The 72089-nt window shown below is 40.9% G+C and overlaps 1 protein-coding gene across 1 annotated transcript; it reads left to right on the top strand.

Annotated features, from left to right (window-relative positions):
• Positions 1 to 27199: 27199 nt before the first annotated feature.
• LOC124799013 (probable cytochrome P450 6a13) lies at positions 27200 to 56638 on the top strand. Its single transcript, XM_047262550.1, has 4 exons — positions 27200 to 27395; positions 47960 to 48196; positions 52686 to 52937; positions 56460 to 56638. Exons 1-4 carry the CDS (start codon positions 27200 to 27202, stop codon positions 56636 to 56638), a joined length of 864 nt encoding a protein of 287 aa, XP_047118506.1.
• The last annotated feature ends 15451 nt before the right edge of the window (positions 56639 to 72089 follow it).

Genomic DNA, 72089 nt, shown 5'->3' with positions numbered 1-72089 from the left:
GTCCAAGATGTTATCTCCACGAGTCGGTTCTCTGTTTAATTGCTCGAGGTAATTTTCGGATAGTGCACTCAGTATAATGTCACTCGATGCTCTGTCCCTACCACCCGTCCTAAACATCTGAGTGTCCCAGTCTATATCTGGTAAATTGAAATCTCCACCTAAGATTATAACATGCTGAGAAAATGTATGTGAAATGTATTCCAAATTTTCTCTCAGTTGTTCTGCCACTAATTCTGCTGAGTCGGGAGGTCGGTAAAAGTAGCCAATTATTGACCTAGTTCGGTTGTTTAGTCTAACCTCCACCCATAATAATTCACAGGAACTATTCACTTCTACTTCACTACAGGATAAACTACTACTAACAGCGACGAACACTCCACCACCGGTTGCATGCAATCTATCCTTTCTAAACACCGTCTGTACCTTTGTAAAAATTTCGGCAGAATTTATCTCTGGCTTAAGCCAGCTTTCTGTACCTATAACGATTTCAGCTTCGGTGCTTTCTATCAGCGCTTGAAGTTCCGGTACTTTACCAACGCAGCTTCGACAGTTGACAATTACAATACCGATTGCTGCTTGGTCCCCGCATTTCCTGACTTTGCCCCGCACCCGTTGAGGCTGTTGCCCTTTCTGTACTTGCCCAAGGCCATCTAACTTAAAAAACCACCCAGCCCACGCCACACGTCTTCTTCAGCCTGAATCCGTAGGCGAATGCATAATTCGATAAAAAGGGAATGACTGATTACTTATCGTACAAAATTGCCCTTGTATGTATACTGTTTGTTACGGTTCACTTATAAATACTTTTTATTCCCTATTGAAGTTTTAATTTAAAATGTAAAGGTGAAGAATCGTAAATAGTTTCTGAGTGATGGGTGAAGGGCAACAAGGGAAAAATTCTGTTAATTCACTGTTTGGTAGAATTCAGTTACATGTCTGCTGCAAGCAACGTCTGAGGCGCCACGCAGCATCGCGCTCTGGGCTGGAGTACCCAGGAAACTAATGTGGTTGTGCTGGAGGCTTGCAGCAGTAAGATGCACTACGTAACCACAAACCGATTTTTTTTTGTAGGTAGAAATAATTATGATTTGATTGTAAAATGGCCAGTCTTTGTTTCGTATCGATTTTAAACTTAAGGAATGGAAATTTACTCCAGGCTAAGGCTATTACAGTTATTACTGATTCAAGTCATTAAGGTACACCTACACTGGATCCGCGATTTCCCGATCCAATCCCATCCGATGTCGACCGTCTGTCGGAAGGAAAACAAACTGCAAGGCTACAATGTAAACCGCGTAGACACTACCATTGGAAACACGTTTCGTGCAGTGTTTCGCAATGTTTCCAGCTGTGTTTCCTATCCCTGTCTACACTGTGTGTGAACATTTCTCGATGCGTATGCGCATTGTCTACAACGCTATTTGTCGTATTGTTTTCGTATTGTCTGCTGCATTATGTCTAGTTACCGAGGAAACTGCAATGTGTGGTGCCAGATTATAAATACTCGAACGGTTTATTTTTGGCTTTCGGTTCGTGTCCATTCAGCCATCTTAGGTATGGAAAAACAATATGACAGTGTATAGGAGACGAGTGTCTTGTCAGCTACGATGATATGAACGTAGAGACAACACCGAATCCCCGAGCAGAGAAAATCTCCGACCCGGCCGGGAATAGAACCCGGGCTTCCTTGGTTAACAATCTGCCACGCTGACCCCGCAGCTACCGAGATGGACAAACTGGAATATCAACGCAAACAAAATGAAAGGCGTAATCGTCGTCAGTGGTCGAAAGCATAGAATACAAGAAATGGTGGGAATAACTTTCTAAGGGAAACGAAAACGGTAGATGGCTCTGATTTCCATAATTCAACTCTTATGTCGTCTACCATTTTGAACCTCTGGCAAGTACCATTCGCTTCAAGAAAATTTCAGGAAAGTAACTACAGACAATGAAAGACATGTTCTCTTTCTTCGTTTTTGTCAACGAAGATTTATTTCAAAACCTTGCATTTTTATTTCGCTTTTCGAAACTAGGTAAAATAAGCGACCCTGTTTTTCTTTTCAAACAGTTTTTGTCAGTGCCAAATACAGCGGCAGTTCTGTGCAGAGCATCTTGTTCTTTACTGCCGTTGCCGGCTGCGGTGGTCTAGCGGTTCTAGGCGCTCAGTCCGGAACCGCGCGACTGCTACGGTCGCAGGTTCGAATCCTGCCTCGGGCATGGATGTGTGTGATGTCCTTAGGTTAGTTAGGTTTAAGTAGTTCTAAGTTCTAGGGGACTGATGACCACAGATGTTAAGTCCCATAGTGCTCAGAGCCATTTGAACCATTTTACTGCCGTTGTGCTCCGGGATACGTATACTCATATCCAGTCCTAAGCCAGGTATATATGGCGACAACTCGACAGTCTGCGGCCTCGTCCATTTCATTTTCTTTCCGAAAAATTTAATGCAGCTTTCGAAAACATACCTAACAACGTTTTACAACAGACGACACAACGTGACAATTAAACATACACTAGCGTCATACACTGCTGACATATTTGTATGGCAGGTAGTCTGAAAAATTTTCCTTTGATCCTTACCTATGTTGTTACAGATAGCGGTTTCTGTGTTTAGAAACACGCTCTGAAACATATTTCCAAACCTGTCTATATGTAGTAGCAGGAATCATGTTTTGGAAATATGTTTCAGGCTCGTATGTACACCGCCTTAAGTGCCTACAGTGGAGGCGGACGCCCGATCCGACAACTGCCGATAACGGTCGAATACGGATCGACTAGTTGATGGAACAGACATGTTTGTTTCCAGTCCGACATCGGCGCCCAACGGCTCACAATGACTGGGCTATCTCTGGCTCGTACATAGCTTATCATTAATAGTTTTTATTGAGAATGGTAACATTAGTGTGACAATGTTACTAAACAAAGTTAATTTTGTTCACGTATCTCATTATGATGGGAAGTTTTTCTTCTGGACTCATGCAATCCCTGAAGTTAAACGGAGCTGCAGGCCGGATCGAGAACATTTCTCCGCACAAGCGACACATCATATGGCGCGCACCCCGCTTTTCACCTGTCTCAGAAGTAAGTGGACATTCTTCGGTGTTTTAATAAGACCTTCAATAATAAATCACAATCTAGTTATCGTAGTGTGGGTTGCTACTTCGTATAAAACAAGAACTACATTGGCTTTGCTCAATAACGGAATTACGTTTGTCAGTGTTATTCCGGTGCTAAATGTTAAGAGACGTAACAATTGATTTTTATCTAAGATAATACGTCAGGTCCTTAAAAACTCTTACTGAAAACACATCGTGTTGTTGTTGTTGCTGTGGCCTTCAGTCCAAAGACTGGTTTGATGCAGCTCTGAACGCTACTCTACTGTATGCTAGTCTCTTCATCTCCGAATAACTACTGCAACCTACATCCTTCTGAATCTGCTTACTGTAACTATCTCTAGGTATCCTTCTAAGATTCTTACCCCACACACTTCCCTCCAATACTAAACCGACGAGCCCTTGATGTCTCAGAATGTGTTCCACCAACCGATTCCTTCTTTTAGTCGAGCTGTGCCACAAATTTCTTGCCTCCCTAGTTCTGTTCAGTTCCTTCTCATTAGCTACGCGATCTACCCGTCTAACCATCAGTATTCGTCTGTAACACCACATTTCAAAAACCTCTATTCTCTTTTTGTGTAAACTGTCTATCGTCAATATTTCATTTCTATACGTAGCTGCACTCCACACTAATACCTTCAGAAATTATTTCCTAGCACTTAAATCTATATTCAATTTTAACAAATTTCCCTTCTTCAGAAATGCTTTTCTTGCAGTTGGCAGTCTACATTTCATATCCTCTCTGCTTCCGCCATTAGAGCTATTTAGCTGACAAAATAGTAAAACTAATCCAATTAGTGTCTCGTTTCCTAATCTAATTTCCTCAGCATCACCTAATTTAATTCGTCTCCAATCCGTTATCCTTATTTTGCTTTTGTTTATGTTCAGCTTATATCCCTCTTTCAAGCAAAAGTCGATTCTGTTCAACTGCTCTTGCAAGTCCTTCGCTGTCTCTAATAGAATTAGAATGTCATCGCCAAATTAAACCTGTTCTGGTTTGGTAGGAGCTTTGAAGGAGCTGTAAGGTCCGAGCTAACATTAATTCAGACATTCTTTTAAAAAAATATTAAAAAACAATTCTTACTCAACTGTTATTAAAAAACATATTGTCCTATGACTTTTCTTTTTTCTTTTAATGGGTAGCCATTACAAGCTTTATTATTAATTGATAATATTTACACTAACCAGTATCAGGGCTAAAATATGGGTGATACAGTATAGTCAAATTTCAGCCCAAAGCAATTATAACATCAGTTAAATGTTTCAACTTAAGCTCGATAAATACTTCTGATAAAGTATTTAAATTCCCAATGCTATCTAAAAACGCATGTAGTAGCCCTTGAACATATTTATAATAATAAACTAACTGCAATTCAAACCTAAAACAATGTTTAGATAAATCCAGTTTAGCAAAAGCACTTGAAATACACCACAAGTTACAGCGTGACTTCCTGATCATTTTGGAATGTTCATGTATGCTAATCGTTTATGGACTCGAAGGCCAATGATCTGGACCTATTGTAAATTAGTACTGTTTGCAGAAAAAAAATGGCTCTGAGCACTATGGGACTCAACTGCTGAGGTCATAAGTCCCCTAGAACTCAGAACTACTTAAACCTAACTAACCTAAAGACATCACACACATCCATGCTCGAGGCAGGATTCGAACCGGCGACCGTAGCGGTCGCGCGGTTCCAGACTGTAGCACCCAGAACCGCTCGGCCACTCCGGCCGGCACTGTTTGCACAGGTTAGTCTGATTAATCTCTTGATAAAATACTTTTTCTGTTTAATAAAGATTTTTACACTATGGTTTTGGTATTTGTGGGACAAAAATGGTTCAAATGGCTCTGAGCACTATGGGACTCAACTGCTGTGGTCATTAGTCCCCTAGAACTTAGAACTAGGTAAACCTAACTAACCTAAGGACATCACAAACATCCATGCCCGAGGCAGGATTCGAACCTGCGACCGTAGTGATCTTTCGGTTCCAGACTGCAGCGCCTTTAACCGCACGGCCACTTCGGCCGGCTATTTGTGGGACAGTTTCTTACAACTACAGTCATCCGTCACCTTGTGTCAGACGTAATATGTTGCCCGACTGTTCCTAGAACGCATGCCCTCTGATCTTTTTGCCAATAAATCTCTCTGTGATTCACAAAAATCTTGTTTTTTAGCGTCTACCCCTGGAGTTTGTTCAATATCTGCTCACTGCTCTCAGGCTTGCTACACGAATCCGTGAGGAAATGCTCCGTTCTTTGTTGGATCTTCTTCTCTACTTTTCCACTGTCAGACTTTCGACTGGTTGGCAGCTGTCCGCTCGGATCTACACTGTGCAATAAAATTACAGAGCCACATTTTTCTCCCGTTGAGATATAAAGTCGAAATTTGGCTCGAACGTGCCTGCAATCTTCTTCTATAAGGGCGCAAAAGCGTAGCGCCCTTCGACGCCACCCTCGGGTTCGACAACGTTCCAAACAGCGAGATGGCGACACGTGCAAAAGAGAGGCCGCTACTCTGACGTTCATGTGAGGCGCAAGCTGAGTAATGGTGTCATATTGGTACCTAATATTAGTACAATTCTGCCCATCACCACCACCGAAGATCGCCACACTTCCTCTTATCCACATCTCAACATTTCTCTAGAGACCTCTGTGAGGGGGTCAGAACCTCGATGGCCAGCTTTGAAATCAAACAGTTTTCACAAGGAAAACGTTTCGGTCACACTGCTGCTCAAAATCGACGCGAAAATAATACCCAAAAAAGAAGAGATGCAGTAAAGTGAATGAAGCATTAATACTTGTCCAGGGCATAAAATGTTCTATTTACAGTGATCGCTTAACTTAGTGTCCCAGTGATAAACATTAAGTCAGATTGTTTCCATCAATACGTTATCAAAAGTCCTTTATTGTACAATTGTGCAATTCGTGCAGAAATTCATCTTTTCTCTACATAGTCTATCACTAATGAATTGTTGAAACTATAGCTGGAGGGAATATATATGAGGTTTATCATGAACTGATGAGTGCAGGACACCTCTGAAAGGAATAGCAAAAATAAGTAATAGGCAAGTCTCTGTTTAGGTGTTAGTGAGAAGCATAAAACTGCTACAAGTCAATATTTATAACAAAAGTACTCAAGTCCCTCTGATCTTTGCGAGGACTTGTTATAGTAATTTACATAAATAGAAATATATTTTGTATTATGCACCACGCAGGAATATTGTAACTGGATAGAATACATTGTTCCATTTTAAAGCGTGGCAGAAAGCTGACACTTTATCACATATGGACAATACACATGTGGATAAGTGACAAAATATATATTGAGTATTATAAAGACCACCTTTTCGAAACAGTTTTGCTAAAAAAATGGCAAAATATCTAATCTTGCATTGTATCTCATGTAGCAAGTACCCCTGTACAAGAATCTGTCGTATTTCCCTACAAATCTCCTGCAGCAACCAATGTAGTAGATCAGCATCAGCCACCGCAACATCGTAAGGGCCTAATTTGTCGACGAGCTAGCTTCGCTCACAACATCTGTCACTCAACATATAATAGAACAGTTCAATTTAGACACGTGAAATAGGTGAAAAAAATAAAGAAATTCGTTTTAATCCTTTTCATATTTCTTTTCGGATATTTATACCCTAACTTACAGTAGAATCACTAGTATTATATATCTCTGAAACAGTCTGACACGCAGGGTAGCTATAGGCAGCACTTGCCATTCTTTCTATCAGTGTGTTGCAGTCACCCTAACTCTTGTTACTTGACGATGGCGGTCAAGGGGCTTAACAATGCAGCAAAGCTTATAAGCAGTTATATGTTACGACAGTAATGTTCGATTCATTCTTTCTGTTTCTCTAGGAATCAAAATGGCTATCGTCTTTGATTCATGCGTTCCCGAAATGTTGCCTCTCTTGTCAACTGTTTTCACGACACTGTAAGTCACGTTTAAAATCAGGCATACATACTGGAAGAAGAAACATGACACTAATGAGGAAGAGCCCTGGTGAGGATCTGCGGTATGTCTATTTTGAAACAGAAGGAAATGATGTCAGTATTTACTCATTACACAACCCTCTCAGCGTTGTGTGCGATCCACAGCAGATCAAAACGATGTTTGTGAATGATTATAATTACTTTCCCGATCGAGGCATTTGTATAGACGAGGAGAGAGATCACATGTCGAGACACCTCTTCCGCCAAGGAGGAACCTGTTTCTTAGTAAAAATGGTTTTAATGTTTAAATATATACTTGACATATTGTCTAGACTACCATCCACAAATATTTTAGCATTAAGATACAATTATTCTGCTCTCATCTAAAAAATTGTATCGAAGGTTTCACTTAATGTCATGACAGTTAATGTCGTCGATTGTACAGGTACCACACATGCCAAATTTATTGTTACAAATCTATGATGATTATCGCTACTAGTACAGAAGTTCTAAGTTGAAAGAACTGAACTGCACATCATTCTCTAAAAAGTGACCATAGTTTCGGATAGTAACCGTTTCTGAATGCCGATGGCCTACAAACGATTAATATGTTAAGAGCAATAATGATATCATATCTTGCCTTCACGCTACCAGCTCCACCATCACTGATATATCCTGTATTTGAATGTTTAACAATTCCGTTTTTACGATGAAACATTAGGCAACAACCAGGTATCTCCCTGCTGCTGCACTGCAGTCCCAACCAGGATGGTGAACTTCTGACTGCCTGAACACTGACAACCCAGCTCTGTCATTTGCCATGGAGGTCATCCACTCCTGGCTCCTGCATTGTGAATGCTGGAGTCTGGAGACGTTCTGTCACTCACGTAGGAATTATTATCACTACTTTATATGATCCAGTGGCTGGCGCAACACTATTTAGTTGATGACATTTAAGCAGTTGTGTATCAGATGTCTTTGGTATATATTTGCTAGTGAAAGTGATAATAAAGAGTTTATATCGGGTGCAGCTGTATGTTTGTATTACGAATGTAGAGAGTGAATCTACACTTGTTGAGAAGGCAGTAAACTCACCTGAGCTTAAAATCAACGAGACCATATTACCATCACCATCGGCGGACCAAGTGCAAAGGCGAACACAATTACTAAGAAATTAACACTGAACGTAATCCGCGACACAATTATTTATTTCCAGACGTACGTTTATAGTATTTTTTCTTTCTTAGTTTGTAAAAGGTCCATGATTAAGGAATTTGTTGCTAGCGCACTCGAGCACATGTAATTTCGATGGATTGCTCACGCGCTGCCTGCGATATGTAAGCTATAAGAGCATCTTAGACCAGAGAGCAGTGTTGTCAGCAGTTGGAGTAAGTAGTTGCTACTTGCTAGCGAGCAGTCTGGTGTATGGAGTTGGCTGGGCCGGTCGTGGGGGAGCAATGGCGGAGCCTGAGCGTTGTAGTATAATGACAAATCTATCGGCCAGCATTGCACTGGGCTGTGCCAGAAAAATTTCTTATAGGAGCAGATATATACGCGTTATCCGGCGACCTTATTGAGGTAAGAATTTTCAATTTATTCAGAATGATCTTTCAGGGCCATGACGCAGTGCTGCTGACGTCCAAAATTTACCGGTTTAAATTCACAGTCAATTATTGAAAGGTTATAAGTGAGCCACAATTTTATTGAGAGATTAGTCACATTGTATTATTGGTAGGTTACGAAATTTTTTTATTGGGAGGTTACGCTGAATGTTAATGATATAACTAATTATATTTTTTACTGTTGGGAGGTTTCGGAATTTTACTGTTCGGAGGTTACACTAAATGTGAATATTATTCATATTATTTTTTTTTGTGGGGATGTTACACTTGTCGACAACCGGCCAGGATCGTATTTTCTTAGTGAATTTCTGAGAAGTAGTCATATATCTGCTCTTATTTACACTATTGTTAAATGGAGTTTGCATCTGGCGCAACGCATTTACTGATTTGTCACTCTTTCTTTCACAGATCATCGGCAATTTATTGCTCTTTGTTGTCACTGTATTTGTTCCATTATTGCTTTGTCTTTGTTTGATTTTTTGCTTAACTTTGATTTGTGAAAATGCCGCGAAAAACTGCCAACAGTACTTCGCGATGTACAATGAGTGAAAAAGCCGACTCGAATAATTTGACCGATAATACTAGCGACACTTAGTGTAATAGTGACAATCCTCTAATTACAGATAATCAATGCTGCCGATCACTAGTATTGATTTGAATCCTAATGATGAGCAAACAAACTCAATTATGTCCACAGTAAATTTAACAACTGATGACGCGGCACGTTCCGATACAATGAACGCTGTCCAGTTTGACACACCTGATTTGCAAAATTTGCGTAGTGAACAGATAAATTTTTCTCATGAAGAACAATGTAGTCAAAATACGTCAGATTTATTTGATTCCAATGTAGTGACCCACAGTGCACATCCAATTAGCAAACCTTTTCGTGACTCAGACAATGACCGAATGATTTCAGAAAACGTGACAAATGCAGATACACCATCACACAGTACAGAGAATAGAGTCGGTAATTTTGGCATGGATCAAGTTCTAGCATTATTGCTACAATTCAATGAAAAACAAGACAACAATTACAGGCAACTTAATGAAAAACTAGACAACAATCTCAAACAGTCGAATAAAAAACAAGACAATAATTACAAACAACTTAATGAAAATCTCAAACAGATTAATGAAAAACTTGACACCTCTACTGAACAGCGTACTGAACAGATTACAGCCGTTGCCGAGCAATGTAACGAAACTAAAAAACAGTTACGTGGGGAAATTAAGGCTAGTGCTAGGAATAGTAGTGGAGAAATTAGATCCGTTGCACAAGAAATATGTAATACACATGCAGCCACAACAAAATTACTTAGAGATGAAATTAGTGCAGTTGCTAAACAATGTTCAGAAAACGCAACACAGTTACGCGACGAGTTTAAATTAATGTCAGCAGAACTTTCAGGCACACTGGATGCGAAAGTAGAAAACAAATTCGAACAGAACAGCCAAATTGACGAACGCTTTAATCACCACCTACAAAACAATGAAACGCGTTACCGTAAATTTATACAGGAACAGAATAAAGAAAAGAAACAAGTCATGGAAACAATTACGGCACAGAGACAGGAAGATAAGCGTAAGTTATTTACGAAAGCAAAAACATACTTAGACACCAACATTGCGACAGTATCAGACGAAATTAATACTATCAAACAGTTGAACACTGAATTGCATGATGAACCCTCCACTCTTAAAACAAAAGCAGACACTCACACAATAGACTTTCAGACAATGACCAGCAGACTTGAACAGTTGGAACTAATACAGGATCCCGATGCTATTAAAGCAGACATTAAGAAATTAAACAAAACCACACGTAAAATCCAAAAACAAATTAATGCTTGTGACACTAAAAATTACGATCAGGTAAAAGCATTGACTGAAAAATTTGATGAATTGGCCAGTCGTATTGAGGTTATCGAAAATAACTATGACACTAAATCAGACGATACTTCACCAACTTCGTTCAATCAAACACCCGAATTACAAAATTTACAGCAGACAATCAGTGAGATGAGTTCGTCCAATAATATATTGCGTAGAAAAGTGTCGTCCTTACAGCAAGAAGTGACAGAGATGAAAAATGTTTCAGCCTCTATCACAGCACAGCATACGCCACATTCCGAACATTTCTCACACTCACACAGCCAATATAATTTAGGTAATTTACAGAGAGTACGTGACTTAAATTCCGAACAGTCACAGACAAACAGATTATCATACAATTCTGAACCTATTCAGACATAAAGAGATGATTATTTTGATTATAAGCATTTCTATCCGTGAGAAAATTTAAGGTATTTAAGAATGACAGAACACAAATTCACCCCTTGGATTGGATACAAAAATTTAGTTTTTCTTTTCCACCAACTTGGCCCGTAACACACAAACTTCAACTTATTTGCAGTTTTTTGGAAGGCGAACCGGCAAGTCGTGTGAGACCGATCGCGAGACAATGATACTCGGTAGAAGAATTTCACAATGCTTTTCTGTCAGCGTACTGGTCGAAAACGACACAACGCGGAAACAAGGATCAATTAATTAGCTTACCGAATTATTATATCTCAAATTTTCCCACTGTCACGCAGTTTTTTGAACACATGGTACAACAAAACCAATACTTAAGTGAGCCATACACTGAATCAGCACTTATCCAGTTATGTATTTCTAAATTACCATGATCGTTAAGAGTATCACTTATAACAGGACAGCAGAAAGAAAGTATTTCGGCATTTAGAGATCTGCTACAGCTTTCGGAAGTTCAGCAATCAGACTATTCTTTCATAAACAAAAATTTTTTACATCATAACCAAGGCGAACAAGCATACAGTAATTACGACCAGCCACGCTATTTTAATAGCAAAGGTGATAGACGCTCCAGGAATGACAACCACCAGAACTTAAATAACAGACAAAATTTTAATTATCAGTATCGTAAAAATTATCAGCAACAGGAAACACATTTTGGTAACAATAGAGGTTTTTCCCCTACAACAACAACAACAAAACCAGCCGGTTAGCATACGTAACCAACAATGTAATGTGCAAGGTCAATCAAGCTTTAATGTTTCGCCGAGTGCACGTATAGCGTCGGCTCCACCAAATAGTAACGCACTGCAACAAGGAAATCAGTACGTACAGAAAACATATCATTTCAATTCCTATCGCAACGCGCCGTAAAGCAATGACTATCATGACAGACGTAAAAGTAATGACCACTGATTTCAGCGTACATTTAATAACAGTAGGTCTTTCCAGCAGCAGAATCATCCGCAACAACAAATTATCATGAACGAACCAGACAGTCGATATCATCCCGAACCTAATACGTCAGGAAGAAATAGCAGAACAGTACAAATAGTTGAAATGCCACAGCATCCTCCTGCAAATAACAGCACGTCAGAAAGAATTTGACTAGATATAGTACAGGTAGCATCTCCCAGCAACGCAAGCATACTTTTGACACAGAGAATCTTGTTCACGAAAATGTTATTACTTTTGACGACATCCCAGACACTGTTTTGCATGAAAAACCAGTTATTCAAAAAACCATTTCCCACCCTGTCATTGAAGTAAAGATTGGATCATCCACATTTTCAGCAGTAATCGATTTTAGATCACCTATGTCAGTCATAAATGAAGAAACCTTCAATGAATGTAACAAAGAGAATATTTATCCTACGTTACCATTAGGCAGAACTAAAGTAAAAGGAGCAGTATCTAGTAAAGGAGTAGATGTAAAGTTACAGACACACTTATCATTTTGTATTGCAGGTCATACGTTTCACTCAAATTTTTGGATTTTTCCCTTATTGACAACAGACGTTATTTTACGTACGAATTTTCTGGTACAACATGACGCAATTATTGACTTGTAAAATTCCTGTTTAATGTTAAAGGATGAGAATGTACAACTGGCATTAGAATTTCAGCACGCTTTATCTGCAGATGAACAGGCAGTTAACCGAATACAGGTCTTTTCTCCATCGCGTAACACGGACTGTCATTCCACATTATTCACAGATACGTACGTACACAACTATAATACACCAGACGAAGCCGACTACGACGTTATGCAAACGATTTCTGATAAAGTAAAACAAAGCAGTGCAAATACAGACGACGAACGTACTCAACTACCCAATATTCTTTTACAGCGAGCTCCAGTTTTTTACAACATTCCTGATACTATGTCCGGTTTCATGTATGAATTTCAAGTTAAACAGCACGACAGGTTTAAAGCCAAACATTATCCCATTCCAAATATTCACAGAGAACAGGTGAAGAAAGAATTACAAGCTATACTAGACCAAGGAATTATTGAACCGGCAGTTAGTCCATACATAAACCCGCTCCATATTGTTAAGAAAAAGGATGGATCACTTCGCCTCGTACTTGATTCGCGTCATGTCAACGACATTATTATTAATGAAAATGATCGCCCATAGACACTAGAAGAACTTTTACAGAAATTTCATGGTACTGCTATTTATTCCACATTAGATTTGAAATCGGGATTGTGGCAAATTCAGGTCCATCCGAACTGCAGAAAGTACACAGTATTTCTCTGTTATGGTGACTGTTATCAATTTTGCAAATTACCGTTCGGTTTAACAATTTCTTCAGCAGCATTTATTCGCGGTTTGAATAGTATAGTTCCGACAGAACTTAAAGACAGAATCACAACATATGTAGACGACATCCTTATTGCAGAAGCTAACTGGTCTGAACACAATTTAATTCTGGAACAACTGTTGCAAACTTTTCGTGCACAAGGACTGACAGTTAATCTTAGCAAATCACACTTTAGCAAAACTTCTATAAAATTTCTTGGACATGTAATTTCAGCAGAAGGCATTGCGACTGACCCGGAAAAACTTCAAGCTTTACGTGACATTACTCTTCCAACGACGAAGAAACAACTACGAAGCTTTCTGGGTTTAATTAACTTTTTCCGTAAATTTATTCATTACTCTGCTTTAGACACCCCTAGATTATTCCAAATGACGGGTAAAAATGCTGTTTGGTCCTGGGATAGCCAAGCACAATCTAAATTTGTCAATCTGAAACAAGCTTTGTTGAACGCACCACTTTTATCACACCCAGATCCTACCAGAAATTTTTCCATTGCCACCTACAGTTCTAACCCGCTTTAGGCGTACACATTTTTCAGGAAATTGAAGAACATGGCAATACAGTAATTAAAGACATCGCTTTTGCAAGTCGAATTCTGTCACCTGCTGCACGTAATTATTCTGTTACAGAACTTGAAACATTGTGTGTTGTGTGGGCATTTACCAGATTTAGGCATTTTCTTCATGGAAGACATACTACCGTTTACACAGATCATAGAGCTATACAGTTTTTACTTTCCGCTAAATTTACACATGACAGATTAAGCAGACGGAAACTTTATTTACAGGAATTTAATTTTACAATTGGGCACATTCCCGGTACTCAAAATATTGTAGCAGACGCACTATCCCGTTCTCTCAGCAACAATCAGCAAGACGTCGCAACCAACTTCAGCCAAGCAAATTCTAGCGCCATGTATATTCAACAAGTTGCATTCGAAAATTTCATTTCGTCATCATTACGAGACATAGCACAAGAGCAGAGCAAAGACAACGTATGGAAAGAAATTAAACACCTTTGGCAAGATGAAGTTTATATATTTTCTGTTAGTTAAGAAATGCTATGTAGTTATTTAAGAATTCGTTGCAGTTCCTTTTGACAGTATGTCATATGTCACATAGTATAATGACTGAATGTTTTGGGAAAGACAGCTAGAGTACATACATATTGAGTACACACCTGTTAATTTGAAGTTTACTACTTTTCAGCATAATATGCATTTCTTTCAGGTCAATAATCCATTTTGTATTTTTTCCAGGAGAAGCTTTTCATGATGTTAATATGCTATAAGTATTTAATTATGAAACCTATTCTAATACTTGCATTTTTTTTTACCCAGTTGTGTCTATCATTTATGAATGTGATCATATATACTCTGCTTGTCTGATAACCTTACTACAGCTGACCCATGACGAATGGTGTTATTAATCCTTATTTCCAGCAATAAGTCAAAACCAAATATTTTCATGCCCCACCAGTTAATTATCGATCCCAACGCAATGCATTGCTAGCACAAAAAAATTGTTACCTGTCCCAACTATTACCAGTATACAATCAAATAATGCTACCACTTTAAGATATATTTCTAGTCCTAAATATAATGCATGTACTGAATCCATTATATCTATGTATTATTGGACTACAGACCTTGAGTAATAGTTACAATGTGTTACATTTTAAATATGTCTTATGTCACTTGCATAATATCATATATAAACACTAACAATTTGTTGCTAAACGCAGTAACTCCTGTTTTGAATGATGACTTCTGTGTAATATTGAATGATGTTTTATAATTATGCACAAATGCTATGCCAATAATTACTGTAATGAGATGAATTACGAATAACGTGCTGTAATACTCCATATATAAATAGAAATATTTAGTAACTGGCCAATGAGTGCCAATAATTACTGCAATGACATGAGTTCTTAGTAATATTTTGTTATACTCTATAAATGAATGCCAATAACTGTGATGAGCTGAGTTATAAATGATGTAGTGTTATACTCTATAAATGCTATGCCAATGATTACTGTTATAAGATGACTTGTGAATAAATGCAATGTCAATGATTACTACAATGAGATGACTTATGCATAAATGCTATGCCAATAATTACTGTAATGAGAAGACTTATGATGCGAATAATTACTGTAATTAGATGACTTATAAATAATGTTCTGTAATAATTACTGTAATGAGATGACTTATGCAGAAATGCCATACCAGTGATAACTGTAATGAGAGGACTTACGCAGAAATGCCATACCAGCAGCTTGACCCAATGTCTCCAACCTGTTTCCAAAGTCTTCCCAAGATTTCTTCTTGGATGCTGCAATTATCTATTTGGCTTTGTTTCTTTCTTCAACATAACTTTCTCTGTCTACCTGAGTTCTAGTATGTAGCCATTTTTTATACGCCTTCTTTTTTCCTTTTACAGGCTGCCTTGACTGTGTCATTCCACCAAGCTGTTTGCTTCCTCCTACTTTTACACACTACTGTCCTAAGACATTCTTTAGCCACTTCTAGTACTGTGTCCCTGTACCTTGTCCATTCCTTTTCCAATGACTGTAATTGACTACATTCAACTAACTGGTACCTTTCTGAGATCGCTGTTATGTACTTGTGCCTGATTTCCTTATCCTGATTTCTCCACTCTTATCCTCCTACATATGGACCTGACCTCCTGCACTTTCGGCCTCGCAATCCCCATTTCACTGCAGATTAAATAATGATCAGTGTCATCAAAGAATCCCCTGAATACACGTGTGTCCCTCACAGCCTTCCTGAATTCCTGATCTGTTATTATATAGTCAATGACAGATCTGGTTCCCCTGCTTTCCCAAGTATACCGGTGAATGTTCTCATGTTTAAAAAAGGAGTTTGTGATTACTAAGCCCATACTGGCACAGAAATCCAAGAGTTGTTCCCCGTTCCTGTTGGCCTCCATATCCTCTCCAAATTTACCCATAACCTTTTCATACCTTTCTGTTCGATTTCCAATCCTGGCATTAAAATCACCCATGAGCAGAACACTGTCCTTGTCCTTTACTCTAACAAGTACATCACTGAGTGCCTCATAAAAACTATCCATCTTATCTTGATCAGTCCCTTCACAATGCGAATATACTGACACAATCCTAATTTTCTTGCTAGACACTGTCAAATCTATCCACATCAGTCGTTCGTTTACATACCTTATTGCAACTACGCTGGGTTCCATTTCTTTCCTGATGTAAAGCCCTACACCCCATTGTGCTATTCCTGCTTTGACTCCTGACAAGTAGACCTTGTATTCTCCCACTTCTTCTTCTTTCTCACCCCTTACCCGAATGTCACTAACAGCTAAAACGTCCAGCCCCATCTTACTTGCAGCCTCTGCCAGCTCTACCTTCTTCCCAGAGTAGCCCCTATTGATATTAATAGCTCCCCACCTCATTACCATTTGTTTGCCAAGTCGTATCTTAGGAGTCCCTGGTTTGTCAGTTAGAGGTGGGACTCCGTCACCTCCAAAGATCCGAGGCATTTTGCTCTGATTGTTGCCAGCATCATATTTAAAGTACCAGGGAAGCAGGTTGCTAGCCTTACTTGCCCCGAGTCCCATTGGGTTTTACCCCTAACGGCTGAGGGACTAACCGGTGGATTTGGTAGTCTTTGCCGTATGAGCACAAAGGTGACCACGACTCAGAATATGTCCGAGATGCCCAGCCTTATTCCAAAGTAACTGGTATCCCGACTGTCGGGACCACTTACTTGGCCACTCATACGTTGCCCGTGGTTCATGAACTAGGACATGGCTACAGGAACCCACACCATGAACCACAATGCCAATAATTACTGTAATTAGATGACTTATGAATAATGTTCTATAATACTCCATACATAGTACAGAAATGTTTAGTAACTGACCAATGAGTGCCAATAATTATTCAGATCAGTTGATACACTAGTGTAATTCTATGATGACAAGCATAAAACTTAATGTATCCTTCACCTTCTGACCTAATTACCAGCAATTACTGCTATATCCGTATGTCCTGTCCATCCTCATGATCAGGGAGCACTGTATTTGGTTTTTGCACTAATTCTATGTTGATGTAAGAGTATCGATTCTACAAGAAGGTGGTGTTGACATATTAAGCTGTCCACCACTATGACCAAAGGAGATGTCATTATGGTTCTACTGTTTGGTGTACCTAATATACTATCAAAATGATAACACAGAATATTAATACAATATTTCAGTGTCTTGGCTACACTGATAAATACTCCAGGGAAGAGAACTTCAGATTGGCTCACTTGGTGTTGTGCTTCTGTAGAAAGATATGGACTTTCAGTGCAGCTACCTGCAACCCACTGTGCTACAACCATGATGCTATACTTCCTATTCCTTTCCTAGTTCTTGTAAAATGTTAGAGACTTATACAGTGCGTATGCACTTTATTTCATTTCCTGATGTATTCAGTTCTTGTAAAAATGCTAAAGACTTCTACAGTGCAAGTGCACTTTATTTCACTCCCTGATATATTTAATTCATGTAAAAATACTGAAGACTTTAACAGTGCGTGTGCACTTTATTTCATTTCTTAATGTATTCAGCTCTTGTAAAATGCTAAAGACTTTAACAGTGCACGTGCACTTTATTTCATTTCTTAATGTATTCAGTTCTTGTAAAATGCTGAAGACTTATATAGTGCGTGTGCACTTCATTTCATTTGTTAATATGATCAGTTGTCCTAAATATGCTAAAGACTTTTACAGTGTGTGTGCACTTTATTTCATTTCTTATTGTATTCAGTTCTTATAATATGCTAAGCACTTTTACAGTGTGTGTGCACTTTATTTCATTTCTTAACATATTTAAAATCTTGTAAAATGGTAAAGACTTATACAGTACGTGTGCACTTTATTTCATTTCTCAATATGTGTAAACTCTTGTAAAATGGTGAAGACTTATATGGTGTGTGTGCACTTTATGTCATTTGCTAATATATTTTGTACTCATTGCGTATACATTGTGTCATTTCTCAATATGTTCTTAACACAGTGCCTGTGCACTCTATTTCATTTCTTAATATGTTCTGCACTTATCAATATATTATAGATTATAGAAGAATTTGTTGCTCATGGAAAGTCCAATTGACTCACCATCGCTGCCAAATTTTTGCCCCCCACCCTCCAGTGGAGGGTTATGTAAGAGGTCCATGATTCAGGAATTCGTTGCTAGCGCACTCGAGCACATGTAATTTCGATGGATTGCTCACGCGCTGCCTGCGATATGTAAGCTATAAGAGCATCTTAGACCAGAGAGCAGTGTTGTCAGCAGTTGGAGTAAGTAGTTGCTACTTGCTAGCGAGCAGTCTGGTGTATGGAGTTGGCTGGGCCGGTCGTGGGGGAGTGATGGCAGAGCCTGAGTGTTGTAGTATAAGGTAAAAGCAGCCTCGCGCATATCTAGTATTGTTATATCAAGTCCCATGTAAATGTTTTTTAAAAATCTGTTAATAATAATCTTTCTCATTAAGAGTAACTTTTGACAATCATTCATTTCAATTTAAAGAATTTACTAATTTCTCCAATCCTTGGTCTTCGCGATTATTGAAAAGAAAAATCAGTTGTTTCTTTTTATACATGAAAAATCTATCAGGCACCATTGCACTGGGCTGTGCCAGAAAAATTTCTTATAGGAGCAGATATATACGCGTTATCCGGCGACCTTATTGAGGTAAGAATTTTCAATTTATTCAGAATGATCTTTCAGGGTCATGACGCAGCGCTGCTGACGTCCAAAATTTACCAGTTTAAATTCACAGTCAATTATTGAAAGGTTATAAGTGAGCCACAATTTTATTGAGAGATTAGTCACATTGTGTTATTGGTAGGTTACGGAATTTTTATTGGGAGGTTACGCTGAATGTTAATGATATAACTAATTATATTTTTTACTGTTGGGAGGTTTCGGAATTTTACTGTTCGGAAGTTACACTAAATGTGAATATTAGTCATTTTATTTTATTTTATTTTATTTATTTATTTATTTATTTTTTTGTGCGGAGGTTACAATTTTTCATCAACATCATTTGCTTCAAGAAAGTGTAAGCCACTCCGTTTTAAACATCCGGTGTAAATGACCATGTATCTTCCCTAAGGCTATGTATTATTTTCTCTATATTATTCATTTAGGACAGTATCTGTCAAGGCAATTGTTTTCAGATTATTGATGATATTTAAGTTCTTTATAATAGAAGTGCGTTTTGAAACAGAGCCCTTCTCCATCTCTACAATAACCAGAGGGAAGTTTTCAGAAAATATCTTTGTCATATTCACTGTCTTGTTTTATAACACAAGTGACTCCTTACAAAAAAATATTTTATCCTTGGCAGAAGAAAGTAAAACCCTGACGACCAAGGAAGTGGCAGAACAAATGTAGGTGTTCTTTCTTGGTGGCTTCGAAACTTTCTACTTAACCGTATCCTTCTGCCTTTATGAGCTCGCTAGAGGCCCAGATATCCAGAAGAAAATGCAAGAAGAAATGGACGACGTGATGAAAAAGACAAAAGGTGATGTGATGTATGAAGATATAATGACCCAGATGCCGTCCATGAAATAGGCAGTGAACGGTACGTCCGTACTATGTACGATTTTTATTTTTTAATATGTTATAGTAGTTAAAATTCGATCCTTAATATATTGGCGTGAGATCGAAGGAGTCGAGCGCGGGTGCAAGCCTGCAGTTCCTCGGTCGCTTGACGGTGTGCTTGGTGCGGGCCTGCCCATTGCCGGTGCTCCGTAAGGCACGGAACCTCGCAGTAGGGCGCATCGCTTCTGGTCGGGCTTGCACGCGCGAGGCCTCACACGGTGAAGTAATGCGTCACACATAGCCTCTCCTTCCCAAGTGGCTCTTTTCCCCTTCCCGTAGTGCCAGACGTCAAGCTTGGCATTTCTCGGACCCGCCCGGATTTTGCCTTGCATCGAAAGGAAGAGCTGCGACCCATGTGAAAGCGAAAGGTGTGTGGCACAGGGGGAGCTGTGTTCAGGGACCGAAGATCTGTCCATTGGGGGAGACGGTTGAGGGGGGCTGCAAGGCTGTGGGGGGTGTTGCTCACCTTGTGTGCAACCCCACTGCACTGGGCAGCTGCTGCTCCTCTCCCTCCCTTTGTGCAGAGCACAGACCATCATGTGCTCTACATGCCGGCGACCTCGTTTGCACTCGTGGCATCTCGGTGTGAGTCGGCAAGGGCCCTTCGCCACGCCTGTAGGTAACCGGGGCGTGTTCCGCCAAACAGAGGAGGTGGTGACATAGCCTGAGCCAGGTTAAGGGGGGTAGGACGTCAAACGGGCAGACTTGGAGCAGGAGAGGCACCACAGGACATTTTAATTTTCACTGTCTATACCTTTACAAGCAAATTCATAAAACTTTGTCAGCATGACCAGGAAGGATTCAGGATTCACACTCGTAGTAGTGGAAGTTCAAAAACATAGCAAAATAATTTTTTTATATGTGAAATTTTGCTATAGGTACACTTTCCTTCATAAGTAAGAGAGACTGTTCGATGAATTTTGCACAGCATAAAAACCATACTTACAGGTGTCTGAAACTCTAGAATCTATTTAATTTATGAAAAAATGTATGAGCTGTTATGTTTTAAACTTTATGTTTAGAAAAAATCCAGTTTTGTAGTTAATGTGAATCCTGAATCCTTCCTGGTCATGCTGACATGCTGACAAAGTTTTATTAATCTATTTGTAAAAGTATAGACAGTAGAAAATAAAATGTCCTGTGGTGCCTCTCATGCTCCAAGTCGGCCCATTTGACGTCCTACCCCCCTTAACTGGGTCCAGACCGCGGAACGACTGGGTGACTGGCCTACCACCTGAGTAGGAGTGGGTCCTTGGCCGAGAGGTGGAAGCTCAGGCTAGTAGGTGGTGAAGGACGAGAGGTGCATCTGCTTCTCCAGAGTGTGGGGTGTACTTGCTGAGGAGTGAGGAGTGTCGAGTGAAATCATCGATGAGGGGCCACTGGGGGGGGGGGGGGGGGGAATCAGTGCGTTGGCGATGACGTGCTGAGCCCGGCAGCTCAGGAATGCCCTTGGCCCTGGAGCGAGGCCGGTGGGCGAGATACAACAGTTCTCCCCCACTCGCATGCTAGAGGAGCCGGTCTGGGACAAGAAATGGGCTCCCAATCCTTTTTCGCTTGTCTACAAATATGGCTGACGAAGAGACATGCGAATTGTGTGCACCTACGAGGGCTTCGATGCTTTCTGTTCCCTCCCCACAAGGGGGCTCGGGGCAGTTTGAGGAAAGCATAAACGACAAACACACCAAGATAACGCAGTTCCTGGAGACCTAAGGTAAAAAACGGGAGAATAAGCCAAGCTGCGATATTGACACTAAAAAATGAACTTGCCTCTTGGGCCACTGCTCACGCAAAGCTCGAGGGACGGGTTGAGGAATTGCAAAAAGAGAAAGAAAGGCTATGCAAACAGCCATCAAAATCATGGGCTGGTGTAGTGGCTCAAGCAGCACCAAAGAGCCACACCACAAGGGAAACTATAGTCAAAGTGTCGCAAAGACCAGAAATGGCTGTCTTTTGAGACCTTTGCCTGCTCAAGACACCAAAAAAGTACAAGAGATTTTCACAACTATGATAAATTCAATCAAAGAATAAATAAAGAGCAACAAAGTCAAAGCTACCAAAAACGTAGTTATAGTCGATGTAGCAACTGATGATGACAAAAACAAAATATTAAGCAACCTAAAATTATGCAAAGGCTATAAATGTGAACCCCCCAGAAAGAGAAACCCACTAGTAATTATGTACGATGTTCCACTCACAACAGACAACAACGATTTGTGTGAAGCCATAAGAAGTCAAAATTTTGAAGACATGGACACAGAAGAGTTTAAAAATGAATTTAAGTTGCGTTTCAAAACAGGGCCTAGGGTGAGAGACGTTGTTCATCATGTTGCAGAAGTCTCAAGTAAAATGTGGAAAAAACTTACATCTATGGGTAAGATCTACGTTGGTTTCCACGCAATAAATGTGCGGGACCATTTGGTGGTACCTCGCTGCCACAACTGCGGAGATCGTAACCACATACACAAAATACTGTGATCAGAAGCCGGCTTGCTCCAGGTGTGGAGCAGAAGAACATGTTAAAAGAATTTGCACAAGACCTGGAATTTGTATCCCCTGTACTAAGAGAGAAGAAAAGACTTGCACTGCTACAGAAAGAAATTGCCCCACGTATAGAATGCTGGAGCAAAGGTTAATATCTAGAACTGATTATGGCTGAGGTGACAGCGACACCCAGGATGCCAAAAAGAAAATCCCCTTGCAAGAGGCGAAGGGATGCGGCGAGGGCAGCTAAATTTAAAAAATTCCTAACCTCCCTTGGAGAAGCCAAATCAAGAAGGGTGGAAATGAAGGACACGTGCATCCAGACGGACCCTTGGGTACAAGTGGCCGCTCACTCTCCCTACTACCGGGGTAATAAAATGCCAGAAAACCGGGCAACACTATATTGGCGTCCTGTTGCAGTGGGCTGATCAGTGTTTGTACCAGAAAGCTCTGCTTCAGAACCACCATTACAAGTTAGTACAATTAGTAGTACAAATGATAGCTCACTCTCGGGACAACCACCAGTCAGACGAGTAGACGTTGATCCTCTCAGGATTTATCTAAATCTTGAGTATTCCTTACAGTTGTCCTGCCTGGAGGAGATGGCTGCCCTGACCACGGCACTGCGACATTTAGTGCGAGTAGCACACATATACGGGCGTTAAGTCACCTTCTCGGCCATGGAGGCTGTTGATACAATACAGCTGAAGACTATGAATCTTCCCACTGACTTTGGCGCCCTGCGTGACCTTATTAAAAAGGTCTTTGAAAGGCGAAACGAAACATTCAATCTAGATGAAATCTATAATCAATCTGTCCTAATGGCAGAATAGCATTTGATTGGAGGAAAACCTTCCCGGAATCATATGTCCACACATACTTTCCACAACTACAGCAATCCAGATAGGGCAGTAAAATGCACACAACAGCAGGCTGGTCATGCAGGAGCTTCAGAGAGTGGTGCAGGAGATGAGCCTTGACATGCTCTGTCTACAGGAGCCATACTCTCTTGCAGGGAGCATAGTATTTGTTTCTGTGAACTAGCAGATAGTAAGTTTCGGGGATGACCCGAAGGCTGCTATCATAGTGGTTAACAAAGCATTAAGCATCACAGTGCTATCACATCTCTCTGAAGAGCATTGTATTGTTGTTGAGATCCAGTCACCAGTGGGCATCATATACGTGGTGAACATGTACTTCCAGTACGGCACCGACATAGAAGTATATCTATACCAACTAGTGCTAGTTTACGCGGTGCTGAGAGGCCGCAAAGTTGTAGTGGTAGCTGATGCGAATGCCAAATCCCCCCTATGGCACAGTGGCACTCGGGATGAAATAGGAGGAAAGCTGGAAGCAACCATCATGTCATTACAGCTGCTTATTGCTAATCGACCAGGTAACCTCTCCCCCCCCCCCCCCCCACCTATACTGGCGGAGGGAGTGAGAGCACGAACATCGATCTAACGTTAATATCAGCAAATATTGCTGCCAAAGTACAAAACTGGACGGTAAGAGACACGATCACCACTAGTGACCACAATCTAATCACATTTACGCTTTCTGACAAAGAGTGCAACAGGGACATGGGGTGGCAAGTGCAACTTCAGTATAATAAGACCAACTGGGAGCGCCTTGCAAGAGAGTTTGACGTTCCGATATGGCCGGAAGATGACGAAAACGTCAACAGGCACGCCGAAGAACTGGTGAGTGCACTTACCCAGGTGGTAAAGGCTGCTGTACCAACCAGGAGGAGAGCCATAGCAGCCTCTCCGTCGCCATGGTCTGGGGAACTGGAGCAGATGCGTCGGGCTGCCAGGAGGGTGAGGAGGTACTACCAGCGAAGTGTCGTCTGGGAGGGGAAACAACGCTGGTTGAAAATCTACAGGGACACTAAGAAGCAGTTTCAGAAGGAGCTAAGAACAGTCAGGATCCAGAGCTGGGAAAGGTATGTGCTGAGTCAATTGGCTATTGATCTCTGGTGCATCCCATATAAGATAGTACCAGAAAACGTTCAGTCGCCAATGGTGCTCTCCATTGTCAGGGATGGGAACTGGATGACAGTATCCTGGCAGGAAACTGCTGAGGTCCTCCTCCTGTCCCTGCTCCCTGACGACAACGTAAAAGAGGACACAGAAGAGCAGTGCCTAATTAGGCAAACAGTTCAGGAAGGATATTAGAACGATATGGAGGTTTATCCATTCTCTGAAGAGGAAGTGGCGGCACAGATAAAATCATTAAAGAGAGGGAAGGCCCCAGGATCAGACGGCATTCAAGCGGAAGTGGTGTAGTTCCTCGCTCCTCAACTAGTAACACCTGTAACAAGAATATACAACAAAGCATTGCGCCTTGGGACATTTCACTCCAATTGAAACAGGTCAATGTCGTGATTATTAAGAAAGGCCAAGACAAAGACCCGAAGGAAGTCAAGTCCTACAGACCAATATGTCTTTTGGACCTGTTGGGCAGACTGCTTGAGCGGTTGCTGGCCGACAGACCGAGTGCTGTGTGAGGTGAGCGGTAGGCAATTCGGTTTTCGGCAGGGGCGATCGGCGTCTGGCGCAACTGCCCTGGCGACCGAGGTGTAAGGGTCGTCCGCACACAAGTACATAGTTGGCATCATGGTTGACATCAGTAGCGCCTTTGATAAACTGTGGTGGCCTTCGCTCTTCTCCTGCTTGCGGGAGAAGGAGTGTCCAGGGCTGCTATATGGCTGTCTGAGGACCTATTGTATAGGGAGGTTTGGCTGTCGTCCCCTAGCGGGAGACTTGGCAAAAAGGTCACAAAGAGGTGTCCACATGGCTCAGCCCTGGGGCCACTCTTTTGGGACATAAACATGGAGCCTCTGCTGGTGGGTGGCCATAGACATGAAGATCTTCAGCCTAAGATCGAAAGGGCTACAAGAATACTAACACAATGGTGCTAAAGGACTAAGACGAAAATTGCGCCAAACAAATCAATGTACCTGATACTAAAGGGCCAATTGGCCAAAAATCCGACAGTGAGGATTGAGGGCTCACCAGTCATTCGGCGTCGTGAGGCCCGATATCTGGGTGTTATCATAGATGAGAAATGGAGCTTATCTCAGCATATTGAAGCGGTAACCCAGAGGTCGTTAGAGGCCTTGAATAACCTTATCATGATTGGGCACAGGAGATTTCACCTCCCCCCCCCCCCCCCAGATCTGATTAGGCATTTTCACAACACCATTCTCGCCTCCATTGTGTGTTATGGGTCTGGGGACTTGGCGCACAGGCTCTTGAGGGTCGTGCCTGCCATGGCTGTGAGGAGCGTGTAGTGCAGTATGCTTTTACGCTCGATCGGTGCTTACAGAACATCTCCTAGGGAAGCACTATTAATTCTCTCGGGATTATGTCCCTTGGACATTAAAATCAGGGAACAAGCAGCCTGGTATTAGGTTAAAAGAGGGGACCTGAAAAAACAAAACACATTCTGGGGGTGCAGGTGGGGGACAAATTCGCAATGAAAAGGAGAGGGGAAGAACTGTGGCAGGAATTCTGGGACAGAATTAAGGAACGACTGCAAATCTCACACTTCAAACCGAGCAAGGGATTGCTGCACTTCCTTACAGGCCATGGGCCGTACCCTGCACATCTTTGCCGGTTCGGAAAGAGGGCTACCCCTTCGTGTGACTGTGGTGCTGAAATTGGTTCTCCGGACCACGTGATATACGAGTGTCCCATTTTAGATGACGAAGCCACCGATTTAAGACGCCAATTACCCAATAAAGACGCATACCATCTGATTAGAGACACAACCACATTCAGGATCATCGATAGTCTTGCCAGAGAGATATCGGCAAAGGCTCTGCAAGAATATCGTGGGGACAATCTATAAATCATGATCAAAATAGGACACACCCACACCTATCCCATTCTGGCGGGGCGTGAACTGGCCGATCGCCGTGACTGTCGGAATCCGCCAAGTCTTGGATTAGGGGGAAGATCCGAAAAATCTCGGATTAGACTTATGCACACCGATAATGACTCATAGCAGGTAGGTAGTTTTTAAGTAGACTGTGGATTTCGGACACCCACTGACAGTACCTGCAGCAACTTAAAGGTTAAGGCCAGCCCAGTGCCAGGGGCACACCCACTGAGGCAAGCTCTGTGGGCACAGACACAAGATGTAAGTTTATAGATAATCTGGACATCTGTAACACTGCAGGAGTAGATTGTTAGGACAGTAGAGTAGATAAAGTAGAAAGTAGAATATCGAATTACCAATAACAAACAAACACTCTCACATCCTGTAGCAAGGTAGAATGTAGAAAACTTGTAATAATGCTGCAATGTTAATAACTGTACTGTAGTAATTAATACCCACTAATGTATAAAGTGGCGTGTTATTATGTATGAATATCATTGGTTGAATAAAGAATTTTTTTTCTTTTCTTTTTAAAAAAAAGAAAGGGCACTCCGTTTCAAACATCCAGTATAAATGATCATGTATCTTCCATAAATTTATGTATTAATTTCTCTATATTATTCATTTAGGGATAGTATCTGTCAAGGTAATTTTTTTCAAATTATTGGTGATATTTAAGTTCTTTATAATAAAAGTGCGTTTGAAACAGCGCCTTTCCCCAACCTGACATAACCAGCACGAAGTTTTCAGAAAATATATTTCTCTGAGTCTCTACCTTGTATTACGACACAAGTGAATCCTTACAAATATATTTTATACTTGGCAGAAGAAAGTAAAACCCTGACGACCAAGGAGGTGGCAGCACAAATGCGTGTGTTCTTCCTCGGTGGCTTCGAAACTTTCTATTTCACCATATACTTTCGCCTTTATGAGCTCGCTAGAGATACAGATATCCAGAGGAAATTACAAGCAAAAATTGACAACGTGATTAAAAAGAGAAAAGGTGATGTGACGTATGAAGATACAATGACCGAGGTACCGTGCTTGGAACAGGTAGTGAATGGTACGTCTGTACTTCGTACGATTTTTATTTTTTAATATGTTATAGTAATTAAAATTCGATCCTGAATATATTAAGAGCCTTTAAGAGGGAGGACACAATTACCAAATAATATGTCTGTTACATAGTTATTTACTTACTAGACCATCATTTGGCATTTGGGTGCATAATAATATCGATACACAACAATGTAAACCAAAGCAATTTATAGTGACGGAACATAATCACACTACAGATAAAAGCACAAATATTACCAAAAATAAAGAAGCCACGCAGTTCACTAACTCTTACTCGATACATCATCGTAAGCTACCCTTAGAAGCAACAAAAAGGAAGCCATTCTTTGTATCTATAAGTCCAAGAAGGCTTCCGGTAGACCTTTATCACCACCCGATTTTGTTATCAGTCATTTCTGTATTCTCTATACAGACAGACAGACACACACACACACACACACACACACACACACACACACACACACACACACACACACAGGTGTGGAGACAGGTGGAATCCAGTGTTCTACCACTGCAGTAACTCACTTGGTGTCTAGATTTGGGGACAACTGAGATCCGCTGTTCCTGCACTTGGTACCTCACTCATTGTGAGAGTGTGGAGACAAGTAAAATCTGGTGTTCTACCACTACAGTAACACACATTATGTGTACCTGTGTAGACAGGTGGAATCCAGGGTTCAGACATTACAGAAACTCACTAAATGTGGAGAGAGGTGGTATCCATTATTCTACCATTGTGGAACCATAGTCGGTGTATAGGGGTGGAGACAGGTGGAATCCAGCGTTCTACCATTGTTGTACATCACTTTGTGTGTAGGTATGTGTACATGTGGAATCTGGTGTTCTATCGTTACAGTACCTCACTTGGTGCCTGTGTATGGAAGCAGGTGCAATGCTGTGCTCTACATCTGTGATACGTCACTTGGGGTGTAGGTGTGTAGACAGGCGAAATCCAATGTTCCACTACTGCAATACCTCTCTTGGTGTGGAGGTGTAGAGACAGCATGAATCCTGTGTTCTACCACAGCAGTATCTCACTCGGTGTATAGGTGTGGGGACAAGTGGTAACCAGTGTTCAACAACTGGGGAACCTCGCCCATTGTGTGGGTTTGAAGATAGGTGGAATACCACTGTGATATCTCACTCAATATATATGTATGTAGACAGGCGAAATACAGTATTCTACATCTGCGGTAATTCACTTTGTGTGTAGGTGTGTGGGCAGCTGAAATCCAGTGTTCTACCACTGCAGTGCCTCTCTTGGCGTGCAGGTGCAGAGATAGGTGAAATCCAGTGTTCTACAACTGTGGTAATTCACTTTGTGTGTAGGTGTGTAGACAGGTGGACCCATTGTTCAACCACTGTAGAACCTCTATCAGCACGCAGGTAGAATCCAGTATTTTACTACCGTGATCCGTTAGTTGATGTGTAGGTGTGGAGAAAACAGCGTTTAACCACTGTGGTAATTCGCTTAGTGTGTAGGAGAGTATAGAGGTGAAATTGGGTGTTCTACCACTATGGTATCCCTTCTTGTGTGTAGAGTTGGAGGCACATATGGAGCAGTCTTATACCACAGCGGAGCAGGACTTGATGTTTGGGTATGTGGACAGATTGACAGACATATACAATTCGTTATCAGACACCTTTGTTTTCTCATTTTTATCTTTTCTGTTTTCAAGAAGGTGAATATGACAGATGCACATAATTATTGGTCTATATCGCTGACGTCAATCTGTTGTAGAGTTGTGGAAAAAGTTTTTTTGCCCATGTATTATGTCGTTCTAGGAAAAGAAAATCTGCCTTATAAAAATCGACGTGGATTTCAACGGCAGAGATCTTGCCAAACTCAACTTGATCTGTTTGTCTATGAGATTCACAGCGCCGTAGACGTCGCGTTCAGATTGATGCCATGCTCCTTGACTTCAGGAAGTTAACTGATGCAGCCCTATATAATAGTTTACTGGAAATAACAGGACCTTTCTGAGTATCAGATCAGATTTTTTACTAGATACAAGAGTTTCTTGTAGATACAACGTAGGACATCTCTATTATCGGCACAAAATCGACCTAAGTAATGCTGATTGAACAAATACACCAATGTTGTGAGATACGACTGTAACTGTTTACAATACGTACATAAGTAATCTAGTAGGGAAGGTCACGAGCTCCATGAGGCTGTTTGTATGTGATGTGGTTGTCTGTAAGAAGGTTGTAACGTCAAAACACCTTGGAGAACAACTACAGGGGAATGACGAACGGTGCAGGAGTCGCAGTTGACCTTGAATGCAAATAAATGTAACATACTGTGTATACGTTGGAAAAGAAATTCTCTACGGTACAATTATGTTGTTGGTGACGAACTGCTGAAAACAGTAACTACCGTAAAATGTCTAAGAGAAACGATTTGGAGGGACTGTACATGGAATGACCACCTAAAACTAATAGTTGGGAATACATACACAAGATTGAAGTTCGTAGGAAGAATCTTAAGGAAATGTTACAAATCCACGAAAGAACTTGCCCAAAAAACGCTTTATCGATGGATTCTTGAGTATTCCGTATAAATCTCGGATACTTACTAAGTAACCAACGTAATCCTTGGACTACGGGTAGCGCCTTTGAATTTTTTATCAAAATGTCCTCGGTCCTGGGTTCGAAATCCGCTACCGCTTAAATTATGATCGATAATGAGCATTGGCTTCCGAAAACTTCCGGCATAAGAAGTCACCCTCATTCTGCCAAAGGCGTTGTCAAAGAGGCCGTAGGAGCGGACACAAATTAAGGACACTCTCTTTTTCTTCTGGTGGGAAACTGCCGCTAAAGGCGAAAGAATCGGCAGTGGTCAACGATATGGAGATGAAAAGGGCAACCAGAACCACTACATTAAAGACACATGAGATGTGTCCACAGGACATTTGGCCTGTGATTGAAAAAGATGTCATGATGATATCTCCAATGGCTAAATATTCCTGAATAGTTCCACATTCGGATCTCTGGGAGGGGACTACCAATGGGGAGATGACCGCGAGAAAAAGACTGAATAAAAAACGAAGGGATAACGTTTTACGAGTCGGGGCGTGGCATGTCGGAAGTTTGAAAGTGGTAGCGAATCTTGAAAATCTGAAAAGGAAAATGCCAAGGTTCAATCTAGATATGCCTGGCGTCAGTGAAGTGAAATTGAAAGAAGACAAGGATTTGTGGCTATAACATTGTAGGGTAATATGAACAGCAGCAGAAAATAGTATAACGGAAGTAGGATTCGTAATAAATAGGAAGGTAGCGCAGAGAGTACGTTACTGTGAACAGTTCAGTGATACCGTTGTTCTTATAACAATTGACAGCAAACAGACACCGACAACGATAGTTCAGGTATACATGCTGACATCGCAAGCTCAAGATGAAGAGATAGAGAAAATATACCAGGATATTGAAAGGGTAACGCAGTACGTAAAGGAATATGAAAATCTAATACTCATGAGGGACTGGAATGCAGTTTTAGGGGAAGGGGTAGAATAAAAGGTTACTGGAGAATATGGGCTTGCAATAAGAAATGACAGAGAAGACTCATTGAGTTCCGTAATAAATTTCAGATAGTAATAGCGAATACTCTGTTCAAGAATTAAAAGAGAAAGAGGTATACTTGGTAAAGGCCGGGTGATACGGGAAGATTTCAGTTAGGTTACATCGTGCTCAGACAGAGATTCCGAAATCAGATACTGGAATGTAAGGCGTACCCAGGAGCAGATGTAACTCAGATCACAACGTAGTAGTGATGAATCATTAGGCAAGAAGTGGGATACGGAAGTATTAAGGAATAAAGAAATTCGCTTGAAATTCTCTAAGGCTGCAGATACAGCAATAAAGAATAGCTCAGCAGGCAGTAGAGTTGAAGAGGAATGGACATCTCTAAAATGGACAATCACGAAATTTGAAAAAAAAAAAAACTTAGGTACAAAGAAGGTAACTGTGCGGAAATCATGGGTATCGGATGAAATACTTCACTTCACAGATGAATCAAGGAAGTACAAAAACGATCAGGTAAGTTCAGAAATACAGCAATACAAGTCGCTGAGGAACTAAATAAATAGATAGTGCAGAGAAGCTAAGACGAAATGACTACTTGAGGAATATGAAGAAATAGAAACAGAAATGATTGTCGCAAGGACTGACTCAGCATATAAGAAAGTCAAAACAACCTTTGGTGAAATTAAAAGCAAGGGTGGTAACATTAAGGGTGCAACGGGAATTCCACTGTCAATTGCATAGGAGAGATCGAATAGGTGGAAAGAGTGCTCTATGAGGGGGAAGATTTCTCTGATGTAACTGAAGACGAGAAAGGAGGCGATTTAGAAGAGATAGGTGCACCAGTATTAGGAGGACATAAGATCAAATAAGGCGGAAAGGATAGATAACATTCCATCGTAATTTCTAAAATCATTGTTGGAAGTGGCAACAAAACGACTATTTACTTTGTTGTGTGGGTTTGGTGTGTAGTATGTATGAGTCTGGCGACATACCATCTGACTTTCCGAAAAACATCTGCACAATTCCGAAGACTGCAAGAGCTGACAAGCGTGAGAAATAAGACACAACCAGCTTAACAGGTCATACATCGAAGTTGCTGACAAGAATAACGTTCAGAACAATGGAAAAGAAAACTGAGGATGTGTTAGATGACGATCAGTTTGGCTTCAGGAAAGGTATAGGCACCAGAGAGGCAAGTATGACATTGCCGTTGATAATGGAAGCAAAACTAAAGAAAAATCAAGACACGGTCATAGGATTTGTCAACCTGGAAAAACCGTTCGACAATGTAAAACGGAGCAACCTGTTAGAAATTCTGTGTAGAATAGGGGTATGCTACAGCGAGAGACGGGTAATATACAAGACGTACAAGGGTCAAAGGGAATAATAAGACTGGACGACCAAGAACGAAGTTCTCGGATTAAAAAAAAAATGGTCAAATGTGTGCGAAATCTTATGGGACTTAATTGCTAAGGTCATCAGTCCCTAAACTTACACACTGCTTAACCTAAATTATCCTAAGGACACACACACACACACACACACACACACACACACACACACACATCAATGCCCGAGGGAGAACTCGAACCTCGTCCGGGGCCAGCTCGGCTAATCCCGCGCGGTTCGGATTAAAAAAGGTGTAAGACAGGGATGTAGTCTTTCTCCCCTACAATTCAGTCTGTACGTCGAAGAAGCAGTGATGTAAATAAAAGAAAGTCTCAGGAGTGGAATTAAAATTCAGGGTTAACGGGTATCAATGCTATGATTCGCTGATGACATTGCTATCCTGAGTGAAAGTGAAAAAGAATTACATGATCTGCTGAATGGAATGGATAGTATAATGAGTACAGAATATGGACTGAGAGTAAATCGTAGAAAGACGAAAGTAATGAGAAGTGGCAGAAATGAGAATAAAGAGAAACTTAACATAAGGATTGATGGCCGCGAAGTAGATGAAGTTAAGGAATTCTAATACCTAGGCAGCAAAATGACCAATGACAGACGGAGCCATCAGGGCAAAAGTAGGCTGTCATTGATAAAAGGGCCGAGAGAAGACTACTAGTTTCGTACATGGGCCTTATTTTTGAAGAAGCAGTTTCTGAGACTGTACATTTGAAGCACAGCATTGTATGGTAGTGAAACATGGACTGTGGGGAAACCGGAACAGAAGCGAACAGAAGCAATTGAGATGTGGTGCTACAGAAGAATGTTGAAAATTAGGTGGACTGATAAGGGAGAGGTTCTCTACAGAATCGGAGATGAAAGGAATATGTGAAAAACACTGACAATAAGAAGGATCAGAAGACTGATGACTCAATAAATAAATAAAAGTATCCCAGAAATACGAAATTCGTCTGGGGTGGATAAAACGCAAACGTGCTCCTCGTCCAGGCCCTGAATGTCCAGAGTATGTCGGGTGGTCGCCATGGAATCCTCTTCCTTGCGGCGTCATGTGGATGCGGTGTAGAGTGACATGTGGTCAGCACACCGCCCTATGGGCCGTTTTGCCGACTTTCCAGATCTGGAGCCGCTACTTCTCGTTGGAGTAGCTCCTCTTAGCATCACGAGAATTAGTGAACCCCGTACTACCCCTCCCTCCAATGATAAATCCTTTGCAATGCAGGTAGTCGATACCGGTTCCTCCACTTCACAGTCATTCACGCATACCACTGAGGTATGGAGGCGGATATCTTGGGTAAAGGCTTTTCATAATGAATTCTTCAAGCAAAATTAACTGCATTCTTTTCCGTCCTATGACGTTAGTAATGTCATAGACCTTTAGAATCCAATCACCACACACTTCTTGTGCACCAGAATCATTTCAAGTGATGTGATTTCAGTTTTAACTTAACTTTTGAAACTGATGCAGCAGACTCCTTATAAATCTTCACCAGTTTTGGATATACCACTCTGGCGCTAAAGCGTCAGTAGCAAATCGTGTAGAGACAGAGCAGTAAACAAGGTTTTTTTTTTTTTTTTTTTTTTTTTTTTTTTTTTGTAAGAGACGGAGATCAGGTTGGCACGTGACTTACGTTAATGCACTACTTGTGCCAACATAAATAAAAATTTCTCAGAGATCAGTATCATCATTTGCCAGATCTAGAACTTTTCAACCATCTAGTGTGCATTCCTAATTAAGATGAAACACACGACAATAATAACGCCCACCCATAGAGGAAATAATGAGGGACATTGCAAATAAGGCAAAAGTTTTTCGTGTATTTTATTTCTGTGCGGTCATTAAAGTTTCGGTGAGGCATAATGGAGTAGTGCGCACTGGATATTCTGTATGTAACACTAAGGATTGCCGCTACAATCATTCCTTGTCCCATTCTTTGATTTAATAGATTATTTTGCCCACTGGTTCCAAGCCGTTTACGTATCATGTTGAGAACTGCTGAACTGCTAAGATTCGAAGTATCATAGAATCTTTATTATCAATTTGTTTTGTAGAGGGTTCAGGAATTCTCCTACGCTTTATGTGGTACAAATGTAATTCTGAGGTCTGTCATACGTGCATCTGTACGAAAGGTCGTCTGCTGTAATTGCAAAGGTGGACAAAAATATCTAATTGCCAAAAACACGGTGTAGGAAAACCTCTGACACTCAAAATAGCTTTCATTCTTATCGAAATTGATAATTATGGTTTTAATGTAATTCTGAGGTCTGTCATACGTGCATCTGTACGAAAGGTCGTCTGCTGTAATTGCAAAGGTGGACAAAAATATCTAATTGCCAAAAACACGGTGTAGGGAAACCTCTGACACTCAAAATAGCTTTCATTCTCATCGAAATTGATAATTATGGTTTTAAAGGGAATCTTATACCATTTTCCCTGCAAAATCGTGACAAGTTCGGGAAACGATGATGGAAGCGGGTAGCGATCACGCACTCTTCTCTCCAAAGTACACTACTGGCCATTAAAATTGCTACACCAAGAAGAAATGCAGATGATAAACGGGTATTCATTGGACAAATATATTATACTAGAACTGACATGTGATTACATTTTCACGCAAATTGGGTGCATAGATCCTGAGAAATTAGTACCCAGAACAACCACCTCTGGCAGCAACAACGGCCTTGCTACGCCTGGGAATTGAGTCACACAGAGCGTGGATGGCGTGTACACGTACAGCTGCCCATTTAGCTTCAACACGATACCACAGCTCATCAAGAGTAGTGACTGGTTATTGTGGCGAGCCAGTTGCTCGGCAACCATTGACCAGATGTTTTCAATTGATCAGAGATCTGGAGAATGTGCTGCCCAGGGCAGCAGTCGAACATTTTCTGTATCCAGAAAGGCCCGTACAGGACCTGCAACATGCGCTCGTGCATTATTCTGCTAAAATGTAGTTTTTCGCAGGGTTCGAACGAAGGGTAGAGCCACGGGTCGTAACACATCTGAAATGTAACGTCCACTGTTCAAAGTGCTGTCAATGCGAACAAGAGGTGACCGAGATGTGTAACCAATTGCACCCCATACCATGACGCCGGGTGATACGCCAGTATGGCGATGACGAATACATGCTTCCAATGTGCGTTCACCGCGATGTCGCCAAACACGGATGTGACCATCGTGATGCTGTAAACAGATCCTGGATTCATCCGAAAAAATGACGTTTTCCCATTCGTGCACCCAGGTTCATCGTTGAGTACACCATTGCAGGTGCTCCTGTCTGTCATGCAGCGTCAAGGGTAACTGCAGCCATTGTCTCGGAGCTGATAGTCCATGCTGCTGCAAACGACGTCGAACACTTCATGCAGATGGTTGTTGTCTTGCAAACGTCCCCATCTGTTGACTCAGGAATTGAGACATGGCTGCGCAATCTGTTACAGCCATGCGGATAAGATATCTGTCATCTCGACTGCCAGTGATACGAGGCCGTTGGGATCCAGCACGGCGTTCCGTATTACCCTGCTGAACACATCGATTCCATGTTACGCTAACAGTCTTTGGATCTCGACCTATGCAACAATGTCGCGATACAATGAACCGCAATCGCGATAGGCTACAGTCCGACCTTTATCAAAGTCAGAAACGTGATGGTACACATTTCTCCTCCTTACACGAGGCATCACAACAACATTTCACCAGCCAAGGCCGGTCAACTGCTGTTTGTGTATGAGAAATCGGTTGGAAACTTTCCTCATGTCGCCACGTTGTAGGTGTCACCACCGGCGCCAGCCTTGTGTGAAAGCTCTGAAAAGCTAATAATTTGCATATCATAGCATCTTCTTCCTGTCGGTTAAATGTCGTGTCTGTAGCACGCCATCTTCGTGGTGTAGCAATTTTAATGGCCAGTAGTGTAGAACAAAGGCTCATTAATGTTCAGATCTGGTGACTGTGGTACCAGTGGAGATGCTACAGTTCATCATCCTGCTTAAAAAAGCAATGCTGGATGATGGGAGCTGTGTGAATGGAGAACCTGTCGTCTTTTAACACAGCATCACCACTGGGGAATAAAAATTATACCGTGATCAGCCAAAGGAATCACATAAACATTAGCAGTAACGCAGCATTACAGAGTAACAATGGATCCCAATGAAAATCACGATATGGTAGGCCAAATCATCATTGAAGCCACAGCATGTTTCACTTTTGGGATGTAAACTCGGCCAGAAGCTGGAAACTGTGACTTTCTTCCATTGCTCTGTAGCATAGGTTTTACATCTACATCTACATCTACATGGATACTATGCAAATCACATTTAAGTGCCTCACAGAAGGTTCATCGAACCACCTTCACAATTCTCTGTCATTCCAACCTTAAACTAAGTGCGGAAAAAATGAACAGCAATATCTGGTGATCGTTCCTCCCTATGTAGGTCGGTGTCCACAAAATATTTTCGCATTCGGAGGAGAAAGTAGATGATTGGAATTTCGTGAGAAGATTTCGTCGCAACTAAAAACGCCTTTCTTTTAATGATTTACAGCCCAAATCCTGTACCATTTGTATGACACCCTCTCCCATATTTCGCGATAATACAAAACGTGCTGCTTCTCTTTGAACTTTTCCGATGTACTCCGTCAGTCCCTTCTGGTATGCATCCCATACCGCGCAGCAGTATTCTAGAAGAGGACGGACAGGCGTAGTATAGGCAGTCTCCTTAGTAGGTCTGTTACACTTTCTTGTCACTTTCTGTCTTGCCAATAAAACGCACTCCTTGGTTAACCTTCCCCACAACATTTTCTATGTCTTCCTTCCAATTTAAGTTGGTCGTAAATGTAACACCTAGATATTTAGTTGAATTTACGGCTTTTAGATTAGACTGATTTATCATGTAACCAAAGTTTAACGGAATCCTTTTAGCACTAATGTGGGTGACCTCACACTTTTCGTTATTTAGGGTCAGCTGCCACTTTTCGCACAATTCAGATGCATTTTCTAAATCGTTTTGCAGTATGTTTTGATCTTCTGATGACTTTATTAGTCGATAAACAACAGCGACATCTGCAAACAACTGAAGACGGCTGATCAGATTATCTCCCGAATCGTTTATACAGATAAGGTCCAGAAATGCGCTCATAACACCACCTTGGGAAAAGCAAGAAATCACCTCTGCTTTACTCGATGACTTTCCGTCAATTACTACGAACTGTGACCTCTCTGACAGGAAGCCTCAAATCCCGTCACATAACTGAGACGATATTCCATAAGCACGCAATTTCTCTACGAGTCGCTTGTCTGGTACAGTGTTAAAAGCCTTACGGAAATCCAGAAATACGGAATCGATCTGAAATCCCTTGTCAATAGCACTCAACACTTCATGTGAATAAAGAGCTAGTTGTGTTTCACAGGAACGATGTTTTCTAAACCCATGTTGACCGTTTTCTTCGAGGTAGTTCATAACGTTCGAACACAATATATGTTCCAAATTCCTGCTGCATATCGACGTTAACGATATGCGTCTGTAAGTTAGTGAATTACTCCTACTCCCTATCTTGAATATTGGTGTGATCTGTGCAACTTTTCAGTCTTTGGGAACGGATCTTTCGTCGAGCGAATGGTTGTATATGATTGTTAAGTATGGAACTAGTGCATCAGCATACTCCGAAAGGAACCTAATTGGTATACAGTCTTGGCCAGAAGACTTGCTTTTATTAAATGATTTCAGTTGCTTCACTACTCCGAGGATATTTACTTCTACGTTACTCATGTTGGCAGCTGTTCTCGATTCTAATTCTGGAATATTTACTTCGTCTTCTTTTGTGAAGGCATTTCACAAGACTGTGTTTAGTAACTGTGCTTTGCAATGCTGTATTCGATAGTATCTCCATTCCTATTGGGCAGAGAAGGCATTGATTGCTTCTTGCCGCTAACATACTTCACATACGAGCAGAATCTCTTTGGATTTTCTGCCAGGTTTCGAGACAAAGTTTGGTTGCGAAAACTATTATAACTTTTTAAGGTTTCGGCCCTACGTTTTCCCGTTATTGGCATTTGCAATCAATGATGTGTTCTTTTGGAACTCCATTTCGCCTTACGTTTCCCAACTTATGGAGCTCACATAGCGTTGTTTTGTTGCGACAGTGTTCGTGAGTGGGATATTGAGTTTTGCAGTGACTTTTGCAGCTGCTGTCATCTTCTTTTTTGTCACAGTGCTCTTGGTTGATCGTCTGTAACGATCATTCAACATATACACTCCTGGAAATGGAAAAAAGAACACATTGACACCGGTGTGTCAGACCCACCATACTTGCTCCGGACACTGCGAGAGGGCTGTACAAGCAATGATCACACGCACGGCACAGCGGACACACCAGGAACCGCGGTGTTGGCCGTCGAATGGCGCTAGCTGCGCAGCATTTGTGCACCGCCGCCGTCAGTGTCAGCCAGTTTGCCGTGGCATACGGAGCTCCATCGCAGTCTTTAACACTGGTAGCACGCCGCGACAGCGTGGACGTGAACCGTATGTGCAGTTTACGGACTTTGAGCGAGGGCGTATAGTGGGCATGCGGGAGGCCGGGTGGACGTACCGCCGAATTGCTCAACACGTGGGGCGTGAGGTCTCCACAGTACATCGATGTGGTCGCCAGTGGTCGGCGGAAGGTGCACGTGCCCGTCGACCTGGGACCGGACCGCAGCGACGCTCGGATGCACGCCAAGACCGTAGGATCCTACGCAGTGCCGTAGGGGACCGCACCGCCACTTCCCAGCAAATTAGGGACACTGTTGCTCCTGGGGTATCGGCGAGGACCATTCGCAACCGTCTCCATGAAGCTGGGCTACGGCCCCGCACACCGTTAGGCCGTCTTCCGCTCACGCCCCAACATCGTGCTGCCCGCCTCCAGTGGTGTCGCGACAGGCGTGAATGGAGGGACGAATGGAGACGTGTCGTCTTCAGCGATGAGAGTCGCTTCTGCCTTGGTGCCAATGATGGTCGTATGCGTGTTTGGCGCCGTGCGGGTGAGCGCCACAATCAGGACTGCATACGACCGAGGCACACAGGGCCAACACCCGGCATCATGGTGTGGGGAGCGATCTCCTACACTGGCCGTACACCACTGGTGATCGTCGAGGGGACACTGAATAGTGCACGGTACATCCAAACCGTCATCGAACCCATCGTTCTACCATTCCTAGACCGGCAAGGGAACTTGCTGTTCCAACAAGACAATGCACGTCCGCATGTATCCCGTGCCACCCAACGTGCTCTAGAAGGTGTAAGTCAACTACCCTGGCCAGCAAGATCTCCGGATCTGTCCCCAATTGAGCATGTTTGGGACTGGATGAAGCGTCGTCTCACGCGGTCTGCACGTCCAGCACGAACGCTGGTCCAATTGAGGCGCCAGGTGGAAATGGCATGGCAAGCCGTTCCACAGGACTACATCCAGCATCTCTACGATCGTCTCCATGGGAGAATAGCAGCCTGCATTGCTGCGAAATGTGGATATAAACTGTACTAGTGCCGACATTGTGCATGCTCTGTTGCCTGTGTCTATGTGCCTGTGGTTCTGTCAGTGTGATCATGTGATATATCTGACCCCAGGAATGTGTCAATAAAGTTTCCCCTTCCTGGGACAATGAATTCACGGTGTTCTTATTTCAATTTCCAGGAGTGTACTTTCGTCCGCGTTATAACTCGGAGGACGATGTTTTTCGGCTTTCGCTATATCCGATAAAAAATCTTCGACACGGCTCCTCTTGAAGCACCAAACACTTCGTCTACTTTGGACACGGAAGCATCGACCATACTAGGAGCAACAACTTGCCCACCTTGCGATTCACTCAGCTCCGACGTAACGCACTCACAGCGACACAGAGTACCGTTCTGGCCACGACGGTCAAGCATATTGCACAGGCGCCGTTCGTGGTCAGACACAAGAGTGCAACGTTGTTCGGGCGTCAGGGAACTGACATGCATTGAGACTAGAAAATACTCCACTGGTGATGCCTAGGCACAATCCAAATACAACCTACAAAAAAAAGGACGACCGATTGCTATGTACTATCATATATAAACCAGATCACAGTCGGTGAGTGCACCCATGTTTCTAATGGAAGACGATAACGTGATGAGGTTAATTATATATTTTAGTGTCGACAGAATAGTAATAGTTTTAAAGTGAAGATTTAACGCCGATGTTCAACTGTGAGACAAAAGGCGTCATTTTTCTTTTAAGAGATTCGGTGTTGTGTTGGGTATTTTTTGTGACTAGGCGAGGTAGCGGCAGGGCCACGTGCCGTTCTGCCGTCTGTACTGACGATACTGCGGCCTGGTTTTCCGTACCGTCATAGTCGTCGAAACAGTGGCCTTCCAGCTTCTAAGTCTCGTATTCTGTACCATATCAAATATCTTCGTAAATATGTTAGCTCATACTTGCTACATTCGCTGTCAAAAGAACAACTTTCCTTGTCATGAAAACATTAAAAAGTTCGATTACACGCTGTTGCTGTACATCAAAAATGCCCGCTACTGTACTAAGAGTACTACTTTGTGGTCTTCTTTTTGTCCCAAGGACAAAAAAATGCAAGTAAACATCTGCATTTGGGATCCTGGATCTCACAAAAGTATCTGTACATAACAATTGACCATTCTTACATAATATAGATGGTTAAGGAAACTCCTAATCAAGTCTTAATCAAAACAGCAAATGTCTGTATAACGCTAGTTTGTCAAAATACACCGGCCGGAATGGCCGTCCGGTTCTAGGCGCTGCAGTCTGGAACCGAGCGACCGCTACGGTCGCAGGTTTGAATCCTGCCTTGGGCATGGATGTGTGTGATGTCCTTAGGTTAGTTAGGTTTAATTAGTTCTAAGTTCTAGGGGACTGAGGACCAGAGAAGTTAAGTCGCATAGTGCTCAGAGCCATTTTGTCAAAATACTTTTATCTCTGATTGGCTTCGTTTGTGAAGGCAATAAATGCTTGTCACATTTTTTCTTTCCACAGTTAATGCTGGTAGCACTTTGTAACGTTCTATAAAAATATCTCAGTGTAACGTTCTTTAATAATGAATGCTGTGTTATCTAAATTTACTGTGTCATGTGTTGTTGAGCAAATGGTGTGCTTAGTCAGTTTTACTGTAATCCGAAAAGAAGTCAAACAACTTAATCTGGAAAACCAGTATGCAATCACTAAAATGAAATCAACCCCTTTGAAATTTACTCAGTCTAGTGAGCAACGATTTCTATGGCCCTATGCAATAAACTGACAAAATTCCCAATGCAAATAAACAGTAAAATACATCTTCTTTGGCTTTTGAGTCACAAGGGATGTAACCTTAGTATTCTGTTCTCTCCACAGTAGACATACAAAATATTCAGTCTTGGCTCGACGAAAGGCAATGCCAGCCGTAACATAGCTTCATACAAATAATGTAATCTTGTAAATATTCAGTGATAATTTTGGACATTGGCTTAGTGCTGTGCAATGCTGCGCGCATTAAAGCTGTTACAAACTTTAATACTTTTCTCATTCTGGCATATTAAATAATTTTTTTTTACTCCGGGTGAAAAATCATTTCTTTAAAAAAAAATACTCATTGTATTTAAAGAAACACGACATGGAGGAGGATGAGGTACTGATAAAGGGATATGCTAAGACCGAATGCTTCAGTTAAAAATCAGTATTCAAAATAAAGTTTCTCTTTCACAAAATCTAATATGAAACATTTTACATTACCTTCAAAATCAGTGAACTTCTCAATTGTTCTACAATTCTCACTTACTGATGTAATTAAATACACTTGGATATTACATGACAAAAAGTGTAACATCGTATAACAAAATAGATTCCAAAATTTAACTTGTCTTTATCAGGATTACAAGACACAGATAAACCTAACTAACCTAAGGACATCACGCACGTCCATGCCCGAGGCAGGATTCGAACCTGCGACCGTAGCGGTCGCGCGGTTCCAGACTGTAGAGCCTAGAACCGCTCGGTCACCTCGGCCGGTATTCCATATCGTTTCACCTTTCTTATTTTTATGTATTCTACTTTTCCCCCTACATCCTTAGCTATTCTTATAATGCATTGTTTGATGATATTCCGTTCAATACGTATGTCTTCTGCTCTTGGTATTTCTAACATATATTTAGTCAGTCGTCTTTGATAAGATCTCTTACACTAAAATTCTGTAGTAGTCCTATCTTAAACTTATCATTATCTTTCGAATATTTCTCCTGTGTACTGCTTCTCCTTACTTTGACAATGGAATCGTTTTACTAAGGAGTAGAAAATTATTTGTAGATATGTCTCTTCCCCTGTAGATTAGTATGTCTTGCATCACTCCCTTTTTTTTCTATGACTAATACATAGTATATTAGTGATATCAGTCCATTGGCACTAAATATTTTTATGTATTTTTTTTTCTGAAAAAAATTGTTGGTGATTTTTATGTTGTTGTAGCTACTGAAATCTCTAAATCTTATATCATTTTGGTTAATGTGTGCTTATCTATATTTTTCTACCATGTTTTCCAGTTATATATTCCCCACACTTACATTTAAATCTCCTGCCAGAATTATATAATCTGCTTTATTTGTTTGGTCTATTTCTGCCTGCAGTGTGTCATAGAACTTCTCTGTGTCTTCTACCCTTCCTTTGCATGGTGAGATATTCTCTTTCAGTGTTGTTATAGAGTAATAATTACTGTCTCATTTACATATCTCTAAGATGTGACGCTCATTTTCCACTTCTTGTCTTTTGACGTTTCAATTCCAGCACGTGTTCTGTTTTACTGTTCTATCCCATTGTTTGTCAGTATGTACTCAAGCCACATCTTGGTGCCCTTTAATTTTTTTCTTAGTTTCACTAACCATTGCCATATTTATGTTTCTTTGTTTTTACTTTCTTTACAACACAAGCTACTTCACGTTGAGGCTTCTTACATTCCATGCATCAGTCTTCAACGTATCTGTGCTCCCAAACAGTTGGCTTTTTGCTTGGCTTGGTTGTTTCCAACGGATCCATCACACTTCTTTCTACGAAACTTACGAGCCTTTCAATGCTTCATATGGATGAGGCACCAGCCCATCGTACAACCCCCAGCCTGAAGGAGAAGATGTTTTTATTTTAGGGTCTCATCCCTTAGGCAGATTGCCTTCACGTGGCGTATAACGTCTGTCTACCCATGCAGTAAGCCTTCTGATTCAGACTTTAGGTGCAACTGTTAGCCACAATTTGACTCGTCCATTACTGCGTTAGATCCTTATCCGATACTGACAGATATCTTATATTTCGTAGTTTCAGCTTAAAAAATTATGGATTATGATACTGTACTGTCATTCTGCATTCATTTATATCAGAGGCAACAGAGATCTCATTTAATGAAATGGAATTTAATGTTGTTGATTACAAAGACATCATTACATACAGCACTTTTCTAATAAATATGTAATAATTAGCGCTTCTACTTCAGAGGTTATCAAACGGATTATTCACGTATCACACTCTGAGAAGTGGTGAAAGTTTTGGAGAATAACTCTATCTAAAATCTAATTGAACAACAGTATTTGATACTTTAAGAATGATATTAATACCATTAAATCTCCTTCATAATGTTAGATCCATCATCGCTATAGGTTTCAGTAGGAATATGTAGTTGGACAAAAGAAATCCCCTGTGATAATCTTCTCGCAGGGTCTTTCCTCGCTAACAGCCACACTTCATTTCAGTGATGCGTAAATGGCGTCTTATTTCCCCATCACCATCAACAGTGAGTCTTGCTCTGATTCCTTCCCATACTGTGGGGAGATTCTGATGTGTGACCCAGGATACTGGAACATGGTAATACTATGATGTGGTCTCTTGCGCTGAATTAACAGTAATGGGTATTTCTGCCATTACTAGCACTCAACCAGCTCTGTCAAGGTTAAAAGCCGACATAGGTATGCATACCTTGGAGATTTAAGTAGGTAGTTTGCGTTTACTTCAGGTAGGTAGTTTATGTCTTTTGCATTACGCTATGATATTCCCAACAGGTAATCCAAACAGTGCGCATGGTAGTGGATCAAGATCAGAAGTCGTGAAGTCATGCTATGGCTCATATAGCAGTCATTTCCATTCCTTTCTGTGGCCCAAGCTGTGGATCAAGCCCAGATAGTTCACGACAGTTCAGCGGCCTTGGCATCAAATCTTTAAGAATAATTATGTCAGTGGACGTGGCAGTCATGCCAGTATGGGCCATGCACTTTTGTGTTTTTGTTAATAATGCCGGTGAGAATGGAAGCAGTGAACCCAGCGTGTTGAGTGTATAGTATAATCACCCAATCTTAAATTGACACTCGATATGTTTACTAGCTTGAATATCAAGAGCTCAGATGGAAAGCCAGTTCTAAGCAAAGAAGGGAAAGCAGAAAGGTGGAAGAAGTATATAGAGGGTCTATACAAGGGCGATGTACTTGAGGACAATATTATGGAAATGAAAGAGGATGTAGATGAAGAAGAAATGGGTGATATGATACTGCGTGAAGAGTTTGACAGAGCACTGAAAGACCTGAGTCGAAACAAGGCCCCGGGAGTAGACAACATTCCATTTGAACTACTGACGGACTTGGGAGAGCCAGTCCTGGCGAAATTCTACCATCTGGTGAGCAAGATGTAGGAGACAGGCGAAATAACCTCAGACTTGAGAAGAATATAATAATTCCAATCACAAAGAAAGCAGGTGTTGACAGATGTGAAAATTACCGATCTATCAGTTTAATAAGCCACAGCTCCAAATATTAAAGCGAATTCTTTACAGACGAATGGAAAAACTGGTAGAAAACTACCTCGGGGAAGATCAGTTTGGATTCCGCAGAAATGTTGGAACACGTGAGGCAATACTGACCTTACGACTTATCTTACAAAATAGATTAAGGAAAGGCAAACCTACGTTTCTAGCATTTGTAGACTTAGAGAAAGCTTTCGACAATGTTGACTGGAATACTCTCTTTCAAATTCTAAAGACTGCAGGGGTAAAATACAGGGAGCGAAAGGCTATTTACAATGTGTAAAGAAACCAAATGGCAGTTATAAGAGTCGAGGGGCATGAAAGGGAAGCAGTGGTTCGGAAGGGAGTGAGACAGGGTTGTAGCATGTCCCCGATGTTATTCAATCTGTATATTGTGCAAGCAGTAAAGGAAACAAAAGAAAAATTCGGAGTAGGTATTAAAGTCCATGGAGAAGAAATAAAAACGATGAGGTTCGCTGATGACATTGTAATTCTGTCAGAGGCAGCAAAGGAGCTGGAAGAGCAGTTGTACGGAATGGACAGTGTCTTGAAAGTAGCATATAAGATGAACATCAACAAAAGCAAAACGAGGATAATGGAATGTAGTCGAATTAAGTCGGGTGATGCTGAAGGAGTTAGATTAGGAAATGAGACACTTAAAGTAGTAAAGGAGTTTTACTATTTGGGGAGCAAAATAACTGATGATGGTCGAAGTAGAGAGAATATAAAATGTAGACTGGCAATGGCAAGGAAAGCATTTCTGAAGAAAAGAAATTTGTTAACATCGAGTTAGTCGTTTATGAAAGTATTTGTATGGAGTGTAGCCATGTATGGAAGTGAAACATGGACGATAAATAGTTTGGACAAGAAGAGAATAGAAGCTTTTGAAATGTGCTGCTACAGAAGAATGCTGAAGATTAGATGGGTAGATCACATAACTAATGAGGAGGTATTGAATAGAATTGGAGAGGAGTTTGTGACACAATTTGACAAGAAGAAGGGATCGGTTAGCAGGACATGTTCTGAGGCATCAAGGGATCACCAATTTAGCACTGGAGGGCAGCGTGGAGGGTAAAAATCGTAGAGGGAGACCAAGAGATGAATACACTAAGGAGATTCAGAAGGATGTAGTTTGCAGTAAGCACTGGGAGATGAAGAGGCTTGCACAGGATAGAGTAGCTTGGAGATCTGCCTAAAAACAAGTCTCAGGACTGAAGACAACAACAACAACAACAACAACAACATGTTTACTAGCTACTCTTACCCACCTTTCAGCTCACCTATCCAAAGGTTCTCGTTCTTTTGAGAACACATCCCAAAGCCGTCGTGTTGTGTCACATGAACAGCATGCAATCTTTTCTAAGATACGCTCGTTGTCGATTGGTGAAGTGATCGTATAGCCAGCTGATTCCGTTTGGTATTATTCGCATGTTTGGTGTAAGTCTTTCTATTTGACGCCCCTTGATCGACTTGCACTTCGATGAAGATGAGATGAAATTATTAATATAAAGCCGTCGTGTTTTGTCACATGAACAGCATGCAATCTTTTCTAAGATACGCTCGTTGTCGATTGGTGAAGTGATCGTATAGCCAGCTGATTCCGTTTGGTATTATTCGCATGTTTGGTGTAAGTCTTTCTATTTGACGCCCCTTGATCGACTTGCACTTCGATGAAGATGAGATGAAATTATTAATATAAGTGATTAAAGCCTGGTGAATGGGAGGTCCTTACTACTGGATCTCCGCAGTTTAAACATTTCTTTAACGTGCTGTCCTACCACACGTTGTCTTCTGCAAGGGAAACGTTCTCCAGTAGCATGCGAAATTTATCGTCCAAAAAACGGGTGGCAAACAGCACTTGTTAATTACTCTCTTAATATGCGTGGTCTCATGAACCCAGTCACTTACGCTACACACCCAAACACTGATGCTTAGTCGAACCACATCATTTGATTTCATGTTAAATCGAGTATTTACACCTGACCACACGTAGTTATTATGTTAATTTATTAAATAATTGTGTGTCAAACTCGCCATATCTGTAAATACAGTGCTGTCTACTAAATGCTCGTCTTCAGTACTCGGTCATTGTCAGACTCTGGCCGTTACTGACTTTAGCATCACAGTGATGATGATGTTTGGCTAGTGGGGCGGTCAACGGCGCGGTCGTCAGCGCCCGTACAACGTCCCAATTTATCCACAGTCCAATTTAGCCTCTGTCACGAATGTTGGGGATGATGACGAAGACAAGACGGAACACCCAGTTCCCAGGCAGAGAAAATCCCCAACCCGGCCGGGAATCGAATCCAGGACCCCGTGACCCGGAGGTAGCAACGCTAGCCGCTAGGCCACGTGCTGCGGACTAGCATCACAGTGGGAGAAGTGCAAAGGCAACTAGCGGTTGAAATAAGAAATGAACGTCTTTCTTGAAACAAATAAAAAGGTCCATATCTTACCGTAGCTGCATTTGTTTCAGGACATACATTTACACTGCTTTGTTTTAGTTTACACCGGTACTGCCTCCTAAGAGTATGGGACCAACTGCTTCAAACATATTGTATGAATTGTTATGTATCATGTTTAAGATTGCGGACTATTTTCTCCATATTACGAATTTAACAGTGTAAAGGATTAGAGGTATGGTTTCTGCTATTACTGTTGCTGTTACAGTTCGTTATAGTATAAGAACATTTTGAAAGCACGCCTTTCCTTTACTTACTCTCACAGGATGGAATTTTTCAGAAACTAATATCCTGTGATTCAATGTAAGAAGATGGTTAGTATCTTTGATCTTAGTTGTGATTTGTTTTATGGCACAAGTAAAAGTCTGTTTACGAACATATTTTGTACCTGACAGAGACAAGTAAGACGCTGACGACCAAGGAGGTGGCAGCACAGGCGTGGGTGTTCTTTCTCGCAGGGTTCGAAACATCCTCCACCACCGTAAGCTTCTGTCTGTATGAGCTCGCTAGACATCCAGATATCCAGAAGAAGGTGCAAGAAGAAATTGACGACGCACTGAAAAAGAACAACGGTGATGTGACGTACGACATTATAATGACCCAGATGCCGTACTTGGAAAAGGTGGTGAATGGTACGTTGTGTGTTTTTCTTTACTCTGATCATACATTATAATAATTAAAGTAGGATTCTGAACACATTAATGGCTATTAGTGGAGAAGAGCCTAATTATTGTAAGTGGTAGGACCAAAGTTACAATTATCACATCGAAAAAATTAAACTACGGAATTTTTTATTTGTTTTTGTATGCAGGTATATCTCTGCAGGTACACAATGGAATCCCACGTCGCGATGTCGTAGGAATCCGCTGTTGGTCCCAAACCAGAATGACGCAGCCCATCTCTGTTTGACAGTGGCTGCGTCATTTTCTTTCGGCTCCGCTAGTGGTCTTCTGCTGTAGCCTGGGGATTTCAGTGTGTACCTGTACTGAGACATGCAGACTCAAAGAAACAAGAAATTAATTACGTTATTTCAAATCTTTGGGATGATAGTTAAAACATTATGTCTATCCCTGTGAACATCAGTCCAAACAAACGACGTAATTACATAACTAGCCGCATACACTCCTTGTTCACGTATTATGACACAGTTCACTCCTACAAAATGATCACTCACTGACGTCCATACACAACAGTATTGCTCTGAATGTATATGCTCATATCTTTACAATATAGGCCAATCACTGATGTACGAGGAGTGTTGAGTAAGTAACGCAACGAATTTTTTTTTGCAGAACGCAGTTTGGTTTCATTCAGAATTCCGATATACTTTATTATTGCTCTCTCTTTTGGCTACTAATCCTATTTTTCAACATAATCTCCGTTTAATGCGATGGCCTTACACCACCATACTGCGAGGACCTGTATGCCCGCATGGTACTACTCTTACTGGCTGACATCGGAACCAAAGTCTTGCTGCGTCAATAACCTCCCAGTCTTCCACGTAGTACTTCCTTCGAAGAGCAACCTCCATTGGGCCAGACAAATATAAATAAGAAGATGCGAGATGCTGACTGTAGGACGGATGACAGAAAACAGTCCAGTAAAGTTTTTTGAGCCTCTCAGATGCGTAGCCTTGAGCGAGGCCTTGCGTTGGCATGTTTGCCATGGAGAAGGAGAAGTTCGTTTGCATTTTTGTGGAGAAGAAAACGCTGACACCATCTCTTCAGATTCCTGAAAAAAAACTTAACTCCGTCCGAACAGGCCTTGAAAGGCCCAGCAGTACCGACCGGCCGCTGAGCTATCCCCAGCCCACAGGCGTCACTGGATGCGGATATGGAGGGGCATGTCGTCAGCACACCGCTCTCCCGGCCGTATGTCAGTTTTCGAGACCGGAGCCGCTACTTCTCAATCAAGTAGCTCCTCAGTTTGCCTCACAAGGGCTGACTGCACCCCTCTTGCCAACAGCGCTCGGCAGACCGAATGGTCACCTGTCCAAGTGGTAGCCAAGCCTGGCAGCACTTAACTTCGGTAATCTGACGGGTACCGGTGCTACCACTGCAGCAAGGCCGATGGCTTCAGTTTCCTGAGCGTAGCACAATACAATTCAGAGGTAGACACTTACGATGAGGGAGGATGTCAGACAGAATAGTCACTTCATAGTCCCGGAAGACCGTCGCCATGACTTTACTGTCTGAGGATGTGGCTTTGACTTCTTCTTCACATTAGAGGTGATGTGGCCCCACTCTATGGATTTCCGTTTTGTTCCGGTTCGAAGTGATCAACCCATGTTTCATTGCCTGTGACGATGTTCGACCAAGTATTGCTACGATTAGCCACGTAACTCTCAAGCCATCCCCCAGATAGTCCTTTGTTGCCTTTTATGGCCCTCTGTTAGGCGGCGAGGCACCCTGCAGCCACACACCTGTGAGCACCCCAGCAGCTGAACAGGTGTGTCAGCACTACCAACAGACACACCCAGTTGTGCTGCGAGTTTTTGATTGGGATCCGTCGATCACCTCGAACAAGAGTGTCCACACGTTCCAACATTGCAGGAGTCACGGCTGAATGCGGCCGGCAGGCACGCTGGACATCGGACAGGTTTGCACGACGTTGTTACGATGATGGCAGACGCCTCAAACAGCGACTCCCCATGCTTTTGTGCTAGGTGTCCGTAGACATTCCACAAGCGCCTATGCAAAATCTGCAATGCTCTACTTTTCATTCAAATGATACTTAATGACAGCTCTCTGCTTGCAACACACCTCCATTACAGAAGCCATTTTGAAGGCTATGCAGAAAGCCACCACCTATCCGAAATTCATGATACTATTCCATGACGTCAAACAACAAATACCGCATTTTCTGAACCGAAATTGTCCGAGAAAATATATATGTTGCATGACTTATTGAACGACAGTCGTTGATCGCTGGAAGCAAAAATCACTCATTTTTCAAGAGAAATAAAACCATTACAGTAAATGAAAGCATGAACAGAATTAACAGTCCACGAACCGTTACTTTGCCACCGTCCTGTCCCGACGTTAGAAGTTGCCTATGTGTCCAAGAAGACTCCCGCTTTATCGCTACCTACCATTACCCGATTTTGTTATTTGTCATTTAGCTAGGAGAGAATGCTGTACCATTAGGATAGTGTACTAAGAAATATATGATGTTTCTTGGTCGATGTTTCAATCTAATGACTAATTTTAGAATCACATGAAGCAATGTGCACTAAAGAATGCCATTAATAGTATAGTGCACTATCTACTTGTTTCATTCATATGAGACTTGAGGTTGTGTTCCGTGCAGCGTTTGGACCATTTTTAGTTCTACACATTCAAGTGCTGCATAATATGTTAATGCTAATTGACAGATTTTCTTAATTTTGCAGTTATACAATTTCGTGATGAGAAAACTTCTGTGTATGTGGATTATTAAACCATATTCCGTTCGCCGTGTACCGTCTAGTACCTCATAACGCGAAAATATCTTCTACAACGGAACATGTGATCTTTGCGAATGAACTGAGTTTCTTTAATGTCTAACAAACTTCAGCCGTCTTTGAAATGGAAATGAGTGTCCGTTTTCAATAGTTTCTATTTCGAAACGTATCTAACAATCAACTGGTTTCCGAAAATGCTCCCTCTTAGTCTGATTTCACTTAACGATTATTAGTGTAGTAGAGTAACAATGTAACACATATTCTGTTAAATGCAATACTGACAAGATTTTCCCATTTGGATCATTGCATATTTCAATCGAATTTTTGTACCTAGTACATGACCAAGTCGTATCTTGGAATTTTTTTTCGCGTATGGTGAAACCTTATTTTTCCGAAGAAATTATTGTAATTTCAGAAAAAGATTCACCACATTAAAAGGGAATCCTATCACTTGAAAACAGAATAATTAAATACACTGAACTTCTGTTCCACCTTTGGCTATAGGCGGAAGACTGAAAAGCGTTCTAAAAATGTACTGCACTTCTCCTACTCAGAGAGAGAGTATTTCCTGCCGTCGTTATTTGTTCGTTATTGAGCACTGTACGCTATTAACTGTTTCCCACAAAGCACCCTCTGCACATTTGTTATCAGCCGCAGAGTACAACACAGAAACTTAAACAATTTTTTTTTAGGATTTATTAATGGTTTTGGGCATCAGCCATACGGCAAGCCTCAGACCACTAAAAGCAACAATTACGGAACATTTTTTACCTTAGATACTCATATTTGTTACAATTCGTAGAAGATTTATGATACATTTGTATTTGAAGTTGTTGTCAACGGTCAAAGAGCATTCAATTTTTACATTATATGACTGGAGTAGTCAAGTTTATGTTAGTGTTTTGACCAACAATTTAAGCTGTATAATTGCAAGGGTGATACAAGGAGAATAAAAAAGGTTTTGAAAAGTTGTGGCTCCACTCCCAAGTTTAAGTGTTTCCACTTGAATATACGCTGACTGCTGTTAATGAGTATCCTAAATTGCAGGAACCCTTACCTTCCATTCCCTCAATCTAATAGCATTAAGTCACCTAGAAGAATTAAACTTCAACCACCTTCAAACACTTTATTAATTTTATCTATAAGGTATTCTCTCTTTTTACTCCTAATGAACGTGCGACGTGCACATGAAAACCTGCACAATGAAGTTCAGGGCTGGCTTACTTTCACTTCTCCAAAGAATAATTCGGATAATGTGTTGCTAATACTATCCTCTCCTAATACCCATCTTGCTACTCTGAACAATGAAAATACCGGTTACACCAGAGTGCTGGCCACGCAAGACCATGACATGGTACGTAAGTAATATACGAATTTTTATGTGTGACGATAGTTATTAACTAAGCTGGTACTGATGAAACATCACATATTGATGCATTTCCTAAAATACTATCTGGTTTGCAATGCCCTTCAAAAAATAATTAATTCACGTAACGGTTTAAGAATTAAGTCTGACAGATATTTTCTTTCTCTATTGTGGCTAATACGCTCGTATATTATCCTTGACTTATTTTCAGACAAATGAACTACAATCGCTAAGGGAAACAAAACTCGACATCGAGGGCAACTGTGGAGTACTTATTAAAACACCTCCATTGTACTTTTTTTTTTATTTTCAGAAACCCTTCGTATGTATCCACCCGCTACAGTTTTGAATCGCGAGGTGGTGCAGGATTACAAGCTTCCAGGATACGACTGTGTCTTGGAGAAAGGAACTAAGGTGTTCATTCCAGTCCTGGGACTTCATCATGATAGGAAATTTTTTCGAACCCCCGAGAAATTCGATCCGGAGCACTTCTCTGAGGAGCAGAAGGCATCCAGGCATCCCTACTGCTATCTACCCTTTGGTGAAGGGCCTCGCCTCTGCATTGGTGAGTCATTCCGTCTTTCGTCTTTATTGTTTATTGCGCTTAGTATTCCGTTCTTCAGTAGGTAAAATAGACTCGACATAGCATCGCACCATTGTCCTTCTCTCTGTCCGTCTGTTAAGACCCCTTTTCCTTAGGAACAGGTAGAGAAATCAAGCTCATGTTAATGTCAATTAATACAGTCTACAGTCCCGTAGTGGTGCAAAAAATTTCTAAGTCAATGGCATCAAAAATGTTGCCATTTTATGTCACGTATTTTGATACTTGTAAACTCACTCACTAAAACTAATAAGAGTAGATGAACTATCCATTTACATAGCTAAGTTTGTACTGAAACAGCAAAGCTCAAGTCCCACTCGCACTTGTTCTGTTTTTTTACGTAACTCTTGTGAAAATATCTTCACATCTAGTTCAGACGATGCAAAAGTGTCACAATAACTTCAATTACGAACATATGTGACAGTTCGAAGGATAGCGACGTGTAATGCAGTTTCTAACCAACTCGCATCTGGTGCCAATTACGATTATGCTAACAGATAGAGAAAAGTATGTACCTTAGGAAAATATGTTTAGTTAATGTGAAAAACTAGACTAATAAATGATGCGTAATGTTCGATCATTCCTGCTGTTGTTGTTGTGGTCGTGAGTCCACGGACTCGATCGATGCAGCTCTCTTCTTAGCTTATCATGTTCAAGTCTCTTCCTCTCTTGATAACTATTGCTACGCGCATCCATCATTTGAACCACAGCCTCCTTTACAATTTTTACCCACACACTTCCATTACCAAACTGACGACGATTTGATGATTTGATACCGCAGAGATGTGTATCAAACGATTCCTTGTGTTAGGCAGGCCGTACCACAAATCCCTGTTTTCACCAGTTTGGTTCAGTACCTACTCATTTGTTATTCGATCTACCAGTCTAATCTTCAGCATTCTATACTCCCTTCTCGCACGGAATGTTTATTATCCGTACGAGACTAAACTCCAACCAAATATCTTCAGGAAAGCATTTATGGGATTTAGATCTACATCTACATCTACGTCTACATTTATACTCCGCAAGCCACCCAACGGAGGGCACTTTACGTGCCATTGTCATTACCTCCCTTTCCTGTTCCTGTCGCGTATGGTTCGTGGGAAGAACGACTGCCGGAAAGCCTCCGTGCGCGCTCGAATCTCTGTAATTTTACGTTCGTGATCTCCTCGGGAGGTATAAGTAGGGGCAAGCAATATATTCGATACCTCATCCAGAAACGCACCCTCTCGGAATCTGGCGAGCAAGCTACACCGCGATGCAGAGCGCCTCTCTTGCAGAGTCTGCCACTTGAGTTTGCTAAACATCTCCGTAACGCTATTACGGTTACCAAATAACCCTGTGACGAAACGCGCCGCTCTTCTTTGGATCTTCTCTATCTCCTCCGTCAACCCGATCTGGTACGGATCCCACACTGATGAGCAATACTCAAGTATAGGTCGAACGAGTGGTTTGTAAGCCACCTCCTTTGTTGATGGACTACATTTTCTAAGGACTCTCGCAATGAATCTCAACCTGGTACCCGCCTTACCAACAATTAATTTTATATGATCATTCCACTTCAAATCGTTCCGCACGCATACTCCCAGATATTTTACAGAAGTAACTGCTACCAGTGTTTGTTCCGCTATCATATAATCATACAATAAAGGATCCTTCTTTCTATGTATTCGCAATACATTACATTTGTCTATGTTAAGGGTCAGCCGACACTATCTACGTATTAAACGTTAATAAATTTATACCTTCCAGAAAGGTTTTTGCGTAATATTTCCAGTAGTTATTTATTTTTCGGACTAAATAGCAAAACTCAGCCTTCTATGTGTAGCGCCTCATTTTCTAGTATAGTTCCATCAGCATCGCGAGATTTAATTCTACTAGATAATCTTCCGGTTCCTGTACTTCGCTGCTTTCACAATTTTATACTCAATGAAAACATAAATCTGCTACTAGTTATCTATCAAAAGCTCTCACAGTTAGTGCTGTTTGGTGCACGAATCATTTCATCTAATCACTTGTATTAACAAACAGCGAAGCGGCTGATTAAGTAAATGATATTCACTGAAATAAAAAGGATGAAGTCAATAGTGATACAGTAGCTGAAATGGAATCACATGAATCGTGAACCTGTAAAGTAATGAGTGTGTCTTGATAACTAAAACCTCGGTCAACTCAGTATATCTTGAAATATGGCTGCACATTTATTTCCGGAAAACTGGAACTCGTAGGATTGTCAATAGCATTTCTTCAGTTGATGGCACACTAGTTTTTATTTTTTGTTTGTTGAAAATTTATTTATTTCCTGACGTGTCTACGTTTGTATGTTTTGACCTTTAGACCTTCATATCAACATGAAACACGAAGCTCTTTCTGGAACTTGCATAACACTATATGGTCCAGACTCAGTCTGAGACCACAGTGCAGCGTGTTGATGTGAAGATGATTATGCGACATACTTGAATCTAGTTATGTAAGGATATAAACGTGATTCTGTAAGCAAGAATACTAAATATTTTCCTTGTTTCCTGTTTTCAACACTCCATAGTCTTCTTCTCCACGTTGCCATTTAATTTCTCATGCTATGTTACTATTTTTTTAAGTTTATGTTGGGCTTGGGAGACTTCTGTATTTAAAAGCGTTCCCATCCGTGGTTTCTGATAACTTAATGTTTTACTGAGTGAACGGCGGGAATGTAGTAAGCGATAAACATTTTACATTTCATTATTTTGTAGGGATTGTCAGCGATTGTTGCCTGAATAAGGTATATGTGTATCAAGTTGACAGCAATCAGTCCTCAGTTTTAGGAGAAGATATGGAAGATACACACACGAACATATATATATATATATATATATATATATATATATATATATATATATATATATATCCATTTTTATTCCGGCCGAATTGGCCGAGCGGTTCTAGGCGCTTCAGTCTGGAACCATGCGACTACTACGGTCGCAGGTTCGAATCCTGCCTCGGGCATGGTTTGTGTGTGACGTCCTAAGCAGTTCTAAGTCCTAGGGGACTGATGACCTCAGATGTTAAGACCCATAATGCTCAGAGACATTTTGCCATTTTGCTACATTTTTTTAATGTGTGTGTGGGTTTAATAGTAGTTGTCTTATCTCCAGATTTGGTAACTAGCTAGAGTCGTACTGGTTCACTGTCCCAAATCCAACGAATGTGATCAAGATATTTATGAGAGAAAGAATACCATCTCACAGCAGTGTTAGTATTGAAATAACCCTAGAAAGGAATGTGGTGGTGTGCTGTGCAGACTGTATTCATTAAAACAGTTTTACTGCTCGATTTTTTCATTTTTGTGCACATAATTCCTTTCCTCTCTCTGATTGGTATGAATCAACTCTATTTCTGTACAACGAATTATTCCGAAATTCATTGCAGTCTTACTTCAAGAGTGGAAAAAAAGTAACACCTTCAGTCACGCTACAACGAAGTGATGGTACTTTTCTTTTGTTGCAGGGATGCGTTTTGGACTGATGCAGGTGAAGTTGGCGCTGGTTCATCTACTGCCAAAATTTGACTTGCTGCCAGTTGGAGACAACCAGTCGAAACTACGTATAGCTCCAAACAACTTCGTGCTGACAGCAATCGTGGGAATCGAGTTGAGGGTGGAGCATCGACGAATTTCTGTGAGGTGAAAGCTCGGCTGAAACTGAAGCTGAAGCTAAGCTGAATAGCTCTGGAAGACTGTCTGCACACCCTTTGCTCACTTCCTTGAGAACCGGGCCCAACAAATAACTCTTTGTTGTGATGGAAAATTAATGTCATTTTATTCCTTACAGTGAGATATTATAATTCGCCAATTGATATTTTTGCTCTCCCAACAAGCGTAGTTTTTTTTCTGTGTTGCGTAGAGTGATCATTAAGACTTATATTACTATAAAGTTGTACAGTTTTTTTATTACTTTTTACCAAACCGTAAAGATGCATGTATTGCAATGTCGCCTACTTCCTTTTTGTTGTCTCTGGACGTCATTTAGAGGTGTCGAAATCTTATCCTCACTTTCATCCTAGTGTAGTCACTTCCATGCCATCTCTACATACTACTGTCTCAAACAAAACCATGTACATTAAGTCTCCAGAATGAGATTTTCACTCTGCAGCGGAGTGTGCACACACTCAGACGGTAGAGCACTTGCCCGCGAAAGACAAAGGTCTCGAGTTCGAGTCTCGGTCGGGCACACAGTTTTAATCTGCCAGGAAGTTTTACATTAAGTCTGTTGCTAGTCTACCGTTGTGAATATTTGTAGGATATGAGGACTGCAGCATTTACGTTTCAGACAAGTAAGCAAGGACTGACGTTGGTCAGAGACGTAATTTACAAGAATGATTGCAAAAAGTCTCCTTCTTTATATATATAAAAAATAATATGTATAATCCATTTCAGCAAATTTTGTTTCCCATCCTTTTTCTGTTTGCTTAGAATTATCAATAAAATGGCTATCTAATTCTGTTTTCGATTTAGACATTCCTCCAGTACTTACATTCCCTACCTTTTTCAGCTCGGTTTTTAAAGAAGACATTACAGATTCGACCATTAAATTTACATCGGATTTTACAGATTCAGCATTGGGGTTTACATCTGCAGTGTTATTATTTACACCTGTAATCTGAATCCACGGAGAATTGACAGAAGCTGGTTATTCCCCTCTCCAAGAAGTATTTTTTCTGAAAATTTAAGCGGAATGGCTCTTCCAGAATTCGAATACTTTTAGTCGTAAAATGGCCTGAATCATCTAATGCCCACTCCTCTATGTCTTCCTAAATTTTAACCGTAGGATCAACTTCATACACAGTAGTCATTTCATTATTTGCCACATTCTTTACACTGTGAGCAATTGGCACCAGTGTCATCTGAATACACAGGCCAACAATGGAAATAATTTTGCAGAAAATACCTTATTCTTATGTTTTTTAGGGTGGGAAATCCAAATATGATACTTAAAAACTGTATCACCCACCTTTTCTTCACATTTTACAGTTAAATTTATAAAATTAAGCGATTTTTAAAAGAATTTGACAGCTTTTATATAGTTCAAGTTAAAAAGGAGATGTAATGAATGTGGATGACGTTGTTAGCACTGCTGAAAAACATATGCTCGCAAAAAAGATCGGTTCTATTTTTGTGTTAACAGAAACCTCACTTTCCCATTTCCTGTACATGTGCTCAGTACAATGTCTAATCGTGGCTGTAAAAACTCTGCTTACAGTTTTTGTTATAGTTGTGGTGAAATTGTGATTAAAAAACGCCAAAAAAACATTACAGACTTTGTGCGAACGGTTTATCTATCATACTTTGGATCTAAACTTGGTGATCAAGATAAATCTTGGGCACCACATAAGGTATGTTATGTGTGTGTTGAAGATCTGAGAAAATTGTCCAAAAAGGAGAAAAAACCTTTAGATTTGCTGTTCCTATAATGTTGAGGGAGCCAAGAAATCATTCTGATGATTGCTACTTTTCTAGTGTTGATATTACTGGTCATAATTTGCAAAACAAGAAGGTAATAAGCAATCCTAACCTTCCGTCCGCCATCTTTCCAGTGGAGCATGGTGTAGATTTGCCGGTTACTGAACAACCAGACGATTTAAATTCTATTCCAACAGAAGTATTTTCTGATGTACAGTGTGATTTAGATGAATCAGATGATGATGAATTCCATTGTAATACAGAAAGTCTAGCGCCCAAATTGTTTACTAAGTCAGAGCTTTAGGCTTTACTAAGATGGCGGCCAGTGATGTTCAATCATGTGAAGTGTGCAAAAAATATATTAAAACGACAGATATAGGGCTAGTTTGTGGATTATGGTGTAATAAATCCTTTCACAACGAGTGTGTAGGCGTTAGTAACAGTGAAGCTCGTACAATAGCGTGTTCTAAAGACCGAATTAAGTTTCACTGTATGTCCTGCGAAAAGAGGTTAACTAGCAAAAATTTACATGAACCTGAAGTGCAGAAACACGAAAGTGATATTGAAGTGAACAGTGACGTAAAATTATTAGAATACTTCCAAAATAAAATAAAGATAACAAATAAAATATCGGAAGCTAACCTATCAATGAATAAAAAGTTGGATACAATTATCAGTGATGATTCTAAAATTGAAGAATTGCAGTCTCCAAAATATAACGTAAACACATGTGAAAAACCACTTGCAAACGGTGCTGACTCCATAGATAGTGGTTATAGCAAAGTAAGTGAATTAGTGCAGGAAAACGTTGGTACTACAAACGGTAAACAAACAGATTTGGCGGCAGATAAACATAAACACTATATTGTGGTTAACGTGCTGTGCAACCCGACTCACACATCCAAAACAACTGTCGGTGATCGAGAAAACGGCGCTGATGAATGCTGTAATAATGTAAGTAGTGACAGAAACTGTTCAAATTCCTTTCTACAACAACGAAAACAGATCATTCCAGACGAAAAAACTCCAACCGTAAACTTTAATCAAACTGATATCGTGGAATCAAATAAGTGTTTTGATGTAAACAATGTATCGGTTAACAAAACAGGATCTGGCGTTAATAAAGACGAAAATAGTCTCTACAACCCTGCAGATTCCTCAGAAAATAAACTCTCACCCAATACAGTGGCGTGTAGTATGTTCTAGGAAAAGAAGTGTTCACCATAGGGGAAAGAAAACCCCAACAACTTCTGCAGAACAACAAACAAATAACACAGTGCTGAATACAGCTATACCATGCAAACTGCCACAGACAGTGACTATGAGATCAACTCCTCCAACCAATGCCATCTCAGTAGTTGGAAATTCAAGTATTAGTGACAGGAAAAATATAATAATAGGCACTGGTGATGACCAAGGAATGCTGTATGAGGAAAAGAGAGCATGGTTTCATTTAGGAAAGGTGAAAAGTGAAACGACAGCAGAAAACGTAATTAACTTTTTGAAGAAAATCCTACCAGGTTGTAGCAACTTTCACGCAGAAAAATTGGAATCTAAGGGTGTAAATAGTAGTTTTAAGATTGGCGTAGACTTTCATCTAAAAGACAAGCTAATGGACACTGTTGTATGGCACAAAAATGTTGTAATTAAGCGTTTTTTGGCCCAGAGACCAACCATTATGCCAATAAAATATATTCATCATCATCATCATCATTTAAGACTGATTAAGCCTTTCAGCGTTCAGTCTGGGGCATAGCCCCCTTATAAAATTCCTCTACAATCCCCCCTATTCAGTGCTAACATTGGTGCCTCTTCTGATGTTAAACCTATTACTTCAAAATCACTCTTATCCGAATCCAGGTACCTTCTCCTTGGTCTGTCCCGACTCCTCCTACCCTCTACTGCTGAACCCATGAGATTCTTGGGTAACCTTGCTTCTCCCACGCGTGTAACATGACCTCACCATCTAAGCCTGTTCGCTCTGACTGCTACATCTATAGAGTTCATTCCCAGTTTTTCTTTGATTTCCTCATTGTGGACACCCTCCTGCCATTGTTCCCATCTACTAGTACCTGCAATCATCCTAGCTACTTTCATATCCGTAAGCTCAACCTTGTTGATAAGGTAACCTGAATCCACCCAGCTTTCGCTCCCATACAACAAAGTTGGTCGAAAGATTGAATGGTGCACAGATAACTTAGTCTTGGTATGGACTTCCTTCTTGCAGAAGAGAGTAGATCGTAGCTGAGCGCTCACTGCATTAGCTTTGCTACACCTCGCTTCCAGTTCTTTCACTATGTTGCCATCCTGTGAGAATATGCATCCTAAGTACTTGAAACCGTCCACCTGTTCTAACTTTGTTTCTCCTATTTGGCACTCAATCCGTTTATATTTCTTTCCCACTGACATTACTTTCGTTTTGGAGATGCTAATCTTCATACCATAGTCCTTACATTTCTGATCCAGCTCTGAAATATTACTTTGCAAACTTTCAATCGAATCTGCCATCACAACTAAGTCATCCGCATATGCAAGACTGCTTATTTTGTGCTCACATATCTTAATCTCACCCAGCCAGTCTATTGTTTTCAACATACGATCCATAAATAATACGAACAACAGTGGAGACAGGTTGCATCCTTGTCTTACGCCTGAAACTACTCTGAACCATGAACTCAGTTTACTGTCAACTCTAACTGCTGCCTGACTATCCATGTAAAGACCTTTAATTGCTTGCAAAAGTTTGCCTCCTATCCCATAATCTCGTAGAATAGACAATAACTTCCTCCTAGGAACCCGGTCATATGCTTTTTCTAGATCTATAAAGCATAGATACAATTCCCTGTTCCACTCATAACACTTCTCCATTATTTGCCGTAAGCTAAAGATCTGGTCCTGATAACCTCTAAGAGGCCTAAACCCAAACTGATTTTCATCCAATTGGTCCTCAACTAATACCCGCACTTTCCTTTCAACAATACCTGAGAAGATTTTTCCCACAACGCTGATTAAAGAGATACCTCTGTAGTTGTTACAATCTTTTCTGTTTCCATGTTTAAAGATTGGTGCGATTACTGCTTTTGTCCAGTCTGATGGAACCTGTCCCGACTCCCAGGCCATTTCAATTATCCTGTGTAGCTATTTAAGACCTGACATGCCACTGTATTTGATGAGTTCCGACTTAATTTCATCCACCCCAGCTGCTTTATTGCACTGCGATCTATTGACCATTTTCTCCACTTCCTCAAATGTGATCTTATTTCCATCAGCATTCCTATCCCATTCTACCTCGAAATCTGAAACATTACTGATCGTATTTTCACCTACATTGAGCAACTCTTCAAAATATTCCCTCCATCTGCGCAAGGCATTCATAGGATTCACCAGCAGTTTTCCTGACCTGTCCAAAATACTTGTCATTTCCTTCTTACCTCCCTTTCGGAGACTGCTAATTACACTCCAGAATGGTTTTCCAACAGCTTGACCCATAGTCTCCAACCTGTTTCCAAAGTCTTCCCAAGATTTCTTCTTGGATGCTGCAATTATCTGTTTGGCTTTGTTTCTTTCTTCAACATAACTTTCTCTGTCTACCTGAGTTCTAGTATGTAGCCATTTTTGATACGCCTTCTTTTTCCTTTTACAGGCTGCCTTGACTGTGTCATTCCACGAAGCTGTTTGCTTCATCCTACTTTTACACACCACTGTTCCAAGACATTCTTTAGCCACTTCTAGTACTAAGTCCCTGTACCTTGTCCATTCCTTTTCCAGTGACTGTAATTGACTACATTCAACTAAATGGTACCTTTCTGAGTTCGCTGTTATGTACTTGTGCCTGATTTCCTTATCCTGAAGTTTCTCCACTCTTATCCTCCTACATATGGACCTGACCACCTGCACTTTCGGCCTCACAATCCCAATTTCACTGCAGATTAAATAATGATCAGTGTCATCAAAGAATCCCCTGAATACACGTGTGTCCCTCACAGCCTTCCTGAATTCATGACCTGTTATTATATAGTCAATGACAGATCTGGTGCCCCTGCCTTCCCAAGTATACCGGTGAATGTTCTCATGTTTAAAAAAGGAGTTTGTGATTGCTAAGCCCATACTGGCACAGAAATCCAAGAGTTGATTCCCGTTCCTGTTGGCCTCCATATCCTCTCCAAATTTACCCATAACCCTTTCATACCCTTCTGTTCGATTTCCAATCCTGGCGTTAAAATCACCCATGACCAGAACACTGTCCTTGACCTTTACTCTAACAACTACATCACTGAGTGCCTCATAAAAGCTATCCATCTTATCTTGATCTGTCCCTTCACAATGCGAATATACTGACACAATCCTAATTTTCTTGCTAGACACTGTCAAATCTATCCACATCAGTCGTTCGTTTACACACCTTATTGCAACTACGCTGGGTTCCATTTCTTTCCTGATGTAAAGCCCTACACCCCATTGTGCTATTCCTGCTTTGACTCCTGACAGGTAGACCTTGTTTTCTCCCACTTCCTCTTCTTTCTCACCCCTTACCCGAATGTCACTAACAGCTAAAACGTCCAGCCCCATCTTACTTGCAGCCTCTGCCAGCTCTACCTTCTTCCCAGAGTAGCCCCCATTAATATTAATAGCTCCCTGCCTCATTACCATTTGTTTGCCAAGTTGTATCTTAGGAGTCCCTGGTTTGTCAGTTAGAGGTGGGACTCCATCACCTCGAAAGGTCCGAAGCATTTTGCTCTGATTGGTGCCAGCGTCATATTTAAAGTACCAGGGAAGCAGGTTGCTAGCCTTACTTGCCCCAAGTCCCAGTGGGTTTTACCCCTAACGGTTGAGGGACTAACTGGTGGATTTGGTAGTATGAGCACAAAGGTGACCACGACACAGAATATGTCTGAGATGCCCAGCCTTATTCCAAAGTAACTGGTATCCCGACTGTAGGGACCACTTACTTGGTTACTCATACGTTGCCCGTGGTTCATGAACTAGGACATGACTATAGGAACCCACACCATGAACCACATATAAAAATAGATTATGAAGTTAAAAACAAGGATCAATGATCACTGTACAAGAATGTTGCTAGTACTGAAAACAATACGCCTATAACCGTTGCAAGTGTAAATGTGCAGTACATAAGAACCAAAATGGATCTCCTATCATTTTTTATAGAAGAAATTAAACCAGATGTTTTATGTATTTATGAACACTGGATAGTTGAAGGAGAAGGTGGTTTCTATAAATCTGTTGAATACTTATACGTGGCCAGTGCTTGGTTTCGAAGAACTGCAACCCACGGTGGGGTCTCTGTGTATGCCAACAGAGGTCATAGCATCAAGGAAATTGATTTAAGCAGTTTTTGTGTGGATTTTGATCTTGAATTAGCTGCACTGTAATTAACAAATATTGATTTAGTTGTTGTTGCTGTATACCATTCATCAGATGGTAACTTTGAGAACTTTATTGGACATATGGAGAACTGTTTGTGTTACCTAACACGCCTAAAATCAAAAATCGCACTGTGTGGAGAGTTCAACATACAAATAGGTGATGGAGATGCCAGAGAGAGGGTCTTTATGAGATTAATTACCAGTTATGGGTTGTTTATTACAAATAAGCTCCCGACAAGGGGTGGTGCATGCCTGGACACCATAATTACCAACCTCAACATCTGGGATTATAAACTCAGTGTAGTTGAACCTATAATAGCAGATCACTGTGCGCTAGTAATGGAAACCAGTATGAGGAGCAAACTGCAGATATGCACATTCAAAAGAAGATTTGTTAAAGAAGAGAGACTAAATGATCTCAAAGCAGCTCTGTCTTGTGTAAACTGGCAGCAGAAAACTGCAGAGGTAGTAGGCAGTGATTCCTTCTTATGCCTGTTCCAAAGCTTAAAAGTAATATTTGATGACATGTTTTCGGTAAGACCAGTGAAGAATCCTGTGGACAAATCACAAGGAAGGCAGAAAGTTATCAATGTGAAACAATGGTACACACCCAAGCTCAATAAATTGAAGTGTATTGTAACAATGTGCAAGGACTGAATGAAATCAGCTTTAGATTTCCACCTAAAGAATTACATCACCACAACTACCTAAAAGCCAAAATAGGTTATAGGAAGGCAGTAGAGGAAGCTAAAAAGAAATATAACGATACATACATTAAAGAGGCCCAAAATTCTTGTAAAGCTGCCTGGAATCTTGTAAATGAGAACAGAAAGAAGACTACCTCCTGCTTAAATTCATGTATCCCTGATGACTTCAATGAATATTTTGTCAGAATAGTGGAAAAGAAAGTGAGTGAAATTCCACACTCTGACCTAGATCCGATTGCAAACATAAGAAATGCAGACAGTTGCAGTATTCAAAACTGGAAGGAAGTACACCCTGATGACTTGATAAAATTGTAAACTCCTACAAACACTCAGAAAGTGTAGACATCTGTGGCATGTCCTGCATGCTGCTAAAGAAAATTATTGCATAATTAGCTCAGCCACTAGCCATACTAATAAACAATTGTCTATCTTCTGGTGTCTTCCCAGACTTCCTTAAACTGAGTCTGTGATGCACTGCCAGGTACTGAATTACTTTGAGGAAAACAACTTATTCCAAAACACACAGCACGGATTCCGCAAAGGGACATCAACAGTGACAGCCACACTGGACTTACTAAAAACGATTCGACAGAGTTTTGAAAAGAGAGAGAGGGTGGCACTGACACTCTATAACCTCAGAAAAGCCTTTGACTGCATCTCATACACAAACCGAAAACAGGTAGTATCAGTGCACGGAGCAACTTCTCTTGAACAAAAACTGGAACATGGATTTCCCCAAGGATCAGTCTTAGGACCTCTACTATTCCTTATATATGTCAATGATACGAGTTGTAATAGTCAAATGTTGCAGTTTGCAGATGACACTACCCTTATTGCCAAAGGACATACAGCTGCAGAAGCTCTTGGTGCATCAAATTTGATGTTTGAAGAAATAAAAGAATGGTTCATCATAAATAAAATTAAGATCAATGAAGGAAAAACCCAACATTTGATATGCAGTCTGACCAACATTGAAGAGCGATAAAACATGGAGACTGTCAGACTACTGGGCTTCAAGATTGACAGCAAACTCTTCATGAATGATCACACTGCATACGTATGCACCAAACCTTCTCGTGTGATATACCTCCTGAGGAAGCTGGAGAGGGTAATAACTGACCAGTTTCTCACGATAGTCTACCATGCACTCTTCCACAGCCACATTAGCTATGGACTGTTGTTGTGGGAACACTAACCAGGCTGCAAAGATGTCGTGCTATTACAAAAAAAGCCATCAAGATCATATCCTCTAGCAAAAGACTGAACCAGTGTAAGCCTATTTTCACCAGGCTAGGCATAATGACTGTTTTTAGCCAGTATGTGTTTTTCTGCCTCATTTATATAAAAGAAAATCAAAGGAATTTTAGCATAAGACAAGAAATACATAATCATGACACCCGCTGTAAGAGGAACATTGAAGTGCCAAGGTGTCGCCTATCAAGTACACAAGACAACTTTCCAACAGTCCACTAAAAATGTACAATCAACTGCAGAAGTGAAATCCCTGCCACCTGAATTATTTCGGAAAAAATTGGTCAGGACTTCAAACAACATCCACTATATTCCTTGGAAGAGTTTTTCAACAGTGGTTCTAGTGAATGGACAAATTAATAAATATTGTTATGTTTTATATATAATTTTGCCTAAATTTAATCTTCTTTTTATGTTGTCAGTTAACTGCATATTTATTTTGTGTTTTACTTAAAGTATATATTTTGCCAAAACGAAACTTTATGTGTGTGATCTACAAGGTTTTGTAAACATTTTGCTTTATGGTATTTTCATTTGCTGCTATGAAGTTTTACTTTCCTGTTTGGTTATATATCATTTTCTCTATGTTCTATGTGTTTTTGTGCACTACATAAATATTTTCTTTTATTTGTAATATAGATTTTGTATATGGTGTTGTATAAATGTTAGTTGATAAACACTATATTTGTGTCGCAGTCTGTCAAGCCATGGCTGGTAAACGACAAAGATATAGTAATAAAGTAATAAATTGGTTAGAGATCTGGGCTTAACGAAAGAAAAAGCTGAACTGCTTGGCTCTAGATTAAAAGAATAGAACGTATTGGCAGTTGGAACCAGCATACACATGTATAGAAAGAGAGAGCAGCAATTTTCCAAGTTTTTCCGACAAGAAGGTGATTTAGTGTACTGCTCAGGCATTCATGGTCTGATGGATGAATTTGGTATTGAATACAAAACAGAAGCGTAGAGGCTGTTTGTTGATTCATCCAAAACTAGTTTAAAGGCTGTTTTATTACACAATGGTAACATGTATGCATCTACGAGGGTAATCCCAAAAGTAAGGTCTCCTATTTTTTTATACATACATAGACCTGTTTATTTCTACAATGGTTTACATCAGTTTACAGATTGAACATTTAGTTATTTTTCGACATAATCACCATTTCTGTCGATGCATTTTTGTAGATACTGTGGCAATTTTTGTATGCCCATGTCATACCAGCTCGCTGCCATGCTGTTCAGAACGTTATAAACCTCTTCTTTCACCTCGTCGTCGGAGCTGAAATGCTTTTCGGCCAACTGTTCTTTTAAGGGGGCCACACCCTGCCTATCTTACCCATGTTAATTTAGGCAAGTATTTGACCCATTTCTGAAAAAACTATTTGATGCAGGACCTTAATATTTTAACTGTATGTTAATTGATCCCAATAGAGTGAACTGTATTAAAATCTACTTTATCCATTATATAGTTTTTAAGAATTACTTTTTTAGATTTATTAACAAAAATATTAAGTTTTTTCTGCAGAAAATATTTTTTTGTGAACTTCCTAATAGGGGAATATTAAGGAATTTAGTACTGGAGGTGTTTTTTTATATTATGCAGAGTCTCTTAAAAATTTCATTTATTTATCTATGATATATTCTGGTATAATGGGGCATATGTACTGAAAGTTTTAGTTTGTGGGAAATTGACTTTAAAAAAAAACCTTTTGAAATTTGTTACTTACAGTTAATTAAAACTGTCCTGCTGCATATGGTGGCTCTTCTTTGGCCTCTAGCAGGTCTTCCAGCATCTTTTTCGCCTTCCTGGGTGTTTGTCTTGCTTTCTTCGCCATATCTGATGCAGACCTGTCTGCATCGGCTATCCTCATTTTATCGTAATGTTGCAGCCCAGTGATCATATTTTTACCAGGATTAATTCCCAGCTTTTTCATCACCCAACACTTTCCAATAGTGCCACAATTGAATGTAATAACAGCATCATGAACTCCTAGTTTCATTGTATGAATGCCTACAAATACAGTTTAAGGAAGGCAGTTCCAAATTATGCTTTTGAAACATTCATTTGGGTTCTGTGTCTGCCCATGCAGACGTTCCCTTAGAACGTCAGGATGAGCGAAGTCTCTGAAAATAGATTTAATTCTTGTAATAACAGCAGCAGGAAGAGAATGCTGGTGAGAATAAGATTCTCCAGTTGCCTGAGCCCTATTGTATTTTACCACGAATTTTCTTCTGATGGACACAATCCATGACCTGGACTTGTATCCTCTAAATTGTCGTTTCCTGAAAATGCCTTTACGTTTAATCTCCAATAAACACAACAAAACACACGTAAACAAGTACTGCAGATGTAAGTATAACAACTACTCGCAATCGCACTTGAAAAAACTAACCGCGTGTTTGAAAGCATGTTGTTCACAAGCAGCAGAAACAAAAGAATACCGACCGTTGAACGAGGGCTATCCTCAAAGTACATTACGTTTTCGTTTGTGTCCGTTATGGGCGGGGCTAGCGCGGCCACCTTGGTGTCATGGCTTTCCGCCGCTCAGTCGGCATCCTGTCGTGCTGTACTCCGTTGAGTTACTGTGACAGTTTGAAATGTCAGCGTTAATTGAAAATGCCGCGAAGTGTGAAGTGCGTGCTGTAATAAGGTTTCTGACTGCAAAAAACTGTACACCGACAGAAATCTATCGGCAGCTTTGTGAAGTGTATGGGGACAACATAATCGCTGAAGGTGGAGTGCGTCAATGGGTCATAAAATTTAAAAATGGCCGAACTAACGTTCACGACGAAGAGCGAAGTGGAAGACCCAGCATATTGACTGCCGAACTTGTCGAAAAAGTCGATGCCGCGGTCCGTGAAAACCGTAATTTCACAATAACGGAACTCTCTATGAGTTTTCCACAAATTTCACGAAGTTTGTTGAACGAAATCATTACCGAAAAGCTTGGTTACCACAAGTTTTGTGCAAGATGGATACCAAAAGTCTTGTCAGAGATTCACAAAAATCATCGAATGGCTGCAGCGTTAACGTTTTTGGACGCTTACGAGAAAGATGGCGACTCATTACTCGATCGCATCGTTACTGGTGACAAAACATGGGTTAAGCATGTGAACTGCGAGACAAAATTTCAGTCAATGCAGTGGGGGCATAGAAATTCCCCCCAAAAACCCAAGAAATGCATGCAGACAATGTCGGCAAGGAAGGTGATGGCGACTGTCTTTTGGGACAGAAAAGGTGTGATTTTTGTGGATTTCCTGGAAAGAGGCACTACAATAAACTCTCAAAGGTATTGCCAAACTCTGCACAACCTCAGAAGAGCAATAAAAAACAAGCGCAGGAGAAAGTTGGGCTCAAAGATCTTGCTGATCCACGACAAGGCCCGGGCCCACACGGCAAATGCCACTCGTGAAGTTCTCGAATCTTTTAAGTGGGAGTTGTTTCCTCATCCACCGTACAGTTCCGACCTGGCAGCGAGCGACTTCCACTTATTCCAGCAATGAAGAAGTGGTTGGCTATGCAGCGTTTTGATGACGACGCACAGCTTCAAGAAGAGGTAACCACGTGGTTGAAGGCGCAGGCGGCCGAATTTTACGACGAAGGAATTTCCAAGCTCGTCCATCGCTACGATAAGTGCCTTAATTTAAATGGCAACTATGTAGAAAAGTAGTATTTAAGTGTGGCTTTCATCTGTATATAATAAAAAAAATTTCCAATACTTTATTTATTTTTAATTCCAAAACGTAATGTACTTTGTGGATTGCCCTCGCATTTCAAGGATAGCCAACACACTCGGGAGTAAAGAAAAGTCCCTAACTTGCAATGTAAGGGATATAAAGATCTAAAATATATGCAGAAAAGTGGGTGACAGAAAAGTGGGCGTGGCACATAAACACACGTGGTAGGAAAATGCTCTTTAAATGCTCGAAAAAAAAATTTTCAGCAAAATCTTTTTCAGAGTACTTAAATAAAACCTTAATCTAACGAAATATGATGAAAACCGAAAATCGATTTTTTTCGACCTGAACCACGGTGTGGTCCCCTTAACCTAGGGAACAGGTCTCTGGGCGCCAAGTCAGGACTATAGGGTGGGTGGGTGATTATGTTCCACTGAAACTGCTGCAGGAGAGCGACGGTTTGCCTAGCGATGTTTGGACCAGCGTTGTCATGGAGAATTTGTACGCCCTTGCTCAACATTCCTCTTCTCCGGTTCTGAATTACCCGTTTGAGTTTTAAGTCTCAGCGTTGATTGTGGTCTCAGTGATTCAGCTCCGACGACGAAGTGAAAGAAGAGGTTCACAACTTTCTGAATAGCATGGCGGCGAGCTGTTATGACATGGGCATACAAAATCTGCCACTGCGTCTACAAAAATGCATCGACAGAAATTGTGATTATGTCGAAAAATAGCTAAATGTTCAAGCTGTAAACTGATGTAAACCACTGTAGAAATAAACAGGTCTATTTACTTATAAAAAAATACTTTTGGGATTACCCTCGTATATCTATCGTATATTCTGTGCATATGAGAGAAAGATATGAAAACCTAGAAATAGTGCTAAATAAAATAAGTTATTCTGCTCATGGTTGGATGATATGTGGCAATCTAAAAGTAAAACGCATGCTCCTTGGTCAGCAAGGTGGTTTTCCTAAATTTCCATGTTTCTTGTGTGAATAGCACAGTAGGGCTAGGGATCAACACTGGTGCAGAAGGAACTGGCGTGTGAGGGAGTGTTTAAAACATCGTGAGAAGAACATTCTACGGAAAAACCTTTCAGATCCAAAAGTCATACTCCTACCACCTCTACATATAAAGTTAGGCACAATCAAAAAGTTTGTAAAGGATTTGACTAAAGATGGACCATGTTTTATGTATCTCTGGCAAAAGTTTCCACACCTCTCAGAAGCTAAACTAAAGGAAGGTGTCTTTGTCGGACCTGACATTAGAAAATTGATGTTTGATGTTAACTTTGAATCCACACTGACCTTAAATGAGAAAGAAGCGTAAGTATCATTCTAGCAAGTCGTTGCAAAGCTCTTAGGACATGAAAAAGACCCAGAATATATTTCTATTATGGTTACAATGTTAAAGAAGTTTAAAACTGTAGGATGTTTAATGAACCTGAAAGTTCACTTTTTGAACGGTCACCTTGATTACTTCCCAGACAATATGGGAGATGTTAGTGAGGAGCAAGGAGAGCGTTTTCACCAGCAACATTAAAGTGATGGAAAAACGAAAACGCTACCAAGACCGCTGGAACACCAACATGTAGGGGATTAGTGTTGGTCATTTCACCGAGAAGTTCAGCAAGCGACTCATCGTAGAAAAAGCTACTCAAGAAGCTTCAGTGAAAATAGAGGAAGAAAGTACAAACCAATTCCAGCTGACAAGTGAAACCTCTATTTTAAGCAGCTTACTGTAAATACAAACCATGCTTATGTCGTAACAAAGCGTTACATTAATTTCCGCTTTTACCGTATAGCATAGAACTTTTACACTATATAATAAAAAGCATATTGCTCCAAAACTATGGGTGATACAAAGGAAGTAAGGCTAGATTTGGATTCAGCTCTTACAAATCTATGAAGATCAGATTTACTTTGGCAAAAAAAGTTCTTCAGATAGTTTTTCGTTGGTCTGTGATATCGTTTAAACTGTTGGAGGTTTCACCTAGGTCGTTAGGAGATAACAACCTATCCTTGTCTACTTGCTCAGCCATTTTCTTACTCATGGCTGAAGTAACTTTCAGCAAACAGATTATGTGACTGTAGGCTTCTCCGGCGTAAACTATTGATGAGGGTTCCTCGGGTCTCCAGCCGGGTGGTAGCGTTGATATCTCGCGACGTTTCGGGAAATGTCATACTACCCATCTTCTGGCGAAGTGTCGAGATTCGCGGAGAGCGGGCTATTTATATGCGATGTTACCCCCCTCCACTAGACCTCGGGTGGCTGCGGTGGACCAGCGGCGTGCGCGCGGTGGCGGGCGCCCCCGGCGGCCGCGTTCGGTTCTCGGTGTATGCATTCTGTCAGCGTCCGCGGCGGAGGACGTTGACGGTTGCGCTCCCGACGGATTGCCGCTATCGCAGGGTTCCATGCTGCGCTGGGTTGGTATCCTTCGTCTCTGTTGACCAGATTATCGTGAATACTTATTTCTATGGATTCTTTGATAACGCTTTCCCAAATGCCAGACGCTCGGCACAGTACCTTCGTGTTTTCGAAGTTGAAGGTGTGTTCTTCATTGATGCTGTGTTCTGCTATGGCAGATTTTTCTGTGTGGCCTAGTCGCACTCATCTGATATGTTCTTTGCAGCGTTTAGATATGCAGCGCGGTGTT

This window comes from Schistocerca piceifrons, chromosome 5 (genome assembly GCF_021461385.2).
Source record: "Schistocerca piceifrons isolate TAMUIC-IGC-003096 chromosome 5, iqSchPice1.1, whole genome shotgun sequence".
Taxonomy (NCBI): Eukaryota; Metazoa; Arthropoda; class Insecta; order Orthoptera; family Acrididae; genus Schistocerca; species Schistocerca piceifrons.
Note: the sequence above shows the minus strand (reverse complement) of the source record. Positions and strands in the feature narration are given on the sequence as shown.

Coding starts and splice junctions, on each gene's coding strand:
- LOC124799013 (XM_047262550.1), top strand. CDS start 27,200: ATGCGTGTGTTCTTCCTCGGTGGCTTCGAAACTTTCTATTTCACCATA. Junction 27,396..47,959: donor CTTGGAACAGGTAGTGAATG/GTACGTCTGTAC, acceptor TGTACCTGACAG/AGACAAGTAAGACGCTGACG. Junction 52,938..56,459: donor AGGGCCTCGCCTCTGCATTG/GTGAGTCATTCC, acceptor CTTTTGTTGCAG/GGATGCGTTTTGGACTGATG.